The sequence below is a fragment of the Halichoerus grypus genome, chromosome 15 (genome assembly GCF_964656455.1).
Source record: "Halichoerus grypus chromosome 15, mHalGry1.hap1.1, whole genome shotgun sequence".
In the NCBI taxonomy this organism is placed as follows: Eukaryota; Metazoa; Chordata; class Mammalia; order Carnivora; family Phocidae; genus Halichoerus; species Halichoerus grypus.
The window spans coordinates 46,147,733-46,212,973 of record NC_135726.1 but is presented as its reverse complement, the minus strand read 5'-3'; the positions used below and the strand labels follow the sequence as shown (position 1 = coordinate 46,212,973).

The window sequence follows — 65,241 nt, the reverse complement described above, 5'->3', positions numbered from 1 at the left end:
TAAGGTCATAATTTTTCGTTTTCTATATTCTTAAAGCTTTATAGTTTTGCCTTACACATTTTTTTGTTATAAAATCTCTTGGAATCGATCTCTTTCTGTAGGACAAAAGTGGGGTGCAATTTGTGTGTTTGTGTGTATACCGATTGTCTCACATTATAAAAAGGCTATCCTTTCCCATCTTACCAACAGTCATAAATTAGGTTATCATATATATATATATGGAACTGTTAGGGGGCTCTTTATTCAATTCTGTTGGTCAATTTATTATTCCCTGCAGTACATACTTATATATACATATTCTTAATTAACATAGTGTTATAATTTTAGTATAACACAAAGACCTATTTGGGACCTTTTTAATCCTCTTCACTATATAACTCTTTTACTATTCCCTTTATTTTTTATCCTTTATTATTTCTTTGCTTTGTTTCAGTTTATTCTGCCATTTTTTCTCACATTTTAAGTTGGGTACTTAGTTTTTATACTTATAAATTCTTAAGGTTATAACTTTTCCTTTATGTACTACTTTGGCTGCATCCTACAGATTTTGGTATATGTAGTAGTCTCATCATTCAGTTTTAAATACTTCTTTTTAAATTTGTGCTGATTTTTTTCACCCATAAATAATTTGGAAGGATCTTTCTTAAGCATATAGATTTTTTTCTAATTATCCTTTGATGACTCATATCTAACATAATTTTGTGGGCAGTGGAGTTGGTCTATATAAAATTGGTCCATTGAAATTTTTTCAGATTTGCTTTATGGCCTAATATATGTCTAAGTTTTCTGAATATTCAGTATGTCCTAAAAAATGATTTGTCTTCTGCAGTTATTAGTATACTATATTTTTTAAATGTATCCATTAGATAAAGTTTGTAAATTTTTTGTCCAAATCCTCTATAATCATACTGATTTTTGTCTCTTAAATACCAGTTACTAAAAGAAATATGCAAAATCTCCCATTGTGGCTGTGATGTTATTTTTCCTTGTCATTTCACTAATTTTGGCTTAAATGTATGTATTTTTAGTAACACATACATTTAGAATTTATATAAATTCTTGGAGATTTAAACATCATTATGTGCTGATCTTTTTATAATAATGCTTTTATTTAAAGTCTGTTTTACCCAATATTAATATAGCTACTTCCGCTTTCTTTTGATTAGTATTTTGACTGATGTTTTTTCTGTTCCCTTATTTTCAGCCTTTCTGTATAATTATTTTAATGTATATCTTGACAATAGCATATAATTATATTTTGTTTATTTATCCAGATATTTACTGACATATTTGTATTTATTTCTACCATTTTATCACATCACTATATATGGTTTTTTTTTGTTTTTTTTTTTTTTTAAGATTTTATTTATTTACTTGAGAGAGAGAGAATGAGAGAGACAGCACATGAGAGGGGGGAGGGTCAGAGGGAGAAGCAGACTCCCTGCCAAGCAGGGAGCCCGACGTGGGACTCGATCCAGGGACTCCAGGATCATGACCTGAGCCGAAGGCAGTCACTCAACCAACTGAGCCACCCAGGCGCCCATCACATCACTATATATGTTATATGTAACTTTTTTTAAAAGATTTTATTTATTTGAGAGAGACATAGCAAGAGAGGGAACACAAGCAGGGAGAGTAAGAGAAGCAGGCTTCCCGCTGAGCAGGGAGCCCGACATGGGACTCGATCCCAGGACCCTGGGATCATGACCTGAGCTGAAGGCAGTCACTTAACCAACTGAGCCACCCAGGCACCCTCTATGTAACTTTTTAATGTTTTCATTTCCCCCCCTTTATTCCTTCTTTAGATTGTTATCCTCTCCTTTCTTTTATGTCCTCCTCTTTTGGAAGGTATATATTCTATTTGCATTAATCTTTAATTTAGCAGGACATACTTAAGTTTTCAAAGTCTAAACTTATCATTTTTCCTGCCCAGCAGTATAATGATGTTAGAATACTTTACACCAATCATTGCTTCTACTAATTTAAATGCTATCATTGTAGTGTATTTTATTTATTTATTTATTTTTTATTTTTATTATTATTATTTTTTTAAACATTTAAGAACAGGTGTTTTTTTTTTTTAAGGTTTTATTTGTCTGACAGAGAGAGAGCACAAGCAGGGGGAGAGGCAGAGGGAGAAGCAGACCTCCCGCCGAGCAGGGAGCCCGACGCTGGGCTCGATCCCAGGACCCTGGGATCACGACCCGAGCCGAAGGCAGACGCCTAATGACTGAGCCACCCAGGCGCCCCTCATTGTAGTATATTTTAGTTATATGTGTGTGTGTGCATGCACACATGTGCATATATGCATGTATGTGTACTTTTATTTCCATTTATTTTATACTAAATTTATTCCCAGGTCATAAGTTTTTGTTTCTTAAGTTTCTTCTGAGATATCTTTTTCTTCTGTGCAACTTCATCTTCTGGTTTAGGAACAATCTCCTCTCAGTAAGGATCATCTTAATGTGGCAGGGAGAACTCATGTATGGATTAATCGGAGCTCTGTAAGTTCTGCACTGCATCTTGGGGACTTTGTTCACCAGATGTGCTTGATGACCAAAGAAGCTACATTTAAATCCTTCAGTCCAACATTATTCTCGGCATTTTTAAGCATGTACAATAATAATTCAGCACTCTGTGTCCAACCCCACTGTTTGGCCTAGGTATACCTACCAACTCCACCATTGTAGTGACAGAATGGCACGTGTTGCTTCTGTAAAGTGACATCCTTTAGAAACTTGATGGCTTTTCAGATATGCACACCCTTGATGGCTTGGGCAGTTTCACCAGTGTTTTTAATATCAACATGAAGATTTGAACTCTTGATTTGCATGATTTTGTGGGGTTTTCTGGGTCGAGTGAATAGGTAACCATTTTCAGAGAACACCTCAGGCTGCTTACAGGAAGAGAACTAAAATCCCCTCATTTTTAAGAAGATATTTTCACTGAATACAGAATTATGGGTTGATAGTTGTTTTTTCATATTTTCACCAACATTTTCTTATGAAAATTTCCAAACATAGAAAACTAAAAGAATTATACAATGAATACCCATGTATTCACCACCTAGATACTACAATTAATACTTTGCTACATTTGCTTTATCAAATAGTTAACTATCCAGCCATGTATTCATCCATGAATTGGTCCATTTTTTAATGTATTTCAAAGTAAGTTGCAGACATCAGTATATTTTACTCCTGAACACTTTAGCATGCATATTACTAATTAAAGTTCAACATTTTGTTAGTTGTTTTTTTTTTTAAGATTTTATTTATTTGACAGAGAGAGAGACAGCGAGAGAGGGAACACAAGCAGGGGGAATGAGAGAGGGAGAAGCAGGCTTCCCGCCGAGCAGGGAGCCCAATGCGGGGTTCGATCCCAGGACTCTGGGATCATGACCTGAGCTGAAGGGAGACGCTTAATGACTGAGCCACCCAGGCGCCCCAACATTTTGTTAGTTTTTAAGGTAAGATTTATAAACAGTGAACCACACTTACCTTAAATTTATCATTTGAAGAATGTTGACAAATTCATACACTGTACAAACCAAAATCCTATCAAAGAAAATATCATCACACTAGAAAATTCCCTCAGGGGGCGCCTGGGTGGCTCAGTTGGTTAAGCGACTGCCTTCGGCTCAGGTCATGATCCCAGGGTCCTGGGATCGAGTCCCACATCGGGCTCCCCGCTCAGTGGGGGGGTCTGCTTCTCCCTCTGACCCTCTTCCCTGCTCATGCTCTCTATCATTCTCTCTCTCTCTCAATAAATAAATAAAAATCTTTAAAAAAAAAAATTCCCTCAGGCTCCTTCCCAGTCAGTTTCCAGGATAATGTTGTTAAAATTCATCCATGTTATGATATGTGTGTGTTTATGGTGTATCTAAATAGTTCTTATTACAGAGTTGGATTCCATTGTATGGCTAATCACAGTTTCTTTATCCATTCTCCTCTTGATGGGCTTCTGGGATATTTCCACGTATTTTGCTATTATAATGCAGTTATAAACGTTCTTGGATATCTTTTTATGAATGTATTTTTTCATATCTTTTGGATAAACACCTAGGAGCAGAATTGTTTGGATGCAGTGTATAGGTGTAAGTTCAGTTTTATAAGTTTCTGCCAGAACTTTATCCAAAATAGTTGTACCATTTCACACTCCCAACAACGTATGAGAGTTCCAGTTTCCCTACATTTTCACCAACATTTAGTGCTATCATTCTGGATATGTATCTCATATTGTGTTCTGTAGTGTCTCATAGTGGTTTTAACTGACATTTCCCTAATGACTGTTGATGCTGACCATTTTTTATGCACTTATTAGCCATTTGAACATTTCCTCTGCTCAAATATTCTGTCCATTTTTAATTGATCATATTTTCACTGTTGAGTTATATAAATTCTAATATAGCCTAGATATCAGTCCTCTGTCGGACAAATGTTTTGTGAATATTTCTCCTAGCCATTGGATTTCTTGGTCATTTTTTAATAGTGTCTTTCGATGAGCAAAAGGCTTTTTTATAATGTTTAATTTATCAATTTTTTTATAGTTACTGCTTTGTGTGACTTATGAAACTTGTCTGCTGCCAAGTTTGAAAAATATTTAAATAGTTACCTATGTTTTTTTCTGAAAGCTTTATAATTGCAGTTTTTTATATTAGGTCTAGGACTTATTTTGAAATAATTTTTGTTCATGGTGTTAGATAGGGGTTGAGATTCTTTTTTTTCCTATATAGATATCAATTTTTTTTCAATGTCATTTTGTTACAAATTGTATTTTCAACAGTAGAAGTCTTGGTCCTTTGTTGAAAATTAAATGACTGTTGTATTAGTCTTCCCCTGCTGCAGTGACCAATTCCCACAAATTTCATGATTTGAAAAAAACACAAATTTATTATCTTATAGTTCTGTAGGTCAGAAGTCCAGTATGGGTCTCATCACACTAAAATCAAATATCCGCAGGGCTGTGTTATTTTCTGGAGGCTTTAGGGGAGAATCTGTTTCCTGCTTATTTGGGTTATTGGCAAAATTTACTTACATCTGTAGATCTGAGATCTTCATTTTCTTGTTAGCTGTAAGCTGAGAACTGTTACCAGCCTAGAGGCTGCCACCTGCCTTAGCTCATGGCCCTCTCCCTCCATCTTTAAAGCCAGCAACAGCGGGTTTAGTATTTTTCACAACACATCTCTCTGACCTAGGTGGGAAAGAGTCTTTACTTTTCTTTCTCTTCCTAACAATTTAATCCTAAAGCCATTAGGTGGAACTAAGCAAGGTAGGCATACACATCAGTAAAGCCATGATGGCCCTACAGATCTGTGAGGAGTATCTGTCCAGGGAGAGTATGGCAGTGACAATGGGGTATTGATTACTTCCAGGAAGATTAATCAAATATGTTTTGTATACACATAACTATATATTTAAGGATAATAAAATGAACATTTCTTTGTCAGGGAAAGGAGTTACACATATGAAAAGGGATACAACTAGAATGAACTCAGTGGTTTTAGATTAGAATTGTATTCGTGCAAACTTATTTTCATTACAGTTATATAGATATAAAAATAAGTGTAGATATAAATGTGTGTATTCAATCTATGGGTATTTATATTCATTAGATCTGTCCACTTCTAAGGGCCTGGGAACAGTGACACTGCAGTAGCAGTAAGCATGCTAGTACCCAGATCATGGCCTCCAAAATACCATTTTCCTCACTAATAGGAACCAGGGTTCTTTTAAGATGACTGATTCCAGTCTTGGGGCAGAGCGAATACAAGATGAACCTAGAACATCTTGTATGTGAAAGTAAGGGAACAATAGGGACTGGTTATTAAAAGGCCACAGAGGGTGACTGGATGGCTTAGTCAGTTAACCGTCTGATTCTTGATTTCAGCTCAGGTCATGATCTCGGGGTCCTGGGATCAAGCCCCGCATCAGGCTCTGCACTGGGTGTGGGGTCTGCTAGAGATTCTCCCTCTCCTTCTGTCCCTCCCCCTGCTGATGTTCTCTCTCACTCTCTCAAATGAATAAAATCTTAAAAAAAAAAAAAAGGACACAGAAGTCGGATTGAAGGGGTTTCCACTTAACAAATCTGGGACAAACCTAATAATAATACAAATAATAACAGTAATAGATTATAAGCTTTGAATGAAATAGGAAATCACAAGTCCATGCTGATATAAATTAATTAATTGAAATTTTGCTGAAGGATGGGACATTTATATCGTCTCAGATTACCCCTCCCATAAAATCCTTACTAGTTACAAAGGGGAAAAGAGTAATTTTATAGTGGAGAAGGCTGGCAGACATACCTTATTAATTGATTAAAAGAATATCACCAGTAATGGGGCAAGTCATCATGTGTCCCCTGATATGCCCTGGGAAGAATGCAGCATCATTTCTGTTGGCATTCCTTTCAAAATGCATAACCTGATCATGAGGAAACATCAAGGAAAACCAAATTAGAGAGACATTCTCCAAAGACTGACTTATAGTCATCAAAAGTGTCAAGATTATAAAAGTCAGGGCAAGACAAAAACTGTTTCAGACTGAAAGATTAAAGAGACAGGACATTTGAACACAGTGTGTGATTCTGAACTGGATCCTTTAGTACAAATGACATTGGCACACTTGGTAAAACTTGGATGGGATCTAATGTAGATGGTAGTAATGTATTAATCTTAATTTCTTTTTTTAAGATTTGCACAAGCAGGGGAAGGGCAGGGGGAGAGGGGCAGGGGAGAAGCAGATTCCCCGCTGATCAGGGAGCCTGACACGGGGCTTGATACCAGAACCCCAGGATCATGACCTGAGCCGAAGGCAGATGCTTAACCAACTGAACCATCCAGGTGCCCCTTAATGTTAATTTCTTGATTCTGATCATTGTATTGCAGTTACATAGGGACATGTCTTTGTAGGAAATACCTAGCATCTTCAGGGGTGATGTGGCATTAGGTCAGCAATTTACTCTTGAATCGTTCAGGGAAAAAAAGTTCTTTGTACTAAATTTTCAACTTTTCTCTAAGTTTGCGATTGGATAGATGTATTAAAAAAAAAGTATGGGGTGATATTTAAAAATACCTTGTGAATTATATTTCTAATCTTTTTTTTTTTAAGATTTTATTTATCGATTTGACAGAGAGAGAGAGAGAGAGAGTGAGAGGGAACACAAGCAGGGGGAGTGGAGAGGGAGAAGCAGGCTTCCTGCCGAGCAGGGAGCCCGATGCGGGGCTTGATCCCAGAACCCTGGGATCATGACCTGAGCTGAAGGCAGACGCTTAACGACTGAGCCACCCAGGCGTCCCTATATTTCTAACCTTAAAATAGTTTTTAAAATTCACATTGAAGCTCCATAGGCTTTTGTCATGCTTGTATATATTGATGCCTCCAAACTGTGGTTATTCTTGGCTTTTGATGAATCTTAAGATGGTTCCCCCACAAGATGCTTGACCTTGTTTAACTGGAGATTTCTAGTATGACTTGTCTGGAGCTACTAAGTAAGCCTGATTTTTCATGGTTTCTTTTCACCCATCACCCACCTTGGCCGTTTCAGGATTCTACTCTCTTCCAGGAAGAAATGATCAAGTCCCAAGTGAGTTTTAAATGATGTGGGTTTGTTTTACTATTTTATTCTGCACTGCAGAGAAAGTAGGTCAATAATCTCAACAATAAGATGAAAAACCCTAAGTGGATAGAAATCAGTCAGGAAAAAATAAAAATTAGTAAGACCAGGAGAAAACTGCAATTAAAATATACAGAAGAAATAAGTTAATTTAAGCTTTAAATTTAAATCTGACTTTCAAAGGAAAAACAAATTAGGATATAAAATTAGCAAAATTCATTACATAGTTTTATCTTGTCTTTCATTTATAAGCTAATTAATTTCTCAGAGGAAAATAAACAGTTTTCATGGGCACAAAGTAACTTGCTTTGGCATAATTTTGAAATTGTGATCCATAGTTTTCCCTATACCCTCTTTACTTTGGTCTCAAAAAATGAGGAGTTTCTCCTATCAAAGATAGTGATTATCTTTTCTATTCTTGATCCCATTTTTCCTATGCCTTCTAGAACATTTCTTCATCAGTTAATACTTAAATATATCAAACAGTTCTTTATTGCCTCATTCCTCTTTCTTCTGTCATTTTCCATATCCTGGGAGAAAAACAATTCTATGTGTCCCCATTAATTAATTCTAATAGTACAGAGGTTAAGCAGACTTTGTGGAGGTAAAAGGGTTTCAATCCTGGCTCCATCACTTCATGTGTGACCATGAGCTAGTTATAGTTACTTAAACTGTCACTACTTAGTTTTATCGCCTAAAAATGAGACAAAATCCTTGCTTAGATGGTGGTTTTTGAGAATTAATGAGTTGTTACATGTGATTGGTACCATTATGTGTTCAATTGATGTTTGCCTCATTTCTTTGTCAGAAGCAGTACTAACTTAGGCCTTGGTGATATCTATCTCATCCCATTTTTATTATTTTTGTTAGAAAGTCTTCAAAGTATGGGATATGTGGATGCCTCCTTATTTCCATTACAAATGAAGATTTTTCTTATTCCACATTCTTTTGTAAGTTAGGTTTTTGGGTTTTTTGTTGTTGTTGGTGGTGGTGGTTTGTTAGTTTTATGAGAGGGGAAGTTAAAATCTGGTCTTCATAACTTTTTTTAAGAAATCTGAACTATCTTCCTCAGCATCATCATATCATTTTCTCATGATGGCAATTAAAATTCTCTGACAACTTAAAAACGATGTTCCAATAATGAATCATTTCCCTTTGTTTCTTAAGTGGTGATTGTTTCTAGAATTTTGTTGACCACCCACCCCCAGTTTCTTTTTTTTTTAATTTAATTTTATTATGTTGTTAGTCACCATGCAGTACATCATTAGTTTTTTGATGTAGTGATCCACGATTCATTGTTTTGTATAACACCCAGTGCTCCATGCAGTACGTGCCCTCCTTAATACCCATCACTTAATACCCATCCCCCCACCCCCCTCCCCTCTAACACCCTCAGTTTGTTTCTCAGAGTCCATAGTCTCTCATGGTTCATCTCTCCCTCCGATTCCCCCCCCTTCATTTTTCCCTTCCTTCTAATGTCCTCCATGCTATTCCTTATGTTCCACAAATAAGTGAAACCATATGATAATTGACTTCCTCTGCTTGACTTATTTCACTTAGCATAATCTCCTCCAGTCCCATCCATGTTGATGTAAAAGTTGGGTATTCATCCTTTCTGATGGCTGAGTGATATTCCATTGTATATATGGACACCAAAAAGTGTAAGATACCTCAGAATAAACCTAACCAAAGAGGTAAAGGATCTATAGGAACTACAGAACACTCATGGAAGAAATTGAAGAAGACACAAAAAGATGGAAAAACATTCTATGCTCATGGATCGGAAGAATAAACATTGTTAAAATGTCTATGCTACCCAGAGCCATCTATACCTTCAGTGCCATCCCGGTCAAAATTCCAATGACGTTTTTCAAAGTGCTGGAACAAACAATCCTAAAATTTGTATGGAATCAGAAAAGACCCCGAATCGCCAAGGAAACGTTGAAAAAGAAAAACAAAGCTGGGGGCATCATGTTGCCTGATTTCAAGCTATATTACAAAGCTGTGATCACCAAGACAGCATGGTGCTGGCACAAAAACAGACATATAGACCAATGGAACAGAACAGAGAGCCCAGATATGGACCCTCAACTCTATGGTCAAATAATCTTTGACAAAGCAGGAAAAAATATGCAATGGAAAAAAGACAGTCTCTTCAATAAATCGTGACAGCTACATGCAGAAGAATGAAACTCGACCATTCTCTAACACCGTTCACAAAGATAAACTCAAAATGGATGAAAGCCCTCAATGTGAGACAGGAATCCATCAAAATCCTAGAGGAGAACATAGGCAGTAACCTCTTTCACATCGGCCACAGCAACTTCTTTCAAGATATATCTCCAAAGGCTAGTGAAACAAAAGCAAAAATGAACTTTTGGGACTTCATCAAGATAAAAAGGTTCTCCACCCCTAGTTTCTTATCCATTCTGTATAGCCTTAATGAATTATCACATCCCACTACAGTAGCTTCAGCTACCAATTATAGATGGATGATTATCAAATTACTCTCTTCTATTCTAGTCCCTGCTTGCCTCTGATTAGAATATTTAACAGTCAAATAAGTCCCTTTACCTACCAACAAAACTTGAATTTTATATGTCCAAAATTGTATTCTTACATGACCATCTCTTCTACAATTCCATCTCTGTCATTTCCCAGTATATGAGCTCCTCTGTCACATAGAGTAGATGATGAACCTTTAAGTTGGCTGAAGCAATGAATAACTTATATGAGAAGTCATAGAGGTGAGAAACCATTGGAATATAATGAATGTGGAATGGCCTCAAAAAGCATTCTCAGAAAGCATCTCTTACTGTATGTGTGAAAGGTCATTCTGGTGAGAAAAACATTAAGTGTAATGAACGTGGGAAGACCTTTTCTGAAATTTCAGCCCTTCCTCCATACGTGAGAACACATACAGGTGAGAAGCCCTATCAATGTAATAAATGTGGGAAAACTTTCATCCAGAAGTTACACTTCACTAGACAGCAACAAATTCATAGTCAGTATAAACCCTTGGAATGCCTTGAGTGTCAGAAACTCTTCAGTAGAAATTCACATCTCATAGTTCATCTAAAAATTCACTCTGCAACAAAACACTATGAAAATGAAAAAAACTTTCAGCAAAAACTCAAAATTTGTGAAACACAAATAGATTCATACTGAAGGAAAAGGCCATTGGTGTGAAATCTATACCTACAAAGAACTACAACAAACATTGTACTTGAAAATGAAACTTAGAAGCATGACCATTAATGTAGGGAATAAGATGTGAGTGCTTCCTTTTTTTATTGGTATTATTTTTAAGTAATCTCTACATCCAATGTGGGGCTCAAACTTAAAACCCCGAGATCAGGCATTGCATACTCTACTGACTGAGCCAGCCAGGCTCCCCATGAGTGCTTTCTATCACTACCATTTGTATGTATGTATTTATATTTTTGAGAGAGAGTGCTAGTGAGGGTGGAGGGGAGAGGGAGAGAGAGAATCTTAAGCAGGCTCCACTTCAGCACATAGCCTGAGGGGGGCTCGATCTCATGACCCTGAGATCGTGACCTGAGCCAAAATGAAGAGTCGGAAGCTTAACTGAGCCACCTAGCACCCCAACTAGAATGAGATTATTGGGCATTAATTCCAATCCTGTTTTTTTGTTTTTATAGTTGAAAGTACTCAGAAAACATGTTCATATAAATACGAAAGAACAGAAGGGATTTGTTAGCATAACATCACTTTTATCCCCTCCAACTCTTTCTTGGATATATATAAAATAATCATTTAATGTTCTATGATCAAAAATAGTTTTAATAATCAGTGGGTTACTCTAGTAAGTTGTCCTTTGATTTTGTTGTGAGCAAAGAATTGGAAGCCACTGACTTGCAAAAAGATGTGCTATCCAGTCATCTGTTTTCTTTCTGTAAAATATACCAAAAAGCTTTAATCAATATTTCTCAAATGACTATTAGTTATACCTTATAACTCTTTTTCTTAGAAGGAACCTAGTTTAGAAAGGCTTGGGAACACTGAAATATTGTTATTATGTCTTTGTCAATATAATATTTTTGGATTAAAATGCTTTGGTCATATATTTTTAAAATATTGTCATCAAAATCTTGAAGTTGCAGACTTGCCATATCCACTTTACAGAAAGCATCCCCTGTGTATCTTGGAGCCAAGTAAATTCGCATTTTCAAGCCAATCAGCCAAATCAAACTTATTTTCTAGTACAGGAAGTAACTCCATTTTTCATTCCAATAATGTGTTAATGTGTATCAAAGAATTTTACAAAAACTAAAAAATAGATTCTAAAACACTTTGTAAGATAGAAAGCCTTCAAGATTAAAATTATGCTGTCTGATATAGTTTATTCATTCTCTAAGTTATAAAATGAGATAAATATGATTTTTTTAATGACAAAAGTCCACCTTAATATGTCCAAGGATAAGCATTGGATATAACAATTGGCATTTGGGTACTATCTTCTCCCCAGCCTCCTTTTCAAGGGGAATAGGTTAAAAAGTTTTTCTTTTTGTGAGGAAAGAGGTAAAAATAATAGATTCATGATCATTTGGGACTTTGTCAGAGTATTATTAGCTCTATGTTGTGCTCTTTGAGATAATACATGGCAACTAAAAATGCTAGATTTCATTGACCTCACAATAGCTAAAACCTGCATTTTAGGTAACTGAATTTCTGGACTCCACTTATGGCAGGGTTTTACTGACTTAATTTGTAATAATGCAATTTAGCGCATGGCTAAAAATTCAAGGGTTTTTTGGTAAAAGACTGAGTATGATAGTTACTTAATAAATATGTATGTGTGCTCATGTATCAAAATATGATTGACTTTTTTGAATAATTAAAGAGTAAGATTAGATATAACTCCTTTTTGTTAGAAATTATGGTCAAACTTCTCCTACATATTTAATGAGATATATATTGTGTAAAACTAATTGGTTATGCAGCTAGTGTATAATTTTATTATGTCTTTATGGTTATGTGTTTTTCTCTAAGTACAGTAAGCAATAAAAATCAAGGACCACAAGGACCAAAAATAATGGACCACAATTTAAATAGAGAAGTAAGAATGTGAGAGGGTGGAGGACAGTGAAGAAGTTGTAAAATTCAATGGATCATAAAGAATTTATACAACTCAACACCCAAAAACAAACCAATTTAAAAATGGGCAGAAGACATGGACATTTCTCCAAAGATATACAGATGGCCAAAAGACATGGAAAGATGCTTATCATCACTTATCATCAGGGAAATGCAAATCAAAACTATAATGAGAGATCACCTCACACCTGTCAGAATCGGTAAAATCAACAACACACAAAACAACAGGTGTTGGCGAAGATGTGGAGAAAAAGGAACCCTTGTGCACCATTGGTGGGGATGCAAACTGGTGCAGCCACTCTGGAAAACAGTATGGACATTGCTCAAAAAGTTAAAAATAGAACTACCTTATGATCCAGCAATCCCACTACTGGGTATTTCCCCAAAGAATACAGAAACACTAATTCAAAGAGATCCGTGCTCCCCTATGTTTACAGCAGCATTATTTACAATAGCTAATAATGGAAGGAGCCCAAGTGTCCATCAACTGATAAATGGATAAAGAAGATTTGGTATCTCTATATAGAGTTACACTGGAATATTATTCAGCCATAAAAAAGAATGAAATCTTGCCCTTTGCAACAACATGGATGGAGGTAGACAGTATAATGCTAAGCGAAATAAAACAGAAAGACAAATACCATATGATTTTGCTCATGTTTATTTAAACAACAAAGGAGCGGAAGGGGGAAAAAAGACAAACCAAGAAACAGACTCTTACCTATAGAAAACAAACTGATGGTTACCAGAGGGGAAGGAGGTGGGTGATGACTAAATAGGTGATGGGGATTAAGGAATGCACTTGTAATGAGCACTGGGCCATTATGGAATTGTTGAATCACTATACTGTACACCTGAAACTAATGTAACACTGTATGTTAACTAATTGGAATTTAAATTAAAAAAAAAACTTTTAAAAAATTCAATGGAATGTAGATCTAGGTGGGATTCAAGAATTTTTGGAATTAGGGAGTTTTAGAGCAAGTGAGCTAAAAAGATGGAGATGACGTCCAAAGAGTTATATAGTTGAAATGGAGTTGATGGAGGCATTAGAGTTACTGATATTGTTCAGATATAGGTATTAATCTGGGAGTGAGTCACTAAGGTAAGACGGATGACAAAAACACTGGAAGATAGGAGGTCACATAACTGAGTGTAAAGGCTATTGGAAAGATCATGTATATTAAAATGACAGAAGTAGTATTGAAAAGACTAACAGTGAACCAGAAGCTAAAATCCTTAAGGAATATGTGAGATGACTCATAGAGCATTAAATAGATGCTGGTATCTGATGTCTTGAGAATCAAAGCTAGGCAATTTTAAAAAGTAGAAATATTTTAGAATATCATTTGTAAGCAAAAATGAGTAGCAAGAGCTAGTTCCCCTGTGCCCCAAGGCCCACTGGCACGATGGATATGAAAAGAAAACAGCCACCATCTGGGAAGGATACAGTGGAAGCAGAGTCTTTTTTTTCTAAGATTTTATTTATTTATTTGACAGAGAGACGCAGCAAGAGAGGGAACACAAGCAAGGGGAGTGTGAGAGGGAAAAGCAGGTTTCCTGCTGAGCAGGGAGCCCGATGCAGGGCTTGATCCCAGGACCCTGGGATCACGACCCTAGCCGAAGGTAGCCGCTTAACGACTGAGCCACCCAGGCGCCCCAGGAAGCAGAGTCTTTAGGGAATAATATGAGCCAGGTTTCAGTTAGAACAAGAGAGAAACAGAGAAATTGTTGAGGGCATGGGGAATTATATTGATAACAGCGTGAGTACCAGAGAGCACAGGGTTTCTAGAGTTAGGCAAGGGAGGAAAACGGAGTAAAGGGGGTCATACAGAGCCACGTGAGTTAAAGTCTGAGGGATTAAGGGTGACCTAGGAGTCCTTGGCTATTTGTGGAGACTGCCAAAAATAGGAATAGGAAATATCAGTCTTACCAGTGTTGGGATGTAAAGGGGTGGAGGTTGCTCATTAGGGTGTTACTTCCAATAACTGACAGATGATAAGCTTGCATGGGCTGCTAGCTCCTTCTAGAAAAATCGATTCTCAAGACATCACTGAACTGTAAAACAAGATCTGAGGTATAACAGCAAAAACAAAAAGCTCTGAGATTGACTGGTGTATTTATGTGGGAGAAAAGGAAGTGGAAAGATTGGGAACATGGGGTAGAGACCTTTGTTTAGTGAAGTATGGGAACAGATTGGGAAAGCTTTAAAATTCTCAACCTCATTGAAAATTTGGGAAAGGCAAGTTGAAACACTACAAGTTTTTGAAATGATGAGAATTGAAGTAATAGTTTGCTGTTTAGTGGGTGCTTTTTGGTACAATCATGCAGAAAAAAATGTATAGAATTGTAGAGAATACAGTTGGAAACATATATACAAAATTATCCTACTTCTCCACTATGCAAGAGAACACTTCTCCACATATGAGCCAGAAGACATCAACAGGGATATTGACTACAGCATTGTGGTAGAGAAGAAGTAGAAACATTTCTGACCTGAGTGTGGTAGATACCAAATACCTATGGGTAGTAAGATATTTAATAAGATACTAAAGGGGCGCCTGGGTGGCTCAGATGGTTAAGCGTCTGCCTTCGACTCAGGTTATGATCCCTGGCAGGGTCCTGGGATCCAAGCCCCACATCATTCTCCCTGTTCAGCAGGGAGTCTGCTTCTCCCTTTCCCTCTGCCTCTTCCCCTGCTTGTACGTGCTCTCTCTCAAATGAATAAATAAAATCTTAAAAAAAAAAAAAAAGATACTAAAGAAAAATAAGATACTAAATAAGATACTAAGGGAAAAAAATGTTAGCTGAGACTCTAAGTCTTCAGAATTTAAGAGAAAGAGATACCAGATCTTAAAAGTTGTAAAATAGAGTACCTGATAGGATTCAAAAAGGAAGTTGCCAAAAACGAGTTACGAAACTCCCATATACCATGTTCAGTACATTCAAAGCATCAGGTTGTGGAGATCAAAGAATTTGGGGAAAGCTCTTTGTGTGCTGAGTCTTACATCTTCCAAGATAGAAGAGAATGTCTGCCCATCTCTTATGCTTATTGGGAGGGGACACTAAGATTACTACGAGCTGGGAACAAAGTGGGGTGCTGACTTCCTGGAGAAATCTAAATATCATGAGAAGGGTTGAACTAGTGCTGCTTTACTATCAGCCAACAATCTCAAAGTGTATCCAGAACAAGAATGCATGAGTGTTTCCCAAGGACTAGATGTGGCCCTAGGTCTAGTAAAAGAAAGCCACTTAGAGGGGCTCCTGGGTGGCTCAGTTAGTTAGTGGTCTGCCTTCAGCTCATGTCATGATCTCAGGGTCCTGAGATTGAGCCCTGTGTTGGGCTCCCTGCTCAATGGGGAGTCTCCTTCTCCCTCTTCTCTCTGCCCCTCCCCCCGCTTGTGTGTGCGCACTCTCGCTCTCAAATAAATAAATCTTAAATAAGTAAAGTTTATCTGTATATTTCAGCCTAATAGGTCTCAAAATGAATAAGGAAATTTATGGAAAGGTAATATTATTTGAGGAAATTATAAACTATGCAAAATAACATGTTGATAGGTAACATACCTTATCTCTCATTTTTTGAACATGCATTACCCAAATATTCACCATGTTTACAAATTTTTACCCCAAATTCACCATCTGAATAAAAACCTTTTAGTAATTAATCTCAATTCTCATATTATGTAAAAATTTTAAACTGAGGTAAGTGTGGGTGAGAGGATGTAGAGTCTATTGTGGTCACATCTCAGCTAACCTCCCCATTTGTTTGAGACTTCTGCTTCTACTGTTTAAACGTGTTGTACATTATCACTATCATTTCTCCAAGCATGTACCCTTCATGGATTCCAGTTCACTTCTGCTATGTGCCCAGGAGCACTACCAATCTTTAATTTAGAGTGTATTTTTAACATTATTTCTTTGTTTTTTTAAGATTTTATTTATTTTACAGAGAAAGAGAAAGTGAGAGAGGGAACACAAGCAGGGAGAGTGGAAGAGGGAGAAGCAGGCTTCCTGACGCAGGGCTTGATCCCAGGGACGCTTAACGACTGAGCCACCCAGACGCCCCTCTTTGTTGGGTTTTAGTAGAGAACATGCCCCTTGCATTATAAAAGAAAAACATTATTTTCTTTTGTTAAAGAATTATATAATGTTTATTAAATGCTTTATGTTAATGAGTTCTTAGTGGATTATTTTCTAGGTGATAGAGTATCTTAGTTGCATTAAGAAAAGTGGAGTTTGGGGGCATCTGGTGGCTCAGTTGGTTAAGTGACTGCCTTCAGCTCAGGTCATGATCCCGGAGTCCTGGTTTGGGGGCGCCTGGGTGGCTCAGTTGGTTAAGCAACTGCCTTCGGCTCAGGTCATGATCCCGGAGTCCTGGGATCGAGTCCCACACCAGGCTCCTGGCTCAGCAGGGAGCCTACTTCTCCCTTTGGCCCTCTCCCCTCTCATGCTGTTTCTCTCTCTCAAATAAATAAATCTTAAAAAAAAAAAAAAGAAAAGGGGAGTTTGGGAATGAGATACACAGTACCAAGAAATGAAATACAGGCTCCTGCCATTTAAAATTAGCCATCCAACACATTTAGAGAATAAATTAGATCTGAAAAAATGACAGATACCTGTATATGGCCTGGAATTATACACACTAAATCTACAATAGGGATAGGATTGAGAAACAATGGGTCTTTGACATTTATCATTAATTTTCATATATTTACTATAAAAATATGAAGTCATGTTAATATGTATTCATTCTACATAATACCTGAGTGCCTTGTCAAATTTTTTGAACTATTCAAAAGAGTTTATCCATCCCACTCACTGCATACTAATTAGAAAGTTAAAAATTATGTTTATAATGGAAAGGTCTAGTAGTCACTACCTCAATCAGTGAACAAATTTAGCAATACCAATAGTAATATCCAGCAATACTGGGACAACTTATTTTACTTATATAATGACACATTTAATGCTTTATGTTATGCATAGTATATCTTTTGCTAAAATAAGTACGTATCATTTTATTTTTACCAAAACTGCTTCTGTATTTATTCATGAGGAAACAGACAAATCCTAAAAGTTTGACATTCTACCAAGCCTAGATTCTAAAAATGGTAGTATCAAAAAAATTACCAAAAAAGTGGTGGTGGTGACTGTTCTCAGTTAAGAGATTATAAGATGAGAGCCTTGATCAGATCCTTACTTAGAAAAACATTTTATAAGCCAGTTTTTTTTCAGGTTTTAAAACTTTTTATTGCATATTTAAAAAACTGTGCATTCCAATAATTAAAATCATTTGAGCAAACTAATGGCACTCCGATTAAACTGCATTTTACAGCCTGCAGGTCACCTTGGACCAGCTTGATTTTTACTCTAGATTTCACAGTCGTCCCTCCCAGCTTCTTCCTTCACCAACATGCAAGTTCTTTTCCTTCCCTGCCAGCCAGACAGGCTGATGGGAGAGGCAGGCGGCTTCGTTGTCAGTAGTTCTTTGATGTGAAAAGGGGCAGCACAGTCATTTAAACTTGATCCAACCTCTGTGCATCTTACAAAGTTAAACAGCTAAAAGAAGTAAAGAAGGCAATGCTTGTGGAATGTACAGTGCATATTGGCGGCACATGCCTCATGATTTGCCTGCTTGCTTCCGTTCAATCGTTTCTTTTGAAGGTAGTGGATTTTTCTCTTGCGTCTGTCTTCTTCAATTTCGACTTATCGAATTTCTCAATCTCAGCCATGTAGGGTTTGTCAGACATGGTTGCAGAGGAAGCAGAGCAAGGTGCATGAGCAAGCGAAGTCCAGTCGGCACAGTGGCCGCTGCCGAATCTTTTTTTTTCCAAAGACTTTTTATTAGTCAGAGAGAGAGAGCACACACAAGCAGGGGGAGTGGGAGAGGGAGAAGCAGGCTCCCCGCTGAGCAGGGAGCCCAATGCCGACTCCATTCCAGGACCCTAGGATCATGACCTGAGCCAAAGGCAAACACTTAACCGACTGAGCCACCCAGGTGTCTCTAAACCAGTTTTGAGACACTTTGGGAAATTATGGAATTATTAATTTTCTAATGCCATGCTCTTAAAATTAAGACAATCTCCTTATTTTTAGGTTATGCACGAAGTATTTAGGAGTGAAATGTAACATTAATAAAGATAAAATGTGGCAGGATGTTAACTAAGTCAGTCGAGGATGTGATGGACGTTTCACTATTATTTTAGTTTTCCTGTGGTTTTTAGAAATCTTCAGTACAAAAAGTTGCTGGGAAAATTTAGCTAAAAAAGACTTTAAAATACAAAAAATATTAAAAGATACTTAGGAAAATGTGAATAATCTTGGGGTGTAGGAAACATTCTATGTAGATTCTATTTGATGCTATAAAGGTAAAAAACTTTATATTAATAAAGTATAAGATAAACTAAGAAATTATTTTTGTAACCCATATGATAAAGATAATAGCCATAAACACAAAAAACTTCTACAAATTAATGAAAAATACTAGAAATTGTGCACTATTGACAGGTAATTTACAGAAAATTCAGATGACCAGTAAGCAAATGAAAGCATGCTCAGTCTACCCTATATTTAAATAAATTCAGATTAAAGCAATGACATATTTTTCATTAGAAAGACTGAGAAAGAGCACCAAGTGCTATTAAATTAGTAGGAAAATGTGCAACTCAAACATTGTTGATGGGACTGAATGTGCTTTATCTGGAAAGTAATGTTACTATTACAATAAAAAAATAAATAAAGGGGTATCTGGGTGGCTCAGTCGGTTAAGTGTGTGACTCTTGATTTTGGCTCAGGTCATGATCTCAGGGTCTTGGGATTGAGCCCCACGTCAGGTTCCCCGCTCAGTGGGGAGTCTGCTTGAGGATTCTCTCTCCCTCTGCCCCTCCCCCTACTCTCTCTCTCGAATGAATCTTTTTGAAAAATACACATATTCTTTGTTCCACAAACCTGATGTAAGAATCTTACAGAAATAAAAACATATACAAATATTTATGTTTAAAGATATTTATTGACAGTTGTTTGAAATAGCAAGGAAGTGAAAACAACATGAATGTTCATCAACAGAGAAACAATCTGAACATTAATACCTCTCCATATGTAGTATTCTGCAGCTACTAACACTAAAATGAGTAAGTTAGATTTATATGTACCTGAAAGATGTCCGTGATGTATGTTACCGGAAAGTTGCATATTGATGTCCATACAATGATCCTGTTTAAATATATAAATATTCACAAACAACAAAGAAAAAAAAAAAGAACCATGTATAAACATGTACATTTAAACATAAAGCTACAGAAAAGTACTCATGACGCTTTTAACATGTTTAAGAAGTCAGATTTTATTTTTTTAAAGATTTCATTTATTTGACAGAGAGAGAGAGAACACAAGCAGGGAGAGCTGCAGAGGGAAAGGGAGAAGCAGACTCCCCACTGAGCAGGGACCCTGAGGGACACGGGGCTTGATCCCAGGACGCTGGGATCATGACCTGAGCCAAAAGCAGACACTTAACCAACTGAGCCACCCAGGCGCCCCAGGAAGCCAGATTTTCTTTTATGTATATTTGTTATAATTTCTTGTTTTGCAGGTAAATGCATTATATAATTTCAGAAGGGCAATTCAAATATGAAAAGAAAAACTACATGAAAAATACGTTTAATTTCTAACTTCTTTTGAGAATAAGTAAAAAACTGTTAGAGAACAAAGTAATAGCATAATGGCCCATTTGACCATCTTTATTCCTCTATTTGTTATAAAATTCATCTTAGAAAAGAATCTCCAATTCTAGAACTTGATTTATGGATTAAATATATCAAAGTTAAAGCCATTTATTTCATTACCATGCCTTTAAAATTCCACAAACCTGTTTTCTTGGGTTTTTTTGTTAATATCTCATTAAGTTGAACTAAGAACTGGGGTAGAGGGAAGAGTAAGAAGGGACTGTGAAGGGAGATTGTTACATGGAGGAATTTCCCTTTTTTAAGAGGACAAGGGTCCTATATGTAGAAAAAGAATGGGATTGGTTTACAGAGAAAGAAACTTGCCCTCTCATAAACTTAATTGGCCTCCAGCTATAATGTTTTAGAGTTTCTACCTCTGAGGTTATTTCTCGTAGCTAGAGCAGCATTTACAAAAATAGTTCATATGCAAAAGATATTAACAGGCATTATAAGAAGGGATTCATGGTCAAGGAAGTTTGGCACATGATGGGTTAAAGTTTTAAAAAATTGCTTTACTAAAATATTTATTATAGCCCTGATGAAATAAAATGAACTTATTGCTCCAAAAAGTGATGTGAAATATGCCATGATTTACAGTCTTGTTTGACCACAGAATCTTTTTTTCTAATATCATCTGAATCATAGTATTACTTGAAATGTACTACAGGAAATTTTAGGCTAACATATTATCTGTGGAATTCAATTAACACGGAGATATGGTCCTGAGTAAAAGAATTCAAAACAAATTAATTTTAAGGTAGCACACGGTACATTACTGTTACATCATTATAAAAATATTTTTCATATGTGACAATCATGCAATCTACTGGTGAAAGGTTTATTTATGATATAATAAATTACAAAACCTGAGCAAAACAGGCTGGTGGTACAGGTAACAACGAAGGGCTGTTGTGACTCCATAGCAATATTGCTAAATACACATGAATTATGATCCTCTAATATTTATTTAGTATGTAATGACTAACCTTTGAACTCTTAATTTGGCAAGTTGCACATAAACAGTGCATTTAAGTTGTAGGTATCAATAGTTTAAAATTTGTTAAACAATAAGACATAACAATAAAAATATTAGGAGAATGTGTCTTCGCTAGACAACTTTAAGAAGAACTTCATGCCTTTTCAGAGTCAATGAATTTATAATTCAAGTAACAAAAAGGCAAATTAATAACTTAGATCATAATGGAAATCTTTGTAGAACTACTGGGACACTAGCATTGATAATTTGAACATCTAAAAAAAGCAAAAATCTTAATGTTATTTTAATTTCACCTTGGCTATTATCTCAATAGTAAGTCCTATTTGGGAATTCTCATATTGTAAGAAATAATTAAAAGCAAAATATCAAATAAAGGACCTCAAAATTTCATGATGAAAAAAAATCCCTGAAATCATTTAACAAAGTCTATCATAAACATTTTTTAAATTGAGATTTTCTGAATGCCAGAAGTTGATTCTATGCTAGTGCATTGGTCTTAAGGCAAATATTAATTTTAAAACTTGGCTAGTCAGCCAAAATGTCCATACAGTGTGTTTGCACATGAACTTTTGCAGGTAATGTATTTTCAATGAACTTTTGCAGGTAATAATACTGTATGAATTTTTAACTTAAATTTTGTACATAAGGTCCTGTAAATTAGGCCACTCTCAAAGAACCTTGAAAAACACATATTTCAAAACCATTCACTGAGAGAATTAAAATGACTTGAGGCTGCAAATAATTTTTCCATCATTATCATCTCTTCGAAATATAATTTCTAAACTCTTAAAATGTAATTAATCTAGAACAGATTAAATCTTGGACATTCTTGGGGAGCGGTATTCCTTTGTATTCTTTTAATTGTCTGGTAGAGATTACTTATGTTTTATTTAGAATATTTATATCTATCATTATAAGGGAATCTGGTCTTGTTTAATTTTGACACTATGGCTATGCTACCAGCCTCAGAGAATGAGCTTCAAAAATTTTATTGGGGGAGGAAACTGGAAAATTTTAAGTGTAAGACTACTTAGCCTCAATTTCTCAAAAACCACAAGCTACCAAATCTCAACTATGATGAAACAGATATCCCAAGTAGCCATATGACTGAATAACCATTAAAGAAACTGAATTTATAATTGTAAAGCTCCCTAAAAATCTTCAGGCCCAAATGGTTTCACTTGCAAATTTTCACAAACATCTGAAAAATGAACACAAATTTTATACAACTTTTTTCAGAAAACAGAAAAACACTTCCCAATTCATTTTATGAGACCAACATTATACAATACAAAGTGAGACAAAGACTAGAAGAAATAAGGAAAGAAAGGAGGGAGGGAGGAAAAGAAAGAAAGAAAATGACAGAATGATAGAACATCATAATTTTAGAAAAATCTTCAACAAAATGTTAGCATATCAATTCCAAAAAGAAATTAGAAAACATGACTATGTGGAATTTATTACAGGTATACAAGGACTGGTTTTATATTCAAAAATCAATCCATGTAATCCACCATATAAATAGGTTGAAGAAAAAAAATCATATATCATGTGTCCGGATAAAATCCAATATGCATTCATGATTTTAAAAAGCCTCTCAAGAGCAGAAGGGAACTTCTTCAGTTTAAAAAAGAGCATCTACATAAAGCCTACAGCTTACTTTGTACTTCATGGTGAAAAACAATGTTTCCCCCTAAGATCTGGAAAAATGCAAGGATGTCTGCTCTCGCCTGTGTGATTCAACATACCACTAAAAGTTACAGCCAGCATAAGGCAAACAAAAGAAATAAAAGACACAGACTTTCCTGTCGCTGTTCATAGATGACATGACTGTCTATGTAGAAAACCCCAAGGAATTTACTAAAAAATGAAACAAAACCTTCCAGAATGAGTTGGTGAGTTTTGCAGCAAGGTCACAGATTACCAGATCAACATACAGATATACATTTATATAATTTGTATATACTAATGTTGAATAGTTAAAAGTTGAAATTAAAAACACCAACTAGAACTTTTCCAAAGAAAGTGAGACACTTAAGTATATACACTTACAAATCATGTATAAGATCTGTATGCCAAAAATTACAAATCCTAATAAAAAAAAATTTTTTTTTTTTTTTAAGATTTTATTTATTTGCGAGAGAGAGAATGAGAGACAGAGAGCATGAGAGGGAGGAGGGTCAGAGGGAGAAGCAGACTCCCTGCCGAGCAGGGAGCCTGATGTGGGACTCGATCCCGGGACTCCAGGATCATGACCTGAGCCGAAGGCAGTCGCTTAACCAACTGAGCCACCCAGGCGCCCCCTAATAAAAAATTTTTTAAAAGATGACATTAGTTTCCTCAGGCTGCCATAACAAACTACCACAAGCTTAGTGTTTTCTTTTTTATTATTTTTTTTTAATATTTTATTTATTTATTTGAGAGAGAGAGAATGAGAGACAGAGAGCACGAGAGGGAAGAGGGCAGAGGGAGAAGCAGACCCCCTGCTGAGCAGGGAGCCCGATGTGGGACTCGATCCAGGGACTCCAGGATCATGACCTGAGCTGAAGGCAGTAGCTTAACCAACTGAGCCACCCAGGCGCCCCAAGCTTAGTGTTTTCAAACAGCAAAAATCTATTATAGTTTTGGGGAACAGAAGTTCAAAATTAAGGTATTGGCAGGGTCATGCTCTCTCTGAAGGCAGGGGGAGGATCCCTTCTTTCCCTTCTAGTTTCTAGTAGTTACTAGTAATTCTTGGTGTTCCTTGGCTTGTAGATGCATCATTCAATCTGTCTCTGGTTTCACATGGCCTTCCCTGTGTGTTTGTGTCCATATTTCCCTCTTCTTATCAGGACATGAGCCATCAGAATAATTAGTAATCTAATCCAATATGATCTCCATCTTAACTTGAATACATCAGCAAAGACCCTATTTCCAATTAGGTCACACTCACAAGTACTAGGAGTTACTACCTGAATATTTTGGAGAACACAAACTAACAACAATAACCTAAAAATGGAGAAACATACCAGATTCATGGATTAAAAGATTTACTAAAGGGGCGCCTGGGTGGCTCAGTCGGTTGGGCGGCTGCCTTCAGCTCAGGTCATGATCTCAGAGTCCTGGGATCAAGCCCTGCATCTGGCTCTCTGCTCAGCAGGGAGCCTGCTTCTCCCTCTCCCTCTGCCTGCCGCTCTGCCTACTTGTGCTCTCTGTCTCTCTGTCAAATAAATAAATAAATAAAATCTTAAAAGATTTACTAAAGATACAAATTATTTCTAAACAGAATTCCTATCAAAACCTCAGCAAGATTTTGTAGATATAGGTAAGCTTATCCTAATATTTATATGAAATGGCAAAAACTAAGAATAGGTAAATCAGCTTGAAAAAGAATAAAGTAGGAGAAATCCCATTAAGACATCCTATAAAATGACAGTAATCAAGGCAGTGTGATATTGGCAGAGGGATAGACACATAGATCAATGGAAGGAAACAGAAAACCTTGAAGTAAGATATACACAAATATATTCAATAGATTTTTGACAGAGGTACAAAAGCAATTTAATGGAGAAAAGACAGTCTTTTCAACAAATGATGCTTGAGCAAATGGACATCCATTAGCCAAAACAAACTAAAAAAGAACATTAAGCTAAAGCATACAACATACATGAAAAATTAACTCAAAATAGATTATAGACTTATGTGTAAAATGTGTAAAATTATAAAAAATTTATGCAAAAACATAGGAAAAATCTTTGGAATCTGGGCTAGGCAAGGAGTCCTTAGATTTGACACCAAAGCAAAGCTATAAAAGGAAAAATTGATAAAGCAGACATTATCAAAACTGAAAACTTTTGCTCTTCAAAAGACCCTATTAAAAGGTTAAAAAAAAAATAAGCTATGCTTCAGGAAAAATATTTACAACCACATAGCAAAGGACCAGTATCATCTAGAATATAGAAAGTACTCTTTCAAAACCCAACAATAAAAAATAAAATTCAAAAATGAGTAAAAGACACAGGCATTTCACCAAAATGGACATACAGATGACAAGCACAGGAAAAGGTATTCAACATCATTAGTCATTAGGGGAATGCAAATTAAGACCACGAAGAGACATCACTACACACCTATCACAATGGCTAAAACAAAAAGTGATGACAACACCAAATACTGAGAAAGTCACTTATATGCTCCTGGTGTGAATGTAAAATGGTAAAGCCATTTTGAAAAATAATATGTCCATTTCTTATAAAAGAAAACATGCATTTACTCTAAGACCCAGAAATTGCACTCTTAGGCATTTATATCAGGGAAATGTAAATTATATTCACACAAAAACCTATATACAAATGTTCATATGTAGCTTTATTTGTAACAGCCATTTTCCTTAGGGTTTCCTTCTAATAAGAATTTTAATGTTCAGAACAAGGTATAACCTCACATTAATTGTATTAGGATGTTCTGTTCCAAAATCATTTATCTGATGATTAGTAAGACTGATTAAAGTGTTACCTTGTGTACTGTATTTGTAAAGTCTTCCTCTCATTTGAATTCTGTAATAATATACAATTAAAATACTGAAAAAAGGAAACCCTCAATGCATTGTTGGTGGGAATGTAAACTGATGCAATCACTGGAAAACAGTATGAAGCTTCCTCAAAAAAATTAAAAATAGAAATACCATACTATCCAGTAATTCCACTACTGGGTATTTACCCAAAGAAAATGAAAATACGAATTTGAAAAGATATATGCACCCCAATGTCTACTGCAGCATTATTTACAATAGCTAAGACACGGAAGCAACCTAAGTGTCCATCAATAGACGAATAAATAAAGAAGATGTAGTATATATATATATACAGTGGAATATTAGCTAAAGGCAGGGGGAGGATCCCTTCTTTCCTCCCCCTTAAAAAAGAATGAGGTCTTGCCATTTGCAACAACATGGATGGACTTAGAGGACATTAGGCTAAGTGGGATAAGTCAAACAGAGAAAGACAAATACCATCTGATTTCACTTATATCTGGAATCTGAAACACAAAACAGAAACAGAATCATAAATACATAGAACTGGTGGTTGCCAGAGGGGCGGGGGCTTGAGGGTGGGTGAAATAGGTGAAGAGGATTAAGAGGTACAAACTTCCAGTTATAAAATAAGTAAATCGGACGCCTGGGTGGCTGTCAGTTAAGCGACTGCCTTTGGCTCAGGTCATGATCCCAGGGTCCTGGGATCGAGCCCCGCATCAGACTCCCTGCTCAGCGGAGAGCGTGCTTCTCCCTCTCCCTCTGCCTGCCACTCTGCCTACTTGTGCTCTCTCTCTAGCTCTGTTAAATGAATAAATAAAAAATCTTTAAAAAAATAAAATAAAACAATAAGTAAATCACAGGGATGAAAAGTACAGCACAGTTAATAGATCATAGTCAATAATAATATTGTAACAATGTTGTATAAAGACAGATGGTAACCACACATATCGTGGTCAGTATTGAGCAAGGTACAGAATTGTCAAATCACTATGGTGTACACCTGAAACTAATATAACATTGTATGTCAACTACACTTCAATTGAGAAAAAAGAAAGATGACTCTTGAGCCCAGAAGGAAAACAAAATTTTTTAAAATACTGAATAATAAAATTTCAATAACTAATGTTTATTAAGTATAATCTATTTATTAGACACTGCTTCAAGGCTTTATATGTATTTATGTCTTTAAATCATTATAATGAGAATATTTAATGTTTAATAAATGAAAAAACTAAAGCAACAGGGGTTAACTAAGTTTCCCAAAGGAACACACATGTAGTAAACGGTGGGACTCAGATCATGCTAAACAAGAGAATGATGCCAAACAAGAAAACCCTATATTTTATGGTTGTGCTCTCGTATGAATTCACTAATGCCTAACAAAGATTGAAATATGATGGAAACTGATTCTCCATTATATTAATCTAGCCTTTCCTTGTTTGAATTTTCTGAGTCATTACCTATGAGTGAAAGTAAAGGATTCCCACTTTCATGATTTGAATTATCTGATATTCCAAAGCTGAGTGCCAATGGGCAGATAAAAGATTTAAAAAATTTGTGTTTTCATAAAGTTTTTCTCAATTATGAAGTTTATGATGTTGAGTAAGGTGTGAGTGACGTCTAAAGTCCTTACCACATTCATTACATTTATAAGGCTTTTCACCAGAATGAATTCTCTGATGTTGAGTAAGTTGTGAGCCACGATTAAAGGCCTTCCCACATTCATGACATTTGTATGGTTTCTCACCAGTATGAATTCTCTGGTGCTGAGTAAGATGTGAACCACGAATAAAGGCTTTCCCACATTCATTACACTCATAGGGCTTCTCACCAGTATGAACTCTCTGATGGTAAGTTAGCTGTGAGCCACGAATAAAAGCCTTACCACATTCCTTACATTCATATGGTTTCCTACCAGAATGTGAAATCTGATGTAGAGTAAGTTGTGAGGCACAAATAAAGATCTTCCCACACTGCTTACATTCACAGGGATTCTCACCTGTATGAATTCTCTGATGTTGAGTCAGTTGTGAGCTATAAATAAAGGTCTTCCCACACTCTTTACATTCATAGGGTTTCTCACCAGTATGAATCCTCTGATGCTGAGTAAGATGTGAGCCACGAATAAAGGCTTTCCCACATTCCTTACATTCAAAAGGTTTTTCACCAGTGTGAATTTTTTGATGTTCAGTAAGTTGTGAGCCACGAATAAATGATTTCCCACATTCTTGGCATTCATAGGGTTTCTCACCAGTATGAATCCTCTGATGTCGAATAAGCTGTGAGCCATAGTTAAAGGCCTTTCCACATTGCTTACATTCATGTGGTTTCCTACCTGTATGAATCCTCTGATGTTCAGTAAGTTGTGAGCCACGAATAAAGGACATCTCACAATCTTTACATTTATAGGGTTTTTCGCCAGTATGAAGTCTGTGATGTAGAGTAAGCTGTGAGCCATAACTAAAGGCTTTCCCACATTTCTTACATTCATAAGGTTTCTCACCTGTATGAATTCTCTGATGTTCAGTAAGTTGGGAGCCACGAATAAAGGCCTTTCCACATTCTTTACATTGATAGGGTTTCTCTGCAGTATGAACTCTCTGATGGTAAGTAAGTTGAGAGCCACGAAAAAAGGCCTTACCACATTCATTACATTCATAGGGTCTTTCACCAGTATGAATTCTTTGATGTTGGGTAAGATGAGAGCCACGAATAAAGGCCTTCCCACACTCTTTACATTTATAAGGTTTCTCCCCAGTATGAATTCTTTGATGATAAGTAAGCTGTGAGGCACAAATAAAGGCTTTTCCACATTCCTTACATTCATAGGGTTTCTTAACATGAACTCTCTGATGGTAAGTAAGTTCTGAGCCCCGAATAAAGGCCTTTCCACATTCTTTACATTCACAGAATTTTTCATTGGAATGACCCTTCTGATGTTCTGTAAGTTGAAAGCCACGGATAAAGTATTTTCTGCATGCTTTACATTCATAGGATTTCTCCAGAAAATGAATTCTTCGTTTTAATGTAAGGGATGTGGTCTGGCTAAAATTGGGAATTTCTTTACAAGTGATTAAAAGTTGCCTGAAAGGTCCCTCTTTATTTCCTAATTGGCTTTCAATCTGGTCTTTGCATTCCCTATCATCTTGAAAACTTTTACACTCACACTTATGTCTTGTGAGATGTTCTATTATCTCCCATTGAGATGATTCTATTTCATAAATTCCTCTCTTTGAGGACAGCTTTTTGGTCTCACACCTGGATTCCCAGTCTGTAAGGTAACAAGAAAGTAAATGTTACTTTCATATTCCTTGAAAAATAAAACCTCTAAGGTAGTAAGAGTAGACTCAAACTGAACATCATACTCATGTCAATGGAACCAATGGAGCAGAAAAGAAAAATCCAGAAACAGTGCAAATTTAGTATACAATAAAGCTGGCAGCTCAAATCAGTAGGAAAAACATGAACTCTTTTTAATAAATGAAATTATAAACATATGGGTAGACATATAGAAAAAAGATAAAATTTTATTAATTCCTCGTATCGTACAGTTGGACAAATTCCAAGTGGATCAGATGTCCATACTTACAGAAATGAAAACATATAAATAATTAGAATAAAACTTGAGTGAGACTTCTTCCATAAACTAGGAATGGGGAAAAATTTCCTAATCATAATTTGATAAAAATGACCACAATATAGTTAAAGAAAAAAAAAGTTGGCATGTCAAAAACAGGATAGGGTAAGTAAAATGACAAATATTTGCAAAGTTGCATTATGCCTATTATATACCTAATATATAAACAGTTTCTAAAATTAGACTAAAAAGAAAAAGACTACTATATAAAACTGGACACCAGCACTATATAAAAATGGATTAGGAAAATGGACAGTTGATAGAAAAGTAATGTGAATAGTTTTTAACCATATGAAAATATACTCAAATTTGCTCATAAGATAAATGCAAATTAAAGCTACACAGAAGTGAGGATATGGAGAAAATGGAAGTCTCATAGCTTGCTGATGGGAATGCAAAATGGTACAGCTGCTTTGTAAAACAGTTTTGCACTTCCTCGAGAAGTTAACATAGAGTTGCCATATTACCCTGCAATTTCACTCCAAGTTACATGCCCAACAGAAGTGTCCAACATAGAATTACCACATAACCCAGAAATCCCACTCATAGGTATAGAGCCAAGAGAACTGAAAACACATGTCTATATAAAAACTTGAATACAATGTTCATAACATTATTCATCATAAGTATAAGGTGGAAATAACTCAAACATCCACTGATGAATGGATAAATAAAATATGGTATATCCTTACAATAGAATACTTGGCAATAAAAATACTGACACATGTTACAACGTGAATGAACTTTGAAAATATTATGCTTAGTGAAATAAGCCAGTCACAAAAGACCACATATTGTATGATTCCTTTTATACGAATTGTCCAGAATAGGCAAATCCATACAGACACAGCAATAGCTGCACAGGGCTGAGGGGTAGACAGAGAAACATGGGGAATGGCTACTACTGGATACTGGTTTCTTTTTGGGGTGATAAAAATACCCAAAATTGTGGTGATGGCTGTATGAGACCGTGAATACAGTAAAAATCATCACTGTTTGCTATAAATGGGTAAACTGTATGTCATGTGAAATATATCTCAGTAGTTCTAAAAAACTACACTGACATGCTATTTCTCACCTTTTAGAATAGGGAATTTCCAAATATGACATCAAATACTGTTAGCAAGGCTGTAAGGAAATTGGTACTTATATACATTGCTAGTAAGAATATGAATGATAGAAACCCTATGAAAGGAAATATGGCAGTATTTAGCACAATTACATGTATGATTTGATCTAACAACTCCACTTCTGTGAAATCAATCCCAAAATTGCATTAGCAAAATGTCAAAAGTCTGCTGCAGAAGGGTTTCACTGAAGTATAATGTGTTACAGCAAAAGATTAAAAATTACCCAATTGTCCATTGGTAAGTGGCTGATGGAAGTAATTCATGGTTTAGCCACATTACAGAGTACCATGCAGCAATTAAGAAAGGGAATATAGGGGCACCTGGTGGCTCAGTCGGTTAGGCTTCTGCCTTGGCTCAGGTCACGATCTAGGGTAATGGGATCGAGCCCCACATCAGGCTCCCTGCTCAGCGGGGAGGCTGCTTCTTCCTCTCCCTCTGCCTCTCCCCTCCGCTTGTTCTCTCTCCCAAATAAATAAATAAAATCTTAAAAAAATACATTGTTAATTGTGAGGAAATGTGGACAAAAGTATGTATAGTTATGCCTTTTATCTTAGGAAGGAGAGGTAGGAAGAGGAAGTATGCATGTATAACATACATTTGTTTTTATTTTTTAAAAGGGGGGATGGATTGTAGGGTGGGGAAGGAACAGGTGGAGGGGCAGGGACAGAAGTCAGACTTCTTTCAATACAACTTGTTTTGTAAATTTGACTTTGGAGGTATATAAATATTTTCTGTAATTATAAAACAAATTACAACAAGAACAGCTTAAAAGTAGAAAATACTGAATTAAAAAAAAACAACAGTATTTACAATTATTGGAATAACCACACAAGGAAACTATTTCAAATAACTTTCAAACATAGTAATTTGACTGTGAAATACATCCTACAAGGGGGGGAGAAAAAGAATTGCCAAAACAACTCTCTCAAACTGTTTTGAGTAATCATACTGTCGGTAGTAATGTTGATCTTATTTTAGAGAGTTGTTTGTATAATGTAGAATAAAATAAGTAAATATGATATTCCAATCCTATCATTTTTAGTGTTCATGATAACCAGGACTCTTGGCATGGGAGAAAATGGACACAGAGATAAGATCTTTAAAAGGGTTAACTAAAAACCTTACAATTAGCTGACCATATAGTTGTGGGCCCATTTCTGGGTTCTCTATTTTGTTCCACTGATCTATGTGTCTGTTTTTGTGTCAGTACCACATGTCTAGATGACTAAAGCTTTGTAATATAGCTTGAAATCCAGAACTGTGATGCCTCCAGTTTTTTCTTTTTCAGAATTGCTTTGGCACAGCGAAGGAAACAATCAACAAAACTATAAGGCAGCCTATGGAATGGGAGAAGATATTTGCAAATGACATATCTGATAAAGGGTTAGTATCTAAAATCTATAAAGCACTTATCAAAAAACAAATAATCCAGTTAAGAAATGGGCAGAAGATATGAATGGACACTTTTCCAAAGAAGACATCCAGATGGCTAACAGAAACATGAAAAGATGCTTAACATCATTCATCATCAGGGAAATACAAATCAAAACACGATGAAATACCACCTCACCTTTCAGAATGGCTAAAATTAACAACACAAGAAGCAACAGGTGTTGGTGAGTATGCAGAGAAAGGGGAACCCTTTTGCACTGTTGGTGGGAACGCAAACTGGTGCAACCACTCTGGAGAACAGTTTGGAGGTTCCTCAAAAAGTTAAAAATAGAACTACCCTATGATTCAGCAATTGCATTCATTACTAGGTATTTACCCAAAGGATACAAAAATACAGATTTGAAGGGGTACATGCTCTCCAATGTTTATAACAACATTATCAATAGTAACCAAACTATGGAGAGAACCCGAATGTCCATCAACTGTTGAATGGATAAAGATGTGAAGATATATATACATATATATATGTGTATATATATATATATATATATATATATATACACACACACACAATTATATATATAATTATATATATATGTAATTATATATATAAAAATCCCCTGTACTCTACCTAGCCCTTCCTCCTCCTCCCCAAATCCAGGCAACTACTGATTGTTACTAACTCCACTATTTGCCTTTTCCAGAATGTGATATAGTTGGAATCATAAAGTGTGTAAATTCTTCAAACTGGCTCCTTTCACTTAACAAGATGCTAAGCATTTAAGGTTCCTTCATGTCTTTTCATGACTCAATAGCTAATTTATTTTTCACTGCTGAGTAACAGTCCTTTGTATGGATGAACCATTCACCTATTGAAGGACATCTTGGTTGCTTTCAAGTTTTGGAAAACTTTTATAAACACTTATGTGCAGGTTTTTATAAAACAAAAGTTTTCAATTTATTTGGGTAAATATCTAGGAGCACAATTACCGGATCATACAGTAGGACTATGTTTAGTTACGTAAGAAAGTGCCAAACTGTCTTCCAAAGTGGCTGTACAAGGGGCACCTGGGTGGCTCTGTCAGTTAAGTGTCTGACTCTTGATTTCAGCTCAGGTCATGATCTCAGGGTCATGATATTGAGCACATTGGGCTTGGCACTCATCGTGGAGTCTGCTTCAGATTGTCTTCCTCTGCCCCTCTCCCCCCTCCCCTGCTCATACTCTCTCTAAAACAAAACAAAACATACAAACACACAAAACAAAGTGGCCGTACCATTTTGCATTCCCGCCAACAGTGAAAGTGAATTCCTGTTACCCCACATTATTGACAACATTTGGAGCTATCAGTGTTTTGGATTTTAGTCATTCCAAGAAATGTATAGTTATGTCTCATGGTTGTTTAAATTTTTAATACCCTAATGACATATGACACTGAGCAACTTTTCATATACTTATTTACCATGAGTTTATCTTCTCTAGTGAGGCATCTGTTCAGATCTCTTGGCCACATTTAAATTGGGTTGTTTTGTTATTGTTGAGTTTTAAGAATTCTTTGTATATTTTATACGTAAGTTCTTTACCAGATATTTGTTTTACAAAGATTTTTCTCCCAGTTCATGGCTTGTCTTTTCATTCTCATAACTTTCACACAGCAGAAGTTTTTAATTTTAATGAACACCAATTTTTAACTTTTTTTGTTCATGATTATATTTTTGGTGTTTATATAAAAACTCATTCTGAGCCCAAAATCACCTAGATTTTCCCTCCGTTATCTTCTACAAGTTTGTATGTTTATGTCTTTCATAAAATTTTCAGCTATTGTTTCTTCAAATATTGTCTCTTTTTCTCTCCTCTTTCTGGGACTCCCACAATGCATGTTTGGCTGCTTCATGGTGTCCCACAGGTCCCTTCAGCTCTGTTCATTTTCCTTCAACCTTTTTTCTTTCTAATCCTCAGACTGAATAATTTCTGTTGTCCTATCTTCAAGTTTGCTGATTCTTTCTGCCTGCTCAAACCTGTCTTTGAATCCCTCTAGCGAATTTTTCATTTGGGTTTTTGTACTTTTTAACTTCAGAATTTCTTTTTGGCATCTTCTTAGGTTTTCTATTTCTTTATTGATGTTTCCATTCTGTTCATATATAGTTTTAGCAACTTTCTCCACATCTTCCTTTAGTTGTCTATCTTTAAGATAGTTGTTAATTTTAACCTCTGTGTCTAGTATATATGCCATCAGGTCTTTTTCAGGAACAGTTTCTGTTGGTTTATTTTCCTTTGAATGGGCCATATTTTCCTTGTTTCTCTGTATGCCTTATGATTTTTTGTTAGAACACTGGACATTTTACATAATTCTAATAATAATGTGGTAACTCTAGAAATCAGATTCTCTCCCTTCCCCAGGGTTTGCTAATTTTTGTTACTGTTTTTGTTGTTTTGATCGTTATAGGCTTCGGTGCTGAGGACCACCCTCAGGTATAAACTTAAGGTCTTCTCAGGTCTTTTCTGAGCCTTTGTCTGGGTACCATGGTCCCTTTCTAACTTTCCCATATATGCAGTTGTTTTTGAATGTCCTAGTCTTTAATATCTGGCTCCCAAGTGGGAAAGAGAAAAATGAACACAGTGAATAAAGGGGTGCCAGCCTGTTAAATCCCCTGGAAGTCACTTCAGCAAGAGCGGGAGTGCAGTTGCTGCAACAATGGCCACTTCTCCTTTGTCTACAACTCTGTGATCAGGACATTATTAGGAAACATAATGAGAAAACTCAATATTGTAAACATGTCAATTTTCTCCCAAAATGATCTGTAGATTCAATGCAATCTTAATCAAAATCCCAACACATTTAAAGGGAGAGGCCTGTCAAGCTAATTAGAAAGACATGAGACCATGAAAATAACTTAACTTAAAGAGAAGATGAAAATATTTTCCCCACTAGGTAGCAAGATGCATTAAAAGCAAGTGTAATTAAAATAATGTGGTATTATCACAGGCTTAAATATAAAGTCCAAAAATATGCCCACATAAAAAAGGAAATTATATTTATAATGATATTTATATTATATGTTTTTACATGTATAATATATATTATGTATATTTTATTATATTATTTATGTTATATTTATAATTATAAAAGCAGCACTTTAGTGGGGAGAAAATAAAATTTACAATTAATCTTGCCAAGACAACTACAAAAAACCAGACCCCTATTTGACAGACCATGAGAGAAATCAACTATAGGTAGGATAAAAATCTCAATGTGGAAGGCAACACTAAAAAGCTATTTAAAAATACTTATATAGGGGCGCCTGGGTGGCTCAGTTGTTAAGTGTCTGCCTTCGGCTCAAGTCATGATCCCAGGGTCTTGGGATCAAGCCCTGGGGAGTCTGCTTCTCCCTCTCCCACTCCCCCTGCTTGTGTTCCCTCTCTCACTGTGTCTCTCTCTGTAAAATAAATAAATAAAAATCTTTAAAAAATTTAAAAATTTTAAAAAAATTTTTAAAAATTAAAATACTTATATAGAAGAATATATTCATGAATGAAAGGTACAGAAGGACATTTTTTTTTTTTTTGAGAGAGAGAGGGCTAGCAGGTTGGGGGGAAGAGAGAGAATCTTAAGTAGGCTCCATGCTCAGCATGGAGCCCAGACCAGGGCTCCATCTCATGACCCTGAAATTGTGACCAGAGCTGAAATCAAGAATCAGACGCTCAATCAACTGAGCCACCCAGGTGCTACCTGATATTTTGTAATACCTCACAAAAAATATCCATCATAAAGGAAAAAATTAATAATTCTACTACTTTAAAATTAGGAACTTTTATTCATCAAAAGATTCTAGAAAAAGAGTGAAAAGCCAAGCCACACAGCAAAAGATATCTGAAACACAAATATAGTAACTACAATATATTTTTAAAAAACCCATCTAATCAGTAAGAGAAAAATTAACAAATCAATAGAAAAATAAGCCAAAGACATGAACAGGAATCTACAAAAGAAAAGTTCTAAACAGCCAATAAGTATATAAAAAAAACAGCCCAAACTCATTAGTAATCAAGGAGATGGAAATAAAATTCCAATGACAGATACAAACCCGCGAGATTCGCAAAACTTTTAAAATCTGCACTCAAGGATATGGTGCAACCAAATTCTCATATACTATTGGTAGGGGTGTACATGGGTATAATTACTTTGGAACACAGCTTGACATTATCTAGTAAAATCAAGGATACACATATCTTCTGACCCGGCACTTTTATTCTTAGACAGATATCCCAGGGAACCTCATGCTCAGGTATAGGAGTAAACATGTCAAGTGACATTTATCGCATCATTATTTATAAGAGCCAAATTAGAAATGACCCAAATTTTAACCAAGAATATACTGAAAGTTAATAACCAAGAGTTAATTTTGGTATATTCAAACAATGGAATTCTTACAAAAATGAATGAACTAGAGCCACCAATATGGACGACTCTCACAAATATAATAATGAATGAAAGGAGCACGACACAAAAGAATACGTACAATATGATGTCACTCACCTAAATTCTAAAATGGGCAAAATTAAACAATACTTTCTGATATGTATACATAGGTCATAAGTACATATATTCAGAGGGTGTTTCTGGAGTCCTGGCAACGTTCTGTTTCTTGTCATGGGTGGTTATTCATCAAACTATACATATGTTTAATGCACTTTCCTGTATATTTCACTATAAATTTTTAAAAATCATGTGGCTGATTTTTTAAATGTTAGCAATACTCCCTAAATGAAAATTCTGTAAATAATTAGGATTCCCCTAATGCTCCCTGTAAGGACCCAGAGCAAATTTGGAACCTGATGTTTGTATTCTTCTTTCAACTGAAGAAGTTTAAGTTGGCCCAGTGTGGTAGAACAAGAAGTGAAGAGATGGCAATCCATATAAAAAATTAGACTAAGAGATACCAAAATTATTAAATGAGTCTGGCATCAATTAGAGATCAAAGGGATTATTCTATGTCTAAAGTATTAAATATGTTAATCTAATTTTTAAATTGGGCATGCCTTAAAATTATCCAGCAAGGAAGAGAAAAGTTACCCAGCAATGGCTATACCTGTAGCTGAAAGAGGCAAGGGAGAATGGGAGGTGAGGAAGTATAGATAATTCACGGCTATCAAGGAGGGCAGAGTAACAGAATGGAAAATGTAACATCAAGAACAAGTTTTTTTTAATATGGAAGACATTACACTATGTGGTTGAGGTGGTAGTACAAGAATAAGTTAGTTGAAACGTTAAAAAGTAGCTGTCAGGGCACCTGGATGTCTCAATTGGTTGGGAGTCCAATACTTGGTTTTGGCTCAGGTCATGATCTGGTGGCGGCGGGATCGAGCCCAGCCCCATTTGGGCTCCAGACTCAGCAGGGAGTCTGCTTGAGATTCTCCTTCTCCCTCTGCCCCTCTCCCTGCTCGCATGCTCTCTCTCTAAAATAAATAAATAACCCATTAAAAAAAAAGTAGCTGTCAAAGAGTGAATGTTTGAAACAGATTTGGGGCTGGTTAATTACAAGGTTTATGTATCACTTAGGGGAGTGAATAAGTGAAGGAATTTGGAGGAGAAAGATCATTTGAAATGAGGTTAAGGAACTGAGAATTAAGATGTATTATTTCTTTTAAGATTTTATTTATTTGTCAGAGAGAGAGAGTGCGCGCGCATAAGCGGGGGGAGTGGCAGGCAGAGCAGGCAGAGGGAGAAGCAGGCTCCCCATTGAGCAAGGAGCCCAATGCAGGACTCGATCCCAGGATCCTGGGATCATGACCTGAGCTGAAGGCAGACACTTAACTGACTGAGCCACCCAGACGTCCCAAGATGTATTATTGTAAGGATACAGAAGTCACCAACGATGGTGACAGGTGTAGTGGAGAAGAGAAAGTCAGTGGGCCAAGAGTTCTGATCTTCAGTCTACTCAAGGAGAGGAAATTGGTAAATGATATGACAAGAACACATAGTGGGTGGTTCAGTCTCTGAAGTGCTTTAAAGGAGCTGGGGACTTTGATAATGGAAAATAATGGATGGTGGGATAAGACAAAGCAAGAACCATTATCAAGTACTCTAAGGGAAATTTGTATATTCATGGCACAACTAAAGTGTTCACTTAAAGCCAAAAGGTGAAAGGAGTAGTCAAAGAGTCTAAAGATAATATGGGATATTTCTTTTTTTTTTTTTTTTAAAGATTTTATTTATTTATCTGACAGAGAGAGACACAGCGAGAGAGGGAACACAAGCAGGGGGAGTGGGAGAGGGAGAAGCAGGCTCCCTGCAGAGCAGGGAGCCCGATGTGGGACTCGATCCCAGGACCCTGGGATCATGACCTGAGCCGAAGGCAGTCGCTTAACCGACTGAGCCACCCTGGCGCCCAATATGGGATATTTCTTAAAAAGTTTCAAACAGTATGATGGAAGAGATTTGGGTGTTAAGAAAGAGTGGGGAATTAAGTCTGACTGGAAATATATGGTGAAAGAGTTCAGCTGCTGATTGGTGCCCTGGAAAGCTTGGACTTCCGGACCTGAGTGAGGTAACTGAAGGTGTAAGACAAACAGGAATTGGTCCTAAAAAACCTCTTAGGGGAACGTGGGTAATTTTGTTAATGGGAATTGGTCTCTAAGAAAACAGTTCTAATGGTAAGAAAAATGCTGCCATGTTAGTACAGGAAGTGATCTTGTTTCCCTTAAATTCTGCTGGAGGCCTGTCAGGGGCTGGTCTTACCAAGAGCACACAAGATTTTGAAGGCTCACTTAAATCAGAGGCACACTGAGCTCTGCAGATCTCCTTTACAGATGTGTTGCAGCCAAAGAGTGATGGTCTTACTATTACAAAATTATAGCTTGGAAATGACTGTAAGAAAACCTAAAAGATCATTACTGAGAATTTGATCAGGAAAGAATTCTCAGGATATAATGATATATAGGCTGAGACCTAAAGCAGCACAGCAGGTAGTCAGGTGAGTAGGGCATTCCAGGCAGAGTGAGTGACATAAGGGGGCGGAGCACAGGTACTAGACATGTAGATACTAGATGTATCTGAGATAAGGAATGAAGGCTCCTGTGGCTGGAGTCCAATGAGAAAGGGGAGAGATATCTAAGGTAGGGTTATAAAAACCTTCAGAAGCCAGGTTAGGTAAGGCTTTCTGATTTTGATTTTATCCATTGTGTGATCTGATTTGTATTTTTTAAAAATATTACTCTGGCTACTGTGTCAAAACCAGTTAGAAGGGTACTGCAATAGCCTAGATCAGAGGGAGTATAGGCTTAAAGGGTTGCTAGTGGATATGAGAGCACACAGAATCAAGAGAGATTTAGTTAGAAGAAATCATCAGGAAAAACTTGATTGTATGGTAGTCACAGCATAGAGTGGCCCCTAGAATGTCTCCTAGTTTTCTGACTAGAGCTATGCACAAGGTTCTAGTTTGAAATCTGTCTATACTTCAAAATGCAGCACTATAGTTATCCCATTTGTACTAATTTTTCTTCCATAAATTTATCTCTTATTGAGAACTTAGAATAATGTAATTGCATTCAATACTCCAAATCTTCTCAACCATCTTATCAGTTAGGTGTTCTTTTCCTTTTAAACTATGAGGAAATGGGACGAGGGAGTCAAGCCTGGTAAAGTAATTTGCTTAAGACAAAAGCTGCCACTAAAACTCTGGTCTAAGTGATTCCAGTTCTTCCAATCATCCCCTATACTATAATACTATATTACCTCCCATTCCCCTCTCTTCCCTTCTATCTGAACCAATGTACAGCTTTTTTTTCCCTCATTACCAAATCCAATGATCAATTCTCAGTACTCAACTTACTCATGTTCCCTTATAAGAAAGAGGGCTGCCCCCTTTTTTTTTTTTTGAGATTTCTTTTTTTTTTTTTTAATGCTATGTTAGTCACCATACATTACATCAGATGCTGCCCTTCTTAAATACCTTTTTTCCACTTGGCTTCTGAGATACAACATTTTCTTTATTTTCCTATTAGCTCACTAACTATTCCTTCTCAGTCTCCTTTGCTGGACCTTCCCCTTCTTTCTAACTAAAATACAGACTGGATTAGGGTCCTTCTCTTTTTAAACTATTACATAACTTCATAAATTATTTCTTCCAAGTCTAAGGTTAAAATTCTACTTATACATATATTATTTCTTTCCAGGTTCTTTCTTGATTTCTTCCTAGTTCTAATAGATAATCCTAAAGTATCATGAACAAAACAGAATTCGTGAACACCTGTCTTTCCCAACTAAGAAAAAGATGTCCAATTGCTCAGGCATAAATCTAGTAAGTTATCCTGGATTTCTCTTTCATCCCACATCACTTCCAACTAATCAGCAAGAGGCACCACCTTTAAAATCTGATCAGAATCTGACCCCTTCATGTCACCTTCACTTACTACTGCCCTCATCTAAGACACCATAATTTCTAATCTGGACTAAAAAATGGCTTTCCAACTGGTCTTTCTGTTTCACTCTTGCTCCCATTTTATTTTCTATACAGTATCCAGAGTAGTCTTTGAAAATAACAAGTTTAATCATGTCACACTCCTGCTTGATATCAGCCAATCATTATTGTAGTTTCAATGTAATCCCAATTCTTTGTCATGGCATACAGGTCCCTACGTGACCTAGCCCCACCACCTCTCTGACCTCATTTTCAACTTTTATTCTCCCTCACTAACTGGATGAAAAATATAGGTAAAATTGTTACCACTGGAGGAGGGCTATTCAAACAAAGTTTGAAAATACAGGGGAATGTGAAAGAAAAACAAGGAAGTGGTAATTGGGGTGAAGAAGGGGTTTCCTTTGGTAACTGATGCTAAAACCGTTTTGCCTTCCAGTATTCAAGCTTCTACTCCACAGGCCTTGGTTTGGTCTTCTCAGCTAATATCTCAAAGTTGTAGCCAACAAATTAAGCGATTTGACTGTTCTCAACAATGGCCTCCCCTTGTCTGACCATCTCTGACTCACCTGAACTCTGACTTCTTGTCACATCCTGCACAACCTTCCAGGGCTCTTTCCCTTGCTTCAATAAGGAAAGCACATCTGCTTTAGAAATGGAAAATCCTGCTTAAAAGAATGGGAAAAGGTATGATTATACTCTGCTTGCCCAGAATTAAAATTGAGTCCATTGTTCATCAAGTAAGAAGGTCAATTACAGAAAGACTGGGGGGGAGGGGCACCTGGGTGGCTCAAGGTTAAGCGTCAGCCTTCGGCTGCAGTCATGATCTCAGGGTCCTGGGACTGAGCCCTGCATTGGGCTCCTTACTCAGTGGGGAGTCTGCTACTCCCTCTCCCTCTGCCCCTCCCCCACCTCGTGCACTCACGTGCTCTCTCTCTCTCTGTTGCTCTCTCATTCTCAGATAAATAAATAATATTTAAAAAAAGATTTAGAGGAAGGATATCTGAAGAACAGAGAAGATAAAGGTACTCAATGGAACTGTCCATTTTAAAGTTTATAAGCCACAAATAACTTAGTTGGGACTAGGGTTCTGAAATTCAGCTAGGTACTTGAAATATTTCCCAAATTTCACAAAGACTATAGTCGAATTATTGGGACCAGACAAACTTACCCAGTGAGACCAGGTTGCTATAGTTTTCCAACATCACATCTCTGTACAAATCTTTCTGTTCCAAGTCCAGGCACTCCCACTCCTCCTGAGAGAAGTCTACGGCCACATCCTTGAACAACACCAACCTCTGAAATGACAAGCCCAAGTGTTAAAGGCAAAATAAAGGAATATTTTTTAGAAGTAATGAGAGGAGTGCGCACACACACACACACACACACACACACACACACAGTAATAAGAGGAGGAGAAAAGTATTACATAAAGGGGCCAAAACAGTGAACAAATATGTTGAAGCTAACATGGGTAGGTAATGTGTGTAGGTAATAGAAGGGAAGTGAGTGGGAAATACAGAGCACCTAAACAATTCCTGAACATTCCTATTACTCTATCACATAGCCTCTTGGGAACAGCAATGGGAATGAACAAAAGCCAGGTAAGTGTACTTTTGTGATTAAATGAAATAATGTGTACTAGCATATAACACATGCAAATCCTCAAATAAATTGAAAGTTCCTCTTCCCCTGTCCCTTTAAAGAACTGAAAAGAGAAAGAAAAGGAGGGAAGGAGAAAAAGGAGGGCTGGAAGGCGAGAGGGAGGAAGAGAAAAGAAAAAATAAACCTGATGGGCACATTCCAAAATGTCATTTAAAATGTTTATCTTAGAAAATAAGATTTACACATGATTTCAGAATTTCTTTCCAAGTTAAGTCTCAGAATAATTTAGTAATAATATTCTTTCTTCCTAGTCCTGGCAAATCCTTTCACAGATATCATTTTTTGAAGCTACATAATATTCCATATTATGATTATAATCATTTTCTTATTTTGCAGTAGTTTGCACTCCTCCTCTAACATCCTTCACAGCTCTGTTTCTAAAATCTTCAACCATTTAATCATCTGGCTGATCATATTACCACTTATCATTGCTCACTGTGCTTCTGCTTATTATGAGCAACAGAAAGCTAATGAAAGATGAGCTACCCTCACACTATTCAAATTCAAAATGGACCTTGTCACTGTATTAATTCCTGACACAATTCTCTATCTCTCTGTTCTCAATCCTGCATTTGATCACATTTCCAATCTTAAAAGCTTCACAGAGCAGATCTCACCACATTCTGAGACTAACACCAATTTCCATCTTAATACATGAGAAAATCCAGGTTAATGAGAAAGGCCAAGTTTTTCACGTGTAATACCATCTCACCAAACCACATTCTGACAGGAGAGGTCACTCAAACACATTTTGTGATTTGCAAATGGATCCCTAAAACACTGTTAGAGAAGAGAAGGGCAGTTGAGAAAGACCTGGGACTCATTCCCATCATTCACTAGAATGAGAGTGAGCAGGAGAGCAAACACTTGGTGAAGCAGAAAGTCTAGAGATAAGAATACTGAATATTCATATCCTAGAAAACAATGACTGTGGGCGCCTGGGTGGCTCAGTTGGTTAAGTGACTGCCTTCAGCTCAGGTCATGATCCTGGAGTCCTGGGATCAAGTCCCGCATCAGACTCCCTGCTCAGCAGGGAGTCTGCTTCTCCCTCTGACCCTCCCCCTTCTCATGCTCTGTCTCATTCTTTCTCTCTCAATAAATAAATAAAATCTTAAAAAAAAAAACAATGACTGTTTGATATAAAGGGGAAGAAGAAACATGAACTCACACAAGGCATGGCTTAGAATTGCAACTTATGAGTCCTCCTCTGGCTTCTCCTCATGGAGAAGTGCAGTCCTGAGAAGACAAGGAAGAAAAAGGAAACCATGAAAAGAGGCCTACTTCTAAATGACTAAGTATTGCCTCCCCTTTTCATGGTGCCTGGACCCTTCCACACCCAAAAATATATACTGAGAAGATCTGCAGAAGCCTAAACAATCTCACCCCTTCCCCAATTCCAGAAAACAGAGATGTAGAAGAATTACTTTATGCTAAAGCAGTACCCAATCCCCATGATGTTGTTAGGGTTCCCTGACCTGGCCTTAGCAGTTCATCTTTTATAACCTAGGGGACCCTGATCCAGATTTATCCAAGTGGTTCCCACCTCAAGGACACTGATGGGGCCCTCAGGCTTTGAAATCATCTGTTATCTATGTAGGCCAATTCCTAGGAAAAACACTTTCCATGACTAAGATCTGCCTCTTTCCCCCAGTCTCAACACACTATTTAAGGCAAAATAAAGTTCCCTGGCTCAATCTCACATTCCAGTGCAAGAAAGCATGCTGAATGCAAAGCACAGGCTTCATCTAGGCCACATAAAGTCTCACTACACTCACCCAGTAACCAAGGAACAAATCCAAACACTCTCTAACAGAAAACAACTGCCTATTGCATTGAATCATGGCCTTAGCTGAATTCAGGAACTCTGGAGGCAGTACCTCCCTATAATACTGCTTAACATCATTCTGCCTCTAAGTGTTAGGCTAAAGATGGTTTAAGACAGTGGCTGTACAAGAAATAATTTCCACCGAGCACATACGATGTGCTCGATGCCTTACACACATTAACATTTAGTTGATGAACAAACAGGTCTGTGAATTTAACCACCACCACCACCACCATTCTCCACTCCACCAGCTCTAGCATCTTCCTTATATTTCTTTTTCTAATAGCTTTGCTGACATATAATTCACATTTCATAAATTCATACTCTTTAAAATACAAGTAAATGGCTTTTAACAAATTCACAGAGATGTGCAACCATCACCACTATCTAATTTTAGAATATTTTCATTATCCAAAAATAAAACCCATAGGCATTAGCAATTCCATTCTCATTTCCCCAGATCCTGGCAACCACTAATCTACTCCTTGTATCTATAGATTTGCCTATTCTAGATAGACATTTTGTATAAATGAAACTACAATTTGTGTCTTTTGTGACTGGCTTCTTTCACATACTATAATGTTTCAAGGTTCATCTATGTTTCAGCATGGACCAGAACTTCATGCCTATATATTGCCAAATAACATTCCGACGTATGGATAGAGCATCTTTTTTCCCCATTCATTAGTTGATGGACATTTGCATTGTTTACATCTTTTGTTACTATAAATAATGCTATTAAGAACATTTAGCTACATATTTTTGTGTGGACATATATTTCTTTTCTCTTAGATATACCTAGAAATGAATTTGTGGGGTCATATGGTAACTCTGTTTAACATTTTCAGGAACTGCCAAATTCTGTTCCAAAGCAGCTGCATCATCTTACAATTCCAGCAAAAATCTGTCAAAGTTCCAGTTACTCCACATCCTCACCACCTTTTGGGGTTATAGTCATTTTTGTGAATTTGAAGTGGTATGTCACTGTGATTTTGATTTACATTTCCCTGATGATATTGACCACTTCTATCCCTTCTTTGGAAAAATATGTTTTCAAATTATTTGCTCGTTTTAAAAACCTGGTTGTCTTTTTATTGTTGCCTTGTAATAATTTCTCATATATTCTAAAATAGAATTCCTTTATTGAACATACAATTTGCACATTTTGGTCCCATTTTGTGGGCTATATTCTCCCTTATTTCATGGTGTCTTTTGAAGCTCAAAAGTTTTTAAATTTGCTAAAATCCTACTTATATAATTTTTGTTCCTTTGGTTGCTTGTGCTTTTGGTGTCATATAAAAAACCATTATCTAACCTAGGTAATGGAGATCTCCTTTGTTTCCTTTTAAGAGTTTTAAGGTTTTAGCTTTTTTCTTCCTCAAGTTTTTATTTAAATTCCAGTTAGTTAACATACAGTGTAATATTAGTTTCAGGTATAGAATTTAGTAATTCATAACTTACATACAATACCCAGTGCTCATCACAACAAGTGCCCTCCTTAATACCCACCACCCATTTAACCCATCCCCCCACCTACCTTCCCTCCAGTAACCATCAGTTCATTCTCTACAGCGAACAATCTGTTTTCTGGTTAGCCGCTCTTTTTCATTTTTTCCCCCATGTTCATCTGTTTTGTTTCTTAAATTCCACATAAGAGTGAAATCATATGGTATTTGTCTTTCTCTGACTTATCTCAATTAGCCTAATACTATCTAGCTCCATCCTTGTTGTTGCAAATGGCAAGATTTCATTCATTTTCATGAATGAGAAATATTCCATTGGATATATAAACCACATCTTCTTTATCCATTCATCAATCAATGGACATTTGGGCTCTTTCCCTATTTGGTTATTGTTGATAATGCTGCTATAAAGAGCGGGATGCATGCATCCCTTTCTTTGAATCAGTGTTTTTGTATCCTTTGGGTAAATACCTAATAATGCAATTGCTGGGTCACAGAGTAGCTCTATTTTTAACTTCTGAGGAATCTCCATACTATTTTCCAGAGTGGCTAAACCAGTTTGCATTCCCACCAACAGTGTAAGAGGGTTCCCCTTTTTTCACATCCTTGCCCAACACCAATTGTTTCTTGTGTTGTTGATTTTAGACATTCCAACTGGTGTGAGGTGATATCTCATTGTAGTTTTGGTTTGTATTTCCCTGATGATGAGTGATGTTGAGCATCTTTTCATGTGTCTATTAGCCATCTGCATGTCTTCTTTGGAAAAATGTCTATTCATGTCTTCTGCCCATTTCTTAACTGGATTATTTGTTTTTTGGGTGTTGAGTTTGATAAGTTCTTCATAGATTTTGGATACTAACCCTTTATCAGATATGTCATTTGCAAATATCTTCTCCTGTTCCATAAGCTGCCTTTTACTTTTGCTGATTGTTTCCTTTGCTGTGTAGAAGGTTTATTTTGATGAAGTCCCAATAGTTCATTTATGCTTTTGTTTCCTTTGCCTCAGGAGACATATCTAATAAGAAACTGCTACAGCCAATGTCCAAAAGGTTACCGTCTGTGTTCTCCTCTAGGACTTTGACGGATTCTTGTCTCACATTTACGTCTTTCATCCATTTTGAATTTATCTTTGTGTATAGTGCAACAAAGTGGTCCAGTTTCATTCTTCTGCATGTGGCTGTCCAATTTTCCCAACACCATTTGTTGAAGGGACTGTCTTTTTTCCATTGCATATTCTTTCCTGCTTTGGCGACAATTAGTTGACCATAGAGTTGAGGGTCCATTTCTGGGTTCTCTATTCTGTTCCATTGGTCTATGTGTCTGTTTTTGTGCCAGCACCATACTGCCTTGATGATTACAGCTTTGTAATACAGCTTGAAGTCCAGAACTGTGATGCCTCCAGATTTGATTTTCTTTTTCAGAATTACTTTGGCTATTTGGGGTCTTTTCTGGTTCCATACAAATTTTAGGATTGCTTCTTCTAGCTTTGTGAAAAATGCTGATGATATTTTGATAGGGATTGTATTAAATGTGTAGATTGCTTTGGGTAAAATAGATATTTTAACAATATTTGTTCTTCCAATCCATGAGCATGGAATATTTTTCCATCTCTTCGTGTCTTCCTCAATTTCTTTCATAAGTGTCCTATAGTTTTCAGAGTACAGATCTTTTACCTCTTTGGTTAGGCTTATTTCGAGGTGTCTTATGGTTTTTCGTGCAGTTGTAAACGGGACTGATTCCTTGATTTCTCTTTCTGCTGCTTCATTGTTAGTGTATAGAAATGCAACAGACTTCTGTGTGTTGATTTTATATCCTGCAATTTTGCTGAATTCCTTTATCAGTTCTAGCAATTTTTTGGTGAAGTCTTTTGGGTTTTCTACATAGAGTATCATGTCATCTGCAAAGGGTGAAAATTTGACTTTTTTTTTGCCGATGTGGATGCTTTATATTTCTTTTTGTTTTCTGACTGCTTTGCATATATATTTTTTTCCTACTATTTTCTGTTAATTTTTTTAAGTCTTAGATTTTTTTCTGTACCAGCATAAACGGTATTATTAGAGAAGGATGTGAGATTTGGGATAACTTAATAGAAATCCCAGTTCAAGGGCATTTTCTTCTTTGATACTGTGATGTGCAATGTTCCTAGTAATAGATTCTTTTGGGGAGTAGGATTTTGTAAGAGTTTTGACTAATTACAAAGTTAGAGAGCACAATCCCTCCGAGACTACCCTCAACTCTGACACGAACTATAAGCTCCCCAAACCAACTAAGGCCAACTGAGAGTTTAAAACTACTCTCAAGTTCAAAATTCACTAGGATTCATAGCTATTCACTGAAAGCTATTATGCTCACAGTTACATAGGAAGTTATTATATGAAAAAAGATACAAATTAAAATCAACTTAGAGAAGAAACACATGGGGCAAATTTCAGGAGAAATACCAAACACGGAGCTTCCATGTCTTTTTCCATGGAGTCAGGATGTGTTACTCTCCTGACATCAATGTGCAATGAAATGCGTGGAGTATTGCCATCCACGGAAAGTCACCTGAGCCTCAATTTTCGAGTTTTTATGAGAGCTCCAGATGTGGGGATGGCTCATTGACTATGTCATTGATCTGTCTCCAAGTCAATTGATATCCTGTGACCCGAAGCCCCCACTCTTGGTCACACTGTTGTCCTTTCTCACATGGCCAACCATGACCCTAACATTATACAGGTGTGGCCAGTCCCCACCCTACATCACATTGTTAGATTATACTGTGTGACCTAAGGCTTCCAAGCAAACAAAGATTCAGGCATCACATTCCAAGGGCCCAGAGATTACCTCCCAAAAGTAGTAAAATGACCAGACCTCTCTTTGGCAAGGCCAAACTCTTGGCTACATAAATTCTGTCACTTCTGAATCTGTGACATTCTTTTGGTTCTGAAAAGCATTTAGTTTCCAACACTTGATTCCTTTTTTCCTTTCACTATCATCCTTGAAAGCATGCCTTTTCTTTTTATATTGCTTTCCCTCTCCTCAAGGAGTGGGCATTTCCTAAGAGTGCCATCTTTCATCTCACCATTTTCAAGACTCTTCCTTTCAATCAAAAGGCAATACTCTAACAGGGTCAGTCTTGTTGTCAGTATGTTCCCACTCAAGATGGACCTCTATATTCATGGGATTAAGTTATCCATTTTCCAACACTACAATGTATCTCTCACTTTTCTCTCCCTAACTCTTCAGTCTAGTATGGACACCAGAGTTGATCTGCCTGTTTGGGGTATGTATTTCTCCACTTACATAGAAACTGAAGTTTATAGTAACCTCTAGCTTTGAATAAGGCTATAGGCATAGGCTGTTATATGCAGTTTTAATTGTTTTCCTTGTTGATTCATATGGTTTTTAAGGGATATTTGGGAAGATATAACCCCTCTTAATTTCTTTCAATTCTTTCAAAATTATAAAGAGAAAATCCAGTGAAAATTGTGAGATATAAAAACTGACCCAAATATTTGGAAATGTCATATTTGATAAAGGTGGCATCTTGTATCAGTGGGGAATATATGGACCTTTAAAAAGGTGATGATGGAATGAGTAGTCATTTGAAAAATGAAAAAACTGGACTGCTCCTCACAATATATCAGATTAAGCTCCAGATCAAGCTGCTTGTGAAATGTAAAAACTGAGGGGTGCTTGGGTAGCTCAGTCAGTTAACCATCTGCCTTTAGCTCAGGTTGGGATCGAGCCCTGAGTCCAGGCTCCCTGAGCAGGGAGCCTGCTTCTCCCTCTCCTCCCCGCTTGTGCTCTCTGTCACTATCTCTGTCTGTCTCTCTCTCAAATAAATAAAACCTAAAAAAAAAAAAAAAAAAAGAAAGAAATGTAAAAATTGAAATCATATAAGAAAAAGCAATGCCTGGATTTTTCTAAAATTCAGGAGTTAGAGAAACTTACCTGCCATAAGCCAAATCTATAGGTTATAAGGGAAAGATAGATATTTAACTACAAAAAAAATTATTTTAATTGGGAAAACACCATTAGCAAAAGATAAATGACAACCTGGGAAAAGGCATTTAGAACTTATATTACAGAGAAAAGGTTAACAAATAATACATAAAATAGCTTTAAAAGCAGAAAAGGAATAATACTCCTACAGAAAAATGGACAAAAGAAATGGACAGTTCATAGTAAAACAAATGCAAATACACTAAAGTATATAAGGAGATGTTCAACTTTGCTCACTATTACAGAAATGTTAATTAAAATTACACTGAGAGGGGCACCTGGGTGGCTCAGTCGTTGAGCGTCTGCCTTCAGCTCAGGTCATGGTCCCGGGGTCCTGGGATCGAGCCCCACATCGGGCGCCCTGCTCTGCAGGAGGCCTGCTTCTCCCTCTCCCACTCCCCCTGCTTGTGTTCCCTCTCTCGCTGTGTCTCTCTCTGTCAAATAAATAAATCTTAAAATGAAAAAAAAAAATATATATATATATATATATATAATAAAATTAAATTAAATTACACTGAGAGAACAATGTCACTGGAAAATATCCAAAAGTTTGCCGGTATATTGTTGGACGACCTATGGGAAATCCAGTAATAAAATGCTGATTGAGTAAATGTACAACCTCAAAGGAGGGGAATTTAGCAATAACCAGGAAATTACAGAAGCATTTAACCAGTGATCCAGTTGTCCTACTCCTTTCAAAGATAAGCTAGCAGGGCACCTGGGTGACTCAGTCAGTTAAGCGTCTGACTTTTTATTTCAGCTCAGGTCATGATCTCAGGGTCATGAGATCAAGCCCCACATCAGGATCCGTACTCCGCGTCTGCTTGAGAGTATCTCTCCCTCTCTCTCTGCCCCTCCCCCCAATCACATGCACACGCTCTCTCTCTAAATAAAATCTTTTGTAAAAAAGGAAAAAATGAAGCTAGGAACATCCCAAAAGATAAGTGCTGTTGAAGTTTTTTATTTATATATTTTGTTGATTTTTCTTTTCTTAATAATTCCTAATTTTAGAATACTTCCACATTTTGTTGTTTCCCTGTAGACAATTATCTGCTAATCAATTTTTTGTTGCTTTTCAATGGTTAGACTTTTTACTTTTTTTCTCTAGTCTTAGTGCAGTGCCTACAATCTGAAATAAATGTTGGATAGAAATAGGGACATCATTCTTTTTTCCTGATTTTTCCTTAAGGGCATACATTTTTAAACAACTTTGTTGAGATTTAATTCACATGCCATACAATTCACATTTTTAAGTGTACGAGTCCATGGTTTCTGGTATATTCACAGAATCCATTACCACAGTTTTAGAACATTTTCATTATTCCAAAAGAAAGCCTGCAACCATTGGTCACCATTCCTCCAGACATTTTCCAAAGCAACCACACCATTTTATATTCTCTCTTTATATTTATATTCTTTTTATATTTTATATTCTCACCAGCTGTGTGTGAGGGTTCTAATTTATTCACATTCTTTTTTTTTTTTTTTTTTTTTTTAAGAGAGAGCACATGCATGTGAACGGGAGTGGGGGTAGGGGGTACAGGGGCAGGGAGAGAGAGAATCTCAAGCAGGTTTGATGCTCAGGGCAGAGCCTACGCAGGGCTCCATCTCTTGACCCTGAGATCATGACCTGAGCAGAAGTCAAGAATTGACTAAGCCACCCAGGGGCCCCTCTTCACATCCTTCTTAACACTTGTTACAATCTATCTTTTCTATTGTAGCCATTCCAGTCAGGGTGAGTGATATTGCTCTGTGGTTTTGATTTGTATTTTCCTGATGGCTAATGATGCTGAATACCTTGTCATGTGCTTAATAGCAATTTGTATATCTTCTTCAAAGAAATGCTATTCAGGATACTTTGTCCATTTTTAATTGGGTTGTTTAACTTTTTATTATTAGGTGGTAATGTATCTTTATATATGCTGGACACAAGTCCCTCATCAGAAAAATAATTTGCAAGAATTTTGCCCCATAATGTGTTTGGGTTGTCTTTGACTCTCTCTTGACAGTGTTCTTTGAAGCACAAAAGTTTTTAATTTTAATGAAGTCCATTTATCTACTTTTTGTTTTGTTGCTTGTTGCATATATAAATATAAATACATCTAAAGCACACTAATGTGCTTTCTTACAGTACATTTTAAAAGATGGAATAAACTATAAGAGAAAAAAGTGACTACTTTTTGAAGGAAGAGATGAAATTAAACCTTGTTTTGCATATTTGACTTTGGGGCCACATAAATACTTTATATAATTATAGGAAAAAATTAAATTTTAAAAGAGTAATCTCTAAAAATTAAAACAAATCTTTGATTCCAATTTGTGGCACATCTCAAGAAGAACTATTCCAAATGACTCTAGCATACAGTAATTGATTCCATATCCCCAGTGGAATATACCTTAAAGAACAAGAAGGTTATAATAAACAAAGAAACAAACAAAAACAGAAAACTGTTTTCAGTAATCAAATCACTGAGTATTATTTTTGAGTGTTCTTTATAAAGTGTGGAAGAATCATAGTATTTATTCCATATTTTATAAAGTGTGGAATAAAGAACTGTCCTTTTTCTGTTCTATGATCTCATCCAGAACACATTACATTAACTCTCATATCTCTAGGCTCCTTGGGGTTGTGACATTTATTTTTTAATCTTCTAAAAGATACATATATACTAGCTTTGTAAAGCCACAGAAACAATGATCAACCCTGTAGCAATGAATATCCTAGCACCTAGAATATAGTCTTGAAATGCCATTTCCCATTAATATGAAGGAGGCTTGAATCAGGAAATGGACAAGAACCTCTAACAGGGTAATAATGCTTGATTTTTGGTTTTGTTTACAATTTATGTTTACAATTTCAATTAAATTTAATTCAATACAATTCAGGTACTCCGGATCCCTGCCATAGGACAAGTCCTATTTGGGGCATTATTCAGCCAATGAGCTCAGAAACAGAGGGTAGAAACGCATAACGATAAAATAACACATATTAATATGAGTCTTCTGTTTTTCCTTTTCTAAACTCAAATTTAACTCCAATAAATTCCATCTACCCATTTCTTTTTCCTGAACAAGCTATCAAATTTATAAGAGGCCTTTTCACATAAAAGGTGAGGGTCTGATTTGAAATAGTACTAGAAATCTGACAACTGTTTAGAAACAAAGTAATAGCATTTCTCCTTCATGGGTGTTACAGGAAATTTGATTTCCATTAAGTGTGTGTTTAGAAGGCAGGTATGTGGGCAGTGCTTGCTTAAAAATTGCAGCTGGCACCTACTCTCTGTAAAAATGAAATCATCTCTATTAGCGTTCACTAAATCAGATATTGAATTTCACCTTTTAAACTCTGCTCCTATTTGGTACACCCCTTGTCTCATTTTGGAAATAAAGTTTCATTGGAACTTAGCCACACCCTTTTGCTTATGTATTCTCTATGGCTGCTTTCACTCTACAACAAAGTTGAGTAGTTGCAACTGAGAATGTATGACCCATAAACCTAAAATATTAGCTAGATAGTCCTTTGCAGACAGTCTGTCGATTCCTGACTAAGAAGATCTACTGAAAACCAAGAAAGCTAGCAATGACTACTAAGACCAAGTCAAAAGGACCCCTGAGTCAACCTGAAAAGGCTCCAAATGGTCAAATATGGCACAATACTAACTTAAGTATACATAAATAACTGCAACAGATTGAAACATGTAAGTATCAAAATCCACACTGTTATAATGATAGTAAAAAATAACAATCACTGTTCCCCAGAAGAGAATGCTAGCAAACCATTATTTCATTATGATTCATTATTTCCTCATTTTGAAAACTGTTAAGTTAGGAGAAAAAAAATCTGTCTTGCCTACCTTAAGGAATCTGTACCTCAAGATAACCAATCAGTTCATACAGGGAATTTTCACTTTATATAATTATTCCCATTAAAGACTAGAGATGTAATTAATTAGACTATAACTATTTAGCAATCTCTAATGAAATAATAATAGAAAATATCACAAAAAGAGGCAAGCAGACATTATGTGCCTCTTCATGGAAGTATACACTAGGATCAATATAGTCATTTTGCCAAAAAAAAAGGGGAGTGGAAATGGAGGGAACACACTAAACCCGATGAAGCCTCTAGATCTAACCTTGAACTAGAAAAATATAGAAGAACATGTTAATGATGACAGACTGTGGGAAACTTTACTGGACAAATCACCCAGCTTCTTCAAGAAATACGTTGAAAGGAAAGAGAGAAAGAAAGAAAAAGAAAGAGGGGCGCCTAGGTGGCTCAATCGGTTGGGCGTCTGACGCTTGGTTTCAGCTCAGGTCATGATCTGGTGGTCGTGAGACAGAGCCTGGAGTTGGTGTCCGGCTCCATGCTCAGCAGGGAGTCGGCTTCAGATTTGGTCTCCCTCTTCCTGTGCCCCTTCCCCCACTCACATGCTCACTCTCTCTCTCTTAATTAAACAAGAATAAGAAACTATAGATTTTTAAAAAGACTTTAAAAAGACTTATGAACCAATCACAATGCATGGATCTTATTTGGGCCCAGATTCAAAGAAATCTTAAAATTAAAAACGAAGTTATTTGCCCTGTGGGGAAATCTAAACTCTAACTTGGAAATCTGATATTAAGGAAATATTATTTATTTTTTTATGGAGATTAATGGTATTTGATTAAGTTCTTAAAAGACCATCATTGATATACACATTTATGGGTGGAACAATACAGCTTCTGCTATGTGCCTCAAAATAATCCTTGGTAAGTAGAGGTACAGATTAAACAAGATCAGCCGTGAGTCAGTCATTACTGAAACTGAGCAAAGTGGTGCACAGATGTTCACTGCTGCTTTGTCTATTTTTGTAGATGATTGAATTTTTTACAATGAAGAGTTAAGGAAAATGCTGATCAGGGCTTAGTAAACTGATTTTACCACACACAAAAATCAGGTAACAACACCACAGCTTGAAAAATCCTGTAACAGCATATTAATAATTTCCTTAAACTTTCCAAAAACCAGCAAAATACCTTGAATAAAACATAAAATCAGAAAATATTGTTAGAAAAGTGATAACACAAGGGACAACATAGCAAAAACTATGAAAATTTAAAGTCCACATAAACACTGTTGAAAAACTAGCATTCATTCTACCAACAAACTCATTGATAGGCTAAATGACATATATTCAAGGATATTTATCCCACCATTGTTTATAACAGCAAAAAACTAATAGCCATCTGAAAGTTCATTAATAAGGGTTAGTTCTTAAAATTATGGAATTATGTAATATCGTGCAGCCATAAAGTGAAGAAGTCAATCATGTACTAAAGGATATATAAAATTCCTCTGGAAGTACTCAAGAACCTAGGCACACTGGTTGCTTTCTAAGGAGGAAAAGCTCATATTTAGGGGCAGGGCTGGGAAGGAGAATTCACTGTATACTCTTCTGAACCTTTTAAATACTTAGAAGATGATCTCTTAAACAATGAAATTGAAAAGAAAATACTCAAAGTCAAGGCTTTCAAATTCCACTCTGAGAGATGTATTCCATTCCTTCAAAAATCTTAGAAAAAGACTAAGTATAAAAATGGAATTGAAATGTTTGCCCGGTGAATATGTGTACCTCAGGTCATAAGGAACAAAATGGAGTGGAATAACCTCATTGGGTCCATTCCTTCTTGGCCCCATTATCCTTTGGAAAAGCCAGGCCCAAAGAGCAGAACACTAAAAGGATCCTTGTTATGGAGTTTAAAAGAAAGAAAGCAATGTTCCCGTATTGTGAAAAACCAGAAAACACTTCAGAGACAGAAGAAAGAATAACAGCTTACCTTGGATAAAACTCTCAGTTGTCCAACAGCAGCTCTTCCCTTAGTCTCTGGTCACCTGTGTAAGACAAGTCCATTAATTGGTAACACATAAAGAATCGTGAGACACCAAGCCTTTCTCTGAGCCCAGACTAACTTGTTAGAAACAAGCAACTACTTCCACCCCACTCCCACCCCTCTTGAACTAAATAAACATTCAGAGGAAGGTCAGAGAGAGACTTGAGCAATGCTGCCCTCTCTGAGAACCAAAGTGGAGGTGGAGAATCCCCACAAGTCTCCCCAGGTGATTTCCTGAGGGAAGAGACTGGAACCTTACAACCCCGGCTTTTTTCCTCCTCTTTTCTCAGGCTCTCCCCTGAACTTGGGGCTGTTTCTGGCTCTTAAATCTCAATATGAAATCAGGTTTGTGACTTGGAGATAAATTTCTTTATCTGGGGGCGCCTGGGTGGCTCAGTTGGTTGGGCAACTGCCTTCGGCTCAGGTCATGATCCTGGAGTCCCTGGATCGAGTCCCGCATCGGGCTCCCTGCTCAGCAGGGAGTCTGCTTCTCCCTCTGACCCTCCCCCCTCTCATGTGCTCTCTCTCATTCTCTCTCTCTCAAATAAATAAATAAAATCTTTTAAAAAAAAAAAATTTCTTTATCTGGAATCTTTAATCTGGGATTCACCTTTCTATCTTCCCACATCGGACAGGGACATTTCCAGGGAACCTGGGCCCCCATGGCTACAAGGAGAGGGGGCAGCTGTAACAGCACTCCAGCCAGTCTTAAGGCTTACTTGCTTCAAGTTAACACACTCCTTGCTTGCTGACTTAAGTCCCTTGGTCTGTGACAGAACTAGTTTGCTTCCTTTGAGACAGGCAGACCACTGGCCTTCAGGAATAAAGGACGGGAACCTTCCCCGGCCACAGAGGCCAGCAAGTCTGTTTGAAGTCCCTTTAGCTTTCTGATTAGCCCAGCAATCTTTTAGCAAAATGTTTTTCTTTTTTAAGGTCACACAAATGATTTTACTGGCCTCCCTCTGCGCATCTGTAGATTTTGCCCTCCTTTTCAGAAAAAACAGAGTACTCTTGAACAACCCCTGGGTACGAAGGAACAAGACCTTCTCGCACAACCCAGCGAAAAGCAGAGCACCAAGGAACTAGAATTTCTTGTACAACCTCCAAGGACCAAGATTATAGCTGGCATCAAGTCTGCATGTCATCAAGAAATGTCACAGACCACTGCGCTCCCTTAACCGATTAAACCCCTTTAAAAATCTCTGGGCCAAAAATAAACAACAAAACGAAACAAAAAATAAATGAAAATAAAAATAAAAATCTCTGGGCCAGGAAGAAAGCTGAGTTGGCCTTTGGACAAGAGTCTGCCTCCTTCCCCAGTGGCCGGCCTTCCTTAAAAGGAATTTGATTCCTTTCCAGTCAAAACTCTTGAGTATTGGCCTTTCCAGCCACCGACAGGCCAATCTGGGTTTCCGCAACGCAGCCAGCCACGGAGACCCCACAACCACAAGCTTCCAGAAACCCTCAAACCCACAATTGGCCTCAGGGTGACCGTTTCTCTATCATTGCTCCCTCCCCCACCCCACCCCCCCAATTCGGCTCCCAGCTAGACACAGTTGGGAGGGGCCAAACTCATAAAAAGTCAATGACACAACTAAAGGAGGAGTCGATCTCACAGCTTTACACAAGCACTCACACAGCTGGAGACACAATTACCACTCCTTCATGCGGTCACACATAATCACGCAGTCCCACAGGCACATTACGTCACACACACACACTGACGTGTTAATGGCTGAGGCTCCGCACACAGCCGGTCTCGGTCCCCGGGCTAAGACACGCCTCACCTTCAGCTTCCCCGGCGTCCGGCTCACGTTCCGCCAGACCGGAACGAACCCACGGGCCGCGCTTCCCGCGCCGGGGCGCTGTGCAGCTCGCTCCGGCACAACGGCGCTGACCACCTTAGAAGGAAGTGACGTCACTCCCGGAGGCCTCTGGAAAATGTAGTACAGAACACGAAAGACCCCCAAAGACGTTCGACCCGAGTATTCCTCCCCCGCCGCCAGCCCTCGACCCCTGCTCCTCCACTCTCTACGGCGAATCACTGCGACTGCGCAGTCCCGGCTGCGCACCCGGCAGCCCAACTCGCATTCAGCCGGAAGTTTATTTCCGCCCCGGGGACTTCTGGGACTTGTAGTGTGACCTAGGAGCCCTGGAGGGCGGAGCGGGGCGGTCAGGAACCCTCAGCCGCAGCTTGGAGCAGGCTGCGGGAGGTGCAGCCGCAGAGTCCAGAAGACCTGCGGGGGTTGGGGGCGATCGGAGTCTGACGAGAAGAGGAATGCCTGGGCCCTAACTGCAGCCAGGCTTGTGGGGAAGGAGAGGGAGAGTGACGCTCTAGTGCTGGTCTGAGTGCGTTTGCTTCGGTTTATCACCTCGGGTGTGGTTGTGTTGCTATGCCTGAGACTGTTTCACGATTTCTTTTTAAATAATAAAAAATAAGTTGGGTGTTTAAAGTACAGTTTTTGAATGTAACACACAAAAAAGTGCCCAAATCATTAGAGTAAAGCTGGATACATTTCCATAGATTGCTCAGACTTGTGTACTCGTGTAGCATCCCAGACGTCCCCTACCTGCCTCCTGTAAAGTCTCCATCTGATTTACAACAACATAGATTAGTTTTGCCTGATTTTGAACCTTACATAAATGTTATCATATTGTGTAACACTTTTCCCCCCTTTAGTCTGACTTCTTTTGCCAAATATTTTGTTTGTGAGATTAATCTATAAAGTTTGTTTATTCTCATTGTTGACGGTACTTGGCTTGTTTTCAGCTTGGGGCTACTAGGAATAGTGCTCCATGAACATTCTTGTTTGTAGTCTTTTGCTTTGTATACGTGTCGTCTTGGTTACATATATATCTAGGAGGGGCGTTGCTGGGTCATAGGATACACATATATTTAGCTTTAGTAGATACTGCCAAACTGTGTTCTGAAGTGGTTTCCCAATTGCAGTTCCACCAGCTCTGTATGATAGTTCCAATTGTTCTGCATCCTGTCTTTAGCCCTTCTACACGTAATATTGTATGCCTTTTCTTTTTTAAACTTTCTGTGGGTGTATGGTTGTTTTAATTTGAATTCCCCTGATGTATACATTTGTATATCTTCTGTAACAGACAAAGATACCCAACCAGCTTTAGCATTTATTGTGGACAAATAAGAGAAGGACCAAGAGGATCCCCTTGCAGAGGTCTGTGTTGTACATATTGATGTTGATACAACGCCTTCAATATTGCCTCTCCAAACCTTACCGTACCCTTTAAGAACAAATAGGAGGGGTGCCTGGGTGGCTCATTTGGTTAAGCCTCCAACTCTTGATTTCAGCTCAGGTCATGATCTCAGGGTTAAGAGATGGAGTTCTGCTTTGGCTCTGTGCTGAGTGTGGAGCCTGCTTAAGATTCTTTCTCTCCCTCTCCCTCTGCCCCTCCACTGCTTGCTTGTGTGCATGCTTGTGCACATGCACGCACACACACTGTCTATCTCTAAAAAGAAAAAGAAAAAAGAACAAAAAGGAAAGGAGTAACAAAAAGGAGTAACAAAAAGGCAAAGGTCTGTCCTTCCTGAGGAGGGACCCAAACCACATGCACTAGTCAAAGTATGTTGGGGACTTGACAGTGACCAAGTTTGCCAAACATTTTAAGCACTTATGGACTTGGAACCTAAGTTACTATGATGCCAGGAAATGCCCTTGGTCATGGTCAGAAAAATTACTTGAACTGGATTTAGAAATAATTTTCCAATTGACAGTATAAACTTATAGGTGGGTTCTTTTGGGCCAGTATCAACTCAGGTGGTTGTGACTGATATTGCTGAATGTATTGTGGAAATAGATGTGTTAATTATAGGTAATAATTCTCTTGATCATAAGGGATGTTCCCAATGGGGAAATGCCACAATTAGAATAATGGTTGTGGCACAAGGACACAACCCAGAGCCTATGAGACCTCTCCAGTGTAGTCACATAGTTACTGTGAAGCCGTACAGGAGACCAGGGAAGGGGATCAGGGGAGTAGAAGGGGTCAGAGGTCACTATAATGATCAAATAGCTAATGGAGGCAGAGGTGTTTAAAGAAACTATATCACATAACAGCCCTCAGTGACCAGGGGAAAAGCCGATATTATTTGGCACGTCACCATGGACTCCCACAAGCTCAATGTGGCAGTAATATACTGGCACATGCAGTTCCAGATTTAACAATCATAGAATCCATAATGCAGACCGAAGGTCTTGTTTTGCAGTTGTAGACATTGCTAATGCTTTCTCAGCATCCCATTGCCTCCTGAAGATTAGAGCCAATTTGCCTTCACAGGTTCTAATTACCTTTATTTTATCATGTTGCCATAGGCTATCCTAAACTCTCTATAATTTATCACTAGTGGATAGGCTTAGCCCTAAAAAAAAGCTGAAATATCACCAGATATGTCTTGGTACCCTTACATCGATGGCATTATTCTGAATGAAAGGGCTAAAGACAGCGTGTAGACTGTCTTTCATGAGATGAGTCAATATATGAACCAGAGCTGGAAGATTAACATCCCAACAAGATACTGGGGCTAACCACGCAAGTAAGCCACTTGGGAACCATGTGGGCTGATGCTCAGAGAAAAAGCCCTGACCTTGTTAAAGAAAAACTGTTGATCTTAATACCTCTAGCAAACAAAAATGAGGCACAACATCTGCTGGCTTGTTCCGGTGTTGGAGGCTCTCCATACCTCACACGAGGATGAGAATCTTGCTGAACTCATCATATCGGATCGCTCAAAAGAGGCCCTCTCACACTGTAGATGCAGCCGTGTCAGATGCGGTGTCTGGCCCAGCACTTTGGACTTCTTGGGAGCTTTGGAACACTAACATTCCTGAGTATTCCTGGGCCTGGTTCATGCACTTACCAGCTAAGGTAAAGGGAGGTGGGATGTAGTAGACCACTGCCACTGGGCAGCCTCAAAGACAACTGCTTAAAACTGTGTGTGGCAAAGAGAATTCTGCATAATGGGAGGAGCTGTAGGCTGTTGTGCTTCCCCTGGAAAATATTCCCCCAAATGCACCTTGTGACATTTTCACTGATTCATGGGCAGTAGCCAATGGACTGGCAATGTGGTGTGGTGCCTGGCGGTGGGACAACTGAATGATCAAATTTTAGCCTCTTTGGGGATGAAGCGTTATGATAGCAGACTGCACAAGACCCACATCCTGTTTGTGACCATGTGGATGCCCATGGTAAAGGACCTTACAAAGATGAACATCAACGGAATCCACAAGATGATCAGATAAGGACCCAGGTAAGGACCATAGCCACCTGGACACACCATCACACAGGGCATGAGAATTTATCATTCGTGACTAAGCCTAAAAATAAGACACAGTGATTCCAGCACATGAGGTCAAGAAAGCCCAGCAAATATGCCCAGGCTGTCAGCTATGCAGTTGAGTAGCAGAGAGAACTCTGGGACCAATAACCAAGGATACCAAACCTGGCCGGTGCTGGAAAATAGACCATATGGGCTCTCTACCCTCCACCTAAGGGTACTGCTGAGTGTTGATGACAATAGACACCTTTTCAGAGTCCAATACTTCCATCCCTGTCCACAGAGCAGATGGGCAGCCATACTATTCAGGGGTTTTAGATGGACAGTGTTATGTTGTTACCTATTTGTATTCCCTAAACATATCCAGTCAGACCACAGTGCCACCTTACAACAACAACAACAAATATGCAGCAGTAGGCAGCAACGGGGGATATTCATTGGAACTTTCACGGCCGTGTCATACCTAGGCAGCAAGTGCCATTGAAAGACGAAATGGACTCTTAAAAGAGAAATTGGAAAAGATAATCGGACAACCAAGCCCCACTCCCCGTGGAGCACACGCTTTAGACAGGCAATTTGGGCTCTAAATGTGGCAATTCCCCCAAAATGGTAATTTTCATTTAAATAGAATGTGTATGAACTCTACACCTGAAACTAATGACGTACTATATGTTGGCTAATTGAATTTTAAATAAATAAATAATAAAATGTTTGATTATAAGGAAGAGGAGGGAAGAAGTCGAGTTGGCTCTAAGAACTCAATCCACATAATCAACTTCTCGCTCTACATTTTTTCCTCCCACACTTACTCCTGGAGAACAGGGGGTTGGGAAACTCTAACCTAGTACTTCTTTTGTCTACTGGCTGTCCTTATTGGATTTGGCAATTATGGATATTGATGACAATGATCATGAATATGAGGTGATGACTGCTAAGGTAATGTTGGCTGGCATACACATGGGGGGGGACGCCGTTCTAGGATGGTCCAAGGTATAGAAAGAAACCACAGAGGCACTTAGGGACCAGTTGTGTGGTGTAAGACATGGGGAAGGTTGGAAAAAGAATGAAGTGATTGCTGCAGAGACTGGTGGGGGACCAATCATATAGTTGTAGAAAAAAAGGAACAACTCTTTTTGGGGAGAGAGCACTTTAGACCCTTTGAGGTCTGAGTAGAGGTAAGGACCAGTGATCCTTCTCAGCTCTTATCCCTGCCTGGCATTTGGCCAATTTATCTCAAACTGCCACCATCACCTCAACTTAACTGTTGACCAATAAGTGATAAACGCAACAACTACTGACTTCAGAAAGTAAGAGCCTCTGCTTGAGATGACAGAACAAGGCTATCATTCTGGACACTGATATGATTTTCTTTAACCTGTTCTCAGACTCTTTTCTTGTTTTTCAGACTATTGATGGTTCTAAACGCTCTAAGATGAGTGGTAATGACGATTGTATTGCCCTGGACTTCCTGCCGGCCAGTACAGCCGATACGTGGGCAATTTCTAACATTTCTTGCTACAGTTGATCAATGAATAAGGAAAAACAGAGCAACCCATTTTCACCTTAGAAAGTAATGCGGCTCTCTAAGGTTGATCCTGATAGCAGCTGGGGCATATTTAGCTGACTTGGCCCCAAATTGGAAGTTGTAGTTGTGGTCACTATGTTGCTTAAGACAACGGAACATACTTGGTCCAAGCCCCTATCTGTAAAATTAATTAGAGTAGCCCATGGGGTAGCCTGCAATCCTGAGAATGCTTAGCTGGATACTGAAAGGTCAGAGGGTGGTGTTGTAGGGAACAGCCCCACAATGGCAACATGGCCACCTTGCATGTACCCATGCAGGCAAAGGCTAGAAATATAGCTTATTTGAGTCTTGGCAGAATGTCTTATGATTCTCCCCAAACATGAGAGAAAGGGAGGCCATGAAGGAGCTGCTACAAGATCATCTCCCATATGCCTCTATATGTCAGACATTGGGAGACTGTTTTGTGATAGTTTCTCATCACTATTCAGGTTCTGGTGAAGTATGGGGCTTTCTTCCCAACCTCCACCCCTCAGAATAGAGCTGAAACAAAACAAAACAAAACAAAACAAAACAAAACAAAAGTTATTATAAAAATATTGAAAAAAAATATTGAACTGCTTAGCTGCAGTCTAGGACTGACTCCTCAGCAACTGGGGATACCCCATTCAGTCACCTAGCCCCTTTGGCTTAATCCAGGTGTTAGCTGGCCTTAGTTCTCACTTAGTGGATCTGGAGAAAAATCTACTTCCAAGCTCATTCTTTCTGGCAGATTTCAGTTCCTTGTGTTGCACGACTGAAGTCCCTATTTCCTTAGGCTGTGAGCTGGAGACCACTCTCAGATATTTTCCAAATGGCCCCCACAGGCAATTCACAACATGTATGTTTGCTTTCTTTCAGGCCAGCTAGAACACATCTCTCTGACTTCCTTTTTTGCTAGTAGAGAAAACACTGTTTTTAAAGGGCTCATGTTAGATTAGGTGAGGCCAACCCAAATAAACTATCTTAAGGCCTCTGATTAATCACTTTAAATACATTCACAAAATCTCTTTTGCCTTGTATTATAACATTATCAAAGAAGTAACAGCAGGGAGTGTATATCATGGGGTCCTTCTTAGAATTCTACCTACTGCAGCTATGGTAATCAGAACAGTGTTGTATTTGTACAAGGATAAAACATGGACAAAGGGAATGAAATAAAAAAAATTAAAAGATAGTCGCTTTTTAGAAAAATACCACATTAACTCAGTGGAGAAAGGATAGTCTTTTCAGTAAACGGTGCTGGAACAATTAGACATCCACAAGGGAAAAAAAGAATCTTTATCCTTACCTTACATAGTACACAAAATTAATGCAAGATTTTCTTTGACAAAATGCCTAATGTGAAGTTTTCACTTAGCTGTAAAATTAAGATAATATAACTTTAAAAGAATACATATGTAGAAAAAATCTTCATGTTGTTGGGAAAAGGAAAGATTTATTAAACAGAACATAATAAGTATGTCCTATTATGGTTTACAAATCCATAAAAGAAAAAGTAAGTAGGACTTCATTAAAATTAAGAAATATCATTCATCAAAAGACACAATGAAGAGAGTGAAAAGATAAACCACAGACTTGAAAAAGGCCTTTGTAATACATTATAGACTTGTATTATAAATATAAAAACAACTCTCCTACAAATCAATGAGAAAAAGGTGACAAACAACCCAATAAAAGTGGGCAACAGGCTTGCACAGACACTTCACTAAAGAGTATATTTAAATGGCATAGGAAAGGATGCTAAAGGTCAGTACTTTTCAGAGAAATGCAAATTAAAACTGCAATTTAATCTACTACATACCTAGTAAAATAGTTAAAATTGAAAAGACAGGGGCACCTGGGTGGCTCAGTCAGTTAAGCATCTGCCTTCAGCTCAGGTCATGATCAGGTCCTGGGATTGAGCCCCGTGCAGGCTCCCTGCTCAGCAGTTCCCCCCCAACCAAATAAATAAATACAATATTTAAAAAAGAAAAATAAATAAAATTGAAAAGACATTATCAATTGTTGATGAGGATATGAACCAAATAGAATTCTCATACATTGCTAGTGGGAATGCAACATGGTACAGCCACTTTGCAAAACTGGCAGCATGTGGAAGGCAAGATAATGTCCCCACAAAGATGTTTACAGCTTGGATGTAAAATAGGGTTCTCCAGTAAAACAGAACCATTAGAGACCATATATATATTCTGTCAACTGAGAATTTTATGCCCCAAAAATATCTTCCAAAAATTAAGTACTTATTTTGACAAAGAAAAGCTGAGATAATTGACTAGCAGGAAACCTGAACTAAATAAATGCTAAATGAAACTTTACAATCCCTATACCCAACATGGGGTGCAAACTCATCACCCCAAGATCAAGAGCCACATGCTCCACCAACTGAGCCAGCCAAGTGCCCCAAAGAAAATGTATGATGTAAAAACAAAATTATACCAAATGGGTCAACACTTTTTTTTTTAAAGATTTTATTTATTTGACAGAGAGAGACACAGTGACAGAGGAAACACTAGCAGAGGGAGTGGGAGAGGGAGAAGCAGGCTTCCTGCTGAGTAGGGAGCCCGATGTGGGGCTTGATCCCAGGACCCTGGGACCATGACCTGAGCCGAAGGCAGACGTTCAATGACTGAGCCACCCAGGCGCCCCTGGATCAACACTTTTAAAAAGAACCTTTTGGACTTTGTTAAAGTATAGAAATATTGTTCAACTTTTTTGGAAGAACAATCACCTAGATTTTCCTGAATAGATTTGTGAATTGAAACGACCGATTTATTCAGGATGTTACACAAATATTCATATTTGTTACCGGAAGTTTTATCTTGCCCTTTAAATGTAAAATCAAGGGGCGCCTGGGTGGCTCAGTTGGTTAAGCGACTGCCTTCGGCTCAGGTCATGATCCTGGAGTCCCGGGATCGAGTCCCACATCGGGCTCCCTGCTCTGCAGGGAGTCTGCTCCTCCCTCTGACCCTCCCGCCTCTCATGTGCTCTCTCTCTCATTCTCTCTCTCTCAAATAAATA

General features: G+C 37.5%; 1 protein-coding gene across 2 annotated transcripts; it reads right to left on the bottom strand.

Annotated features, from left to right (window-relative positions):
- Window positions 1-19,727: 19,727 nt before the first annotated feature.
- Window positions 19,728-57,438, bottom strand: LOC118553126 (uncharacterized). 2 transcript variants are annotated; one of them, XM_036120115.2, is made up of 7 exons: window positions 57,145-57,438; window positions 55,304-55,358; window positions 43,377-43,444; window positions 41,715-41,841; window positions 41,113-41,211; window positions 27,969-29,240; window positions 19,728-19,950 (listed from the first exon to the last, which is right to left on the bottom strand). In XM_036120115.2, the coding sequence occupies exons 3-7, from the start codon at window positions 43,383-43,385 to the stop codon at window positions 19,913-19,915; spliced, it is 1,545 nt and encodes a 514-aa protein (XP_035976008.2). In that variant the 5' UTR covers window positions 43,386-43,444; window positions 55,304-55,358; window positions 57,145-57,438; the 3' UTR covers window positions 19,728-19,912. The 2 variants fall into 2 exon arrangements, with proteins under 2 accessions (XP_035976008.2, XP_077919402.1); XM_078063276.1 differs by having other exon boundaries at window positions 19,728-29,240.
- Window positions 57,439-65,241: the final 7,803 nt, after the last annotated feature.

Excerpts from the sequence above, each read along its gene's own strand:
- LOC118553126 (XM_078063276.1), bottom strand. Across the intron at positions 41,212-41,714 it reads TAGCAACCTGGTCTCACTGG|CAGGATTTTCCATTTCTAAA; the intron begins GTAAGTTTGTCT and ends CATTCTTTTAAG. Across the intron at positions 29,241-41,112 it reads GACAAGAAGTCAGAGTTCAG|ACTGGGAATCCAGGTGTGAG; the intron begins GTGAGTCAGAGA and ends GTTACCTTACAG.